The sequence below is a fragment of the Monodelphis domestica genome, chromosome 5 (genome assembly GCF_027887165.1).
Source record: "Monodelphis domestica isolate mMonDom1 chromosome 5, mMonDom1.pri, whole genome shotgun sequence".
Taxonomy (NCBI): domain Eukaryota; kingdom Metazoa; phylum Chordata; class Mammalia; order Didelphimorphia; family Didelphidae; genus Monodelphis; species Monodelphis domestica.
This window is the reverse complement of record NC_077231.1, coordinates 226,709,910-226,781,998: the sequence shown is the minus strand read 5'-3', so window position 1 is coordinate 226,781,998 and position 72,089 is coordinate 226,709,910. Positions and strand designations below refer to the sequence as shown.

At 38.4% G+C, this 72,089-nt stretch overlaps 1 protein-coding gene and 1 pseudogene across 2 annotated transcripts; both read left to right on the top strand.

Annotated features, from left to right (window-relative positions):
- Positions 1–20,356: 20,356 nt before the first annotated feature.
- On the top strand, positions 20,357–27,033 carry LOC107649972 (GTPase IMAP family member 7-like; annotated as a pseudogene).
- A 10,655-nt stretch (positions 27,034–37,688) lies between these two features.
- On the top strand, positions 37,689–50,099 carry LOC100016286 (GTPase IMAP family member 4-like). Of its 2 annotated transcripts, none has more exons than XM_016426228.2 (3): positions 37,689–37,843; positions 42,373–42,514; positions 47,776–50,099. In XM_016426228.2, exons 2-3 carry the CDS (start codon positions 42,493–42,495, stop codon positions 48,801–48,803), a joined length of 1,050 nt encoding a protein of 349 aa, XP_016281714.1. In that variant the 5' UTR covers positions 37,689–37,843; positions 42,373–42,492; the 3' UTR covers positions 48,804–50,099. The 2 variants fall into 2 exon arrangements, with proteins under 2 accessions (XP_016281714.1, XP_016281715.1); XM_016426229.2 differs by lacking the exon at positions 37,689–37,843 and adding an exon at positions 39,100–39,205.
- The last annotated feature ends 21,990 nt before the right edge of the window (positions 50,100–72,089 follow it).

Genomic DNA, 72,089 nt, shown 5'->3' with positions numbered 1-72,089 from the left:
AGGCTGCTCATGTACCTTTGTTCTTGTATAGGGCTATGATGGAGGCATCTCTGAGTTCTGGGGGCATTTCTTCCTCTTCCCATATGCTGGTCAGCACTATATGAAATGCCTGAAGCACCTTCCCATTTAAGGCCTTGTCCACCTCAGTTGGGATCCCGTCTTTACTGGGTGCCTTGACTGTACTCATTTGTTTAATAGCTTTTTGGACTTCCTCTGTTGAAGGAGGGATGTCAAGTTGCTCAATGATGCGGTTTTGGGGGATCTGGTCAAGGGCCCTTTGGTCGACTGAGGAAGGTCGGTAGAGAAGCTGACTGAAGTGTTCTTTCCACCTGTTGCTGATGCCTTTTTTATCTTTTATGAGAGTGTCACCATCAGAGGATAGCAAGGGAGTGGTGGTGGGTTTTAATGGCTCATACACAGTCTTGAGGGCACTGAAAAATTGTTTATAGTTTTTCGTGTCAGCAAAGCACTGGATTTCTTCTGCCTTATTCTCCCACCATAGGTCTTGCAGTTTTCCTGATCTCACACTGCGCCGTGGCTTGAAGAGACTTGAATCTGTTCTTTTTAGGAGCAGAGTTTGGGTTATTTTGCCATTCCATAAAGGCTTTTTTCTTTTTGTTTAGTAGGTCTTCAATAGCAGTGTTGTTCTCATCAAACCAGTCCTGGTGGTTGTGTTGTTTGGGGCCTAGGACTGCCTTTGATGTTTCCTTCACTGCATCTCTGAACTGGTTCCATTTCTCGGTTGAGCTTCCAGTGAGTGGTCCCTTGGCAGACAGCTTGTCATCCAGGCAGAACTGGAATGTTTGCAAATAAGATGGATCTCTAAGATGACTCACGTTGTAAAATGCAAGAACTGTCTGGGCACGTTTTGGATGGTGAGGCGCAATGCACATTTGAAGAGTTGCTCTAACCAATTGGTGGTCTATCCAGCATTCAGCTCCTCTCATGGCTCTGGTGATCTGTACATCCTGGATGTCTCACCAGCATACAATGATGTAGTCAATGAGATGCCACTGCTTTGATTGTGGATGCATCCACGTTGTTTTATATTTGTTTGCCATTCTGAACACAGTGTTCATGATGGTGAGTTTGAACTCTGAGCATTTGCTAAGTAGCAGTAGGCTGTTGTTGTTCATTTTGCCCATGCCATGTTTGCCAAGCACTCCTTTCCATCTTTTATGGTCTTGGCCAACGTGGGAGTTGAAGTCTCCCAGTAGTATCAGCTTGTCATTTGTGGGCACTGAGTGCAAGACAGAGCTCAGGTCAGAGTAGAACTGCTCAATGGTCTCCTCTGTGCTGGTCAGTGTTGGGGCATATGCGCTAGTGATTGTGGCATGCCAGTCTTTACTGAGAGGTAAATGGATCTTCATGAGCCTCTCGCTGATGCCCACAGGCAAGTCTGGCAGCTGTTTAAGCAGGTTGGTCTTGATAGCCAGGCCAACACAGTGGATTCTGTCTTCATTTGTGGCTCTACAGTCTAGAGGGCATGAGTCAGATCCCTGTAAGATAACTTTGCGGACTCTGACCCTGACAGGAAGTGAGGAGCTCTCTCCCCATCCACAAAGCCCAAGTTTTCCACTGCTAAGCAGCCGACACTCTCTCCTGCCACTGGAGAGTCAGTGCAAGAGAACTCCAGGCACATGCGAGGGAGGCGAAGCACTGACTCTTCAGGAAGACATAGAGGCAGTGAAACCGTCAACCCAGTTGGAAAACAATTTCAAGGAGAAGAAACAAGAACCAGCTACCAACTCAAGATGGCTCTCTATGGTGATCTTTTGGAGAGGAGAAGACTCTGAGAACCCATGTGAGTAATCAGAAGCCAGGAGGAAACTTTTGGAGGGTTGGATAAAGAGAGAGGGGCAGCTATGTGTCAAAGAGCAGAAAGTGCTGAGCCTGGAGTATAAAATACTTATCTTCATGAGTCTGGCCTTAGACACTGACTAGTTCTGTGACCCTGGGCAAGTGAGTTACTAAATCCTGCTTGCCTCGATTTCTTCTTCTCTAAAATGAGCCAGAGAAGGAAATTACAAACCACACCAATATCTTTGCCAAAGAATTCCCAACTGGGGTCAAGAAGACTCAGGCAGACTAAACAATACCAAACAACATAGAAAGAGCAGAGGAAGCTCACTGAGGTTGCCCTCTTGAGGCCTGTTCCCTTCTCACCTTCTATGGCCATTCATTCAGTGGCTCTCCATTCAAAAGTTCTGTCTCCCTAAGAGCCCCTAGACGGCAATGATACCACATTTTTGCCTCTTTAGAGAGGACTTTGCTGGGGGACTGGTCCCTTCTGTGGAGGACTGATAAAAGCTTCCTCTCCTCTGCATCCAAGAACATAGTACTGCCATCATTTTAATGAGGATAGTCTATTTATTCCAGGGGAATTGGCTTTGCTCATAATTGAATAAAAATAGTTTCCTTTTTCCTATAATATTAAAAGGCAAAACACATCCCAACAATCCCAACACTTTAGCCCTTCAAGCTCTTTATAAGAAGCAGCTGCCTGAATTATCCCAGAGAGAAAGGAATTCCAATAAATCAGAGGGAATTGAACCATTTTCTGGACTGTATATATGGAACCTCAGGGTTAGGGAAGAGTATTGTCACCCTCCACCTCTAGAATAACTATATATAGGAGCCGCTGCAATTTCCTGGATGACATCTGGGACTGTCTACATCTCTAGCTCAAACTTCACTCAGCAGTCTAGCAGCATGTATACAGTGGAATGTCATAGGAGGTCCTGGGCTGTAGACAGAAGGTGGGATCTAATTGGTCCTGATATGGGTCAGTTGTAGACAGTGAGGGAAGGGTATGAGCAGGAGGGAGCGATGGGTCATAGAGATCTATTTTACCAAACTGGTCTCCTTTAAGAATGTATCCCTTTCCTTGCTGACTTCTACTGGAGAATTGGCTAAATAGGGAATTCATCTTTATGAGACCAGATATGCAGGAATCCTCCTGAGTCACCTAAAAAGGACACAAGACAGTCACTATCTAGCACTTCTATCCAGTTTAATTGGCTTTACAAAAGTAGATCAGTGGGCTCCCCAAGCCAATGGGACTCTACTGGACAAGAAGAGCTCCTGCTGTACTCCCATCAGACCACATCCTCAGTAATTCTTGTTCTACAGACTCTAATTGTTGTTTAAATTCCCCGTGCAGTACTTCACAGTATGGGAAAAGCCTATCCATCTTGAGCCTTCCCAGTGGAGGAAATAATCCCTTAGACTGATGGTAAGAGGACAAGAGAGGAGGATCTCTCCTCACTTGCAAACACCAGCATCTGCATTTCCTCTGCCATTCTCTTTCCTTATGGCCTTGGATCTCTGCTGGATTCCATCCATTGTCCAGTAGCACCTCTGGGACTGAGGCCAGGCCTCCCCCTGCAACTAACTGCTCCCTGTGCCCATCAGTGGTGCCCCTCAGTGTTGTTACTGAATCACTAAGTTACCCCTCTGTCTTAAAGGCACAATCCTTATCAACCAAAAGAACATTTATTTGTGTCTTCAATTGCTGAATTTATTTTCATTTTCCTTATGCTGATGATCAGCTTTTCAAAAACCATGACTAAGAGCTAAAGAATCCCTGATCTTATCATGCTTTTACTCTTTCTGCCAGGTCCCCATAGACTGGGATCTTGATGCCTCAGGAAATAAGCTAAGGCCAAGAGTTTAAGGCTGATTCCACCAAATCAGCCAAATCCTGAAGACAACTTCCTTGCCTTGTTAAAATGAACCCAACTCAGTATATGTAAAGTAGATCACATCCTGTCTCACTAGAAGCATCTAGGTGGATGGAGGACTGAGCCTGGAGTCATGAAGACCTGAGTTCAAATTCACCCTCAGATACTATCTAGCTTGTAACTACAAGCAAGTTATTTAGCCTCTGTTTGCCTCAGTTTCCTCAACTGTAAAATGAGGATAAAAATAGCACCTACTTCCCAAGATTATTTTAAGGACCAAATGAAATTATATTTATAAAGTGCTTTGCAAACCTTACAATGGCATATAATTATTTATTCCCCAGAATCAGCCACACTAGTCCATCTAGTCACTCTCTAGCTTTGCCTCTACCCTCTGACCTACCTTGTTCTTCTGATTCTCTTCAAGCTGAGCACTCATTCCATGATGTCTGGTTCCCTTATGGTTTCCATCCAAGACTGAAGTCCTTCCAGAACAGAGCAGTCACTACCTTTCTGGGAGGTTCTTGACTAACAGAGACTGGGAGAGTTTGGTCTCTGAGGAAGGAAGCATCTCTCTAAGGTTGGAATATACTAGAAAGTGAGTTCCCTGATAACTTCCCAAGATCCCAATTTTCTTTAATTAGGAAAACGCCAGAAAAGAACATCCAGCCAACATGGCCTTGCAGACAGCAGTGGAGATTCCAGCTCTTGGTCGACCCTTATATCTAGGAACCCTGTACGACTGTCACTCAGATGCCTTCCTCCCTGGTAATTAACTCTCTTGAATGCAAAGCCTTGCTCCAGATATCAGGAGAGATGAGGGTTAGAAAAATGTTCTTTCTTGGTGAAAAATGATCATTGCATGAAAATCAAAATCAGAGAAAGTCACAGTGATTCACATGTTTCAGCTTTTCTCTCCCAGAGCACACGTGGATCACTTTTCTCTAATTAAAGATGCTCTGTGATAGCAAAGTCCAGTCAGGAATGATAAGGATGGGCTGAAGAGGGCAGTAGACATCAAAAAGAGAAGGAATTTTTTCAGGCTCTAACAAAAAAGAAGACTGAGCTTTTTTAAAACACTTACACAAAGAGAGGGCATCAGAGCCTTGGTAAATCAGACAGAGCTTTGCGAGGTGGAGAGGCAGGTTCTCGCTCTCGCGCTCTCTCTCTCTCTCTCTCTCTCTCTCTCTCTCTCTCTCTCTCTCTCTCTCTCTCTCTCTCTCTCCCTCTCTCTCTGTCTGTCTCTTTCACACCCACACACCACGTGTTTGTACATGTTAAAGAATCTGGTTAAAAATAAAGTTCAAGGTCAACCTTGAAGTTAAAAAAAAGAACTGATAAGAGGAATGAAGGATTATGGAGAAGGGAGAAGGGAATATAATTACATCACTTTCCCTTGATAAACATGAGGATTATAGGTTGTTTGAATATACATTGGCTGGTGATCCTTATCAGTATCTAGAAGAGAGGTAGCTGGCGGTTCAGTGGACAGAGCATTGAGTCTGAAGTTGGGAAGACCTGAATAAAAATTCACCCTCAGACACCTCCTAGCTGTGTGACCCTGAGCAAGTCATTTCCACTCATTGCCAGACAAAATAATCTACTGGAGAAGGAAATGGAAACAACTCCAGTATCTTTGCAAGAAAACCCCTATGCACAGCTCTGCTCAGGGTCAGTAAGAGTCAGACACAACTTAAGAACAATAACAAGCATCTAGAATAGCCATCTAATTCTATCCCATTTACTGTCTTCCTGAGTCATATCCCAGCAACCAGCTAGTAGGATACAGCTATCTGGAGCAGTGGATGGAACACTGGACCTGGGATCAGGAAGACCTAAGTCCAAATCCAACCTCAGGTGCATCCCAGCTATGAGCCCCTAGGCAATTATTTTCATCTGCCTCAGTTTCCTCATCTGTAAAATGGTGCTTATTATAGCACTTATCTCTCAAGGTAATTTTGAGTATCAGAGGAGATACTAGTTGCAAATATTTTTATTTTATTTTTGCCAATTAAATATACAAATAAATTTAGCATTCTTTTTAAAAATTTTGAGCTTCAAATTTCCCCCTTCCTTCTCTCTCCTCACTGAGATGGCAAAAATTTGATATAGGTTACATATGTGCAGTCTTGCAATACATTCTATATTAGTCATGTTATAAAAGAAAACAGACCAAAAAATCCTATAGAAAAAATAATTTTTTAAAAAAGGATTCTTTGATCTGCACTCATATTCTGAATTCAGGTCTTTCTCTGAAGGTGGAGAGCAGCCTTATTTCCTTCAAAATGACTTTGATTCTTTGTTTTGCTGAGAATAACTAAGCATTTCACAGATGGTCATCCTATAATATTTGTTACTGTCTTTAATGTCCTTCTGGTTCTGTTCACTTTACCTTGCATCAGTTCATAGAAGCCTTCCCAGGTTTTCCCCAAAACTATCCATTGTCATTTCTTCTTGTATTGTATATCATATGCCAATACTTATTCAGCTATTCCCCAATGCTTTGCAAACATGAAAATTCTATCTAAATGTTAGATAGTAATATTGTTCCCTAGAAGTAAAGGATGTCTCAAAATATGGTACCTGACCAAGACAACCTCTGAGGAGGCTATGCTTCTTTAGAGGCATAACTACTCCTTTTCCTGTCTCAGAGAAGGTTCCAAAGATCTTGTCCTAAACTAACACTGCCCTGCCTGCTGTAGACATGCCCCATTCCTCCTACCCTCACCAGGCACTTCCCTCACTCTGAATGACCTCCTGCCCTCTGTCTAGAACAGGGAATGTGTTGTGCTACACGTGGAGTCAGAAGACCAGGCTCTGTTTTGATACTTAGTAGCTGTGTGTTCCACAAAAAAGAGAACCATCATTACTCTGAGCCTCAGTTTATTTGTCTATATGATGGGGCTAATGGCAACAGCTTACTTACTTCATTGAACTTTTGGGAGGACAGTGCTTTGTAAACCCTATGAAATATGTATCAATGTGGAATATTTTAAAGACACAGTCCCCAGACTAAGAGGAGGAGAAGCTCTCCACTTATGGAGGTAACAAATAGGCTCAGATTGGAGGGGGGGGCATACTGGGCCCCAGATTAAGAAGAAAATGAGGATCCATATTCAGAGGTTCAGAGTAGGAAGGCCTTATTAGTCTTTGGAGATTCAGTGGAGCAAGAGAATTGCAGAGGACTAGACAAGGTTTTTCCAGGTCAGGATGTAGGATTTCACCACCTCTGGCATCTGTGCTTATCCAGCTTCTCCTCCTTCCAGATGTTGCCTCCTAGACCCAACAGTCCCTGCCCTTCTGCAATCTGCCATTTACTCCTTAATGTTTCTGTCCCATTCTAGGCATCACTTTGTGGGACAGGGAGACTCTCAAGAGCAATGTGACAACAGAAGAGCAATGCAAGACTGAATTTGACATCCTCACCTCTGACTCTTTTGATGCAAAGACCAGTGCCCTGAACATCCATGGAGAGCTGAAAGCAAGTGTCCTCGGGGGGATGGTTGATATAGGAGGCTCTGCCAAATATTTATGGGACACCAAGACATTCAGTCAACAAGCTAGGGTCACTCTCAAGTACAGTATGACCACACAGTATTGCCATCTAACAATGAACCACCTGGGATATCAGAATCTCTCCTTCCCTGATGTGTTTGATAAAGGGACAGCCACTCACGTGGTCACTGCAGTGCTCTATGGGGCCCAGGCTTTCTTTGTGTTTGATCAACAAGTTTCCACTAGTGAAAATGTCAAGGATATAGAAGGATCATTGATGGTTCAAGTAAAGAAAATTCTTAAAGTAACAGGAAACATAGAGGGGGAGATGAAAATGAACAGTGAGAAAAAATCAGCTAAAGAATTCAGGTGTAGATTTTATGGAGATTTTGTTCTTGAGAATAATCCAGTGACTTATGAAGATGCAGTAAAAGTCTATGCCTCCCTTCCTAAACTGCTGAGGGGTCATGGGGTGCCCCTTCTAGTTTGGCTGTACCCTCTAGAGAAGCTGAGCTCCAAGGCTGCCAAGTTGGTCCAGGGGATCAGCATTAGCTTGGTATGTGATGCCCAGTATACTCTGGAAAGGTTATCTGAGTGTGACAAGAAGTGTAATGACATGTTGGAGGCACCAGGTCTCTTTTCTGTAACTCAGGAAAAACTCAGGCTATTCCAAGAGCTAAACAAGCAGCACAGACAAATTTTACAGAGGAAAATAGCCAAGGTGTTACCCTTGATCCGGGGAGGCAGAACAACGGAATATAATCTGGCCAGCATTTTAACAATGGAAAGCCAGTCCCCATTCAGCTCTAGGAGGCTCTCAGAATTCCTAGATCAGAAGTTCCTTGAGATAAAAGTGATAAATTCCTTCCTTACTCTTCTGAAGGAGGTGAGAGTCATAGCTGACCAGAGTGAGTTGCAGGATGTGGTACTAGGCTCTCCCAGCCAATTTGTCTTGGTGTTTGCACTCACCTCCTTGCAGGAGGAACCCTACTTAGCAGATTGGAAACTGTGGCTTTGGAATCCAGTTTCATTCATTCTTAAATGTAAGCAAAAGACATATTCCTCTTGGGTGGAGGACAAAGAGATAAGGAGAAAAGCGATCCACTTGGCAGAATCCTTTTCCAAGTTTGCCAAGAACAATCACTCCACTGGGAAGACTCAGTTCTTTGTGTCATCCATCCCAGACCAGGAGAACAAGGGGGTCTCCATTCACCTCTATGAAAGGGGACTGCAGATTAGCTCCAACTTTGAGCTACCAGTCAAACCCCCCCCTCCCCAGATTGGTGGAGTCACACATGACTATGTAGAGCTCATATTGACCCCAGCATCTGAGAAGAAGGAGGGGATCATTGGCTATCGGGTAGAGTACCAAGTTGTAGGGGAAGAGGATTGGACCATCATCGCGGTGTCTGGAGCTCCAGAGGTATTCAAAGTGACTGGCCTAGAGCCTAGCACACAGTATCTCTTCAGGTTTGCTCAGGTGTGTGAGCTAGGGCATGGTGAGAACAGTGATGTGAGTTCTGCTACAAAGGTACCACCTTCTACCAGCCCTCCTGGAAAGCCAAAAGCTGTTGTGGTGGGATCACAGTTCATTACCCTCCAGTGGCAGGGACCAAGTGTTGATGGAGCAGGAGTCAAGATCAAGGAATACAGAATAGAGTATAGGGAAGAGCCTGAGTCTGTGGGTGAGGAGGAGGAGGAAGGAGAATGGCATGAATACAGAACAGGAAATGATGAAAACTGCTATACCATTAAAGGATTGATGCCTCAGACTGTGTACTGCTTCCAAGTTTCAGCTGTGTATGATGGCGGCTGGACAAGTGAGAGCAGTGACAAGAGTGACCCAGTGAAGACCAGAACTTCTGCAATGGGCAAGAAACACAATATGATAAGGGGAACTTTTAGCAACTAAAATCTATAAGGGTGTTTCTCAGGACTAGAGAATTTAATGTTGTAAGGATTGACCAGAAGATTGTTGACTGACTTTCTCAATTCACTTAATTACAGGAAGTCAGACTCTGAGAGATTGATCTTCCTTTTATAGTGTGAGGGGGGTGGCATTTATCTATCCTGGAGGATTCCTTCCAACTCCAACGTCCATGATGCCAACTTCTGAAAATGTAATGTCTAAATTAGAATGTCATATGGTAACTTAGATCTAACTAGTGTGAGGGGTAGTGGGACTGTCATTTTCCATGATATAATCATTGGATTTCTCCTGATGTGGCCTAAGATTTTGTTAGCTTTTTTTTTCATAGTTGGCCTCACATTAAGCTTTTGGTTTGTTGGTTTGTTTTTGATATGAACCTGTAAAATCATTATAATTTCCTGGGGAATCCCTATGGTGCAAATTCCTTTAGAGGAGAGCAGTAACTCCTTTGTAATTTCTGGTTTAAGAGAAGAAGTTCTCTCTCTCTCTCTTTTTTTTTTTTTTTGCATCTTAGACCCTCTGGCAATATGATGAAGCCTATGGATCCTTTTGCAGAATATTTTCAAGTGCATAAAACAAAATATAAGATTTTTTTAAAACCTAGTCATATTCAAATGCAATTATCAAAAGGTATTTTAAAAACAACCACACAGGTTCATAGATCCCAAGGGAACGACATCTATCCTTTAGAGATCTTTTTGAAGCACGCTTATGACGTTAAAGGATTTTCCCCCTTACTACCTAGGACCTGAACCCAGGCTTCCTGGCTCCCAGGCCAGCCTGCCATCCCTTTCCACACACTGCCTCCCTCAAACTTGTAGGTAATTTTAAGGAACAAGGTCTTGTTCAAAACCTTATATTACTAGAGATGTTGTAAGACACAGAATCGGCCTCTGGGGCAAGAATCTTGGGACACTGATTCTATTTTAGAAAGCAAGATTCCATGAGTGCTTTCAGCTGTCACGTCACAATGATGCCTCATTCAGACCCACGTTAGGCGACCTACTAAAACGCATAAGTTATAAAAGGTTTTTTTAGCTTTGACTGCCTCCCCGTGTGTCTGCATCTGGTAGAACTCTCCAGAGGACGGAGACTTTCAACATTGCCTTTCTCTTCCCTTTAAACTTGGTTCTTGAACAATTGCATTGGATTGAATTTTTTCCGATCATTTTCCTACGTCTGTAAGAAACTTAAATGGGAAAACAGCAGCAAGGACAAAAGACATCTGAGTAAATCCAATTCAGTGAATAGATTTCTTTTTAGGTTTGCCCCTTGTTGGGATTTTGGGAAACCTCAGTCTCCTCACTAGTACATCTGAAGACCATCTTTGTAGGGGCACTTCTCCAGATGGCCAACCTCTTCCAGGTGTGTTCATTCCTGTAACTTCGAGTTTCTGAGAAAACTATTATCTGACTTTGCCCCTGGAAAACCTGGTGTGCCAGGGACCTTAGAGGTCATCTCATGTAACCCTCTCATTTGACAGATGAGGAAACTCAGGCTCAGAAAAGTCTAAGGTGACAAGGATGACAAGTATAAAAAACATGACTTGAACCCAGGTCTTCTGACTTCCAGTCAAGGGCTCTTTCAACTATAAGAAATGGTTATGAATGGGACCTGCTGTCCTGTCTTCATTGATTGCCAAAATAGGAAAACATTGTCTTATAGGAAGTCAGTTTGTGATCTGCATCTTCTTTAATACTCCCCAATCCAAAAACCAAGTCACTCTTCCTTTAGCTTATCTCCAACACTGGACAGGTTACAAGGGAAAGAGGGCCAGGACATGAGCAGAAGGCAGGTAGGAAGGAACTGGAGACTGAACTTTGGAGAAAACCTAAAAGAGAAAGTCTTCTTTGCTGGGAACAAGCAGTGGGATAGGGATCCATGGATCTATGGGTGAGCCTTTCAAGCTTCATTAGCTCCATTTCCAGTTTAACGCTGTCAGCACTCCCCACTGATCCTGCTGGAAATCATAAGAATTCAGAGAAATAAAAAATAGCTCCTCATTGGAGAAAGGTTGTTAACCTTTGAGAGAGAATAGGATAAGCTTGCTTACACCCATCCCAAGGTCCACTGCTTAGAGCTAGAAGCTTATCTTTTACCTGAGAAAAAAACCTGCCAAGAGTCATTCAAATTTTCCTTATTTTTTAACTGGTGGCTAAGCATCTCTGTGGTGTTCCAGGAATAAATGAGGGAAGGGAAAAGAGACCAATCAAGTAAAATGAGCTTTGAGCTAGTAGTACTGACTTTCCACCAACCAAAAGCATGATGCCAATATGGTACTTTGTCTCTGTTCCCTTGGACAGAAGCTTCCCCAAAAGTCTTAGTGCATTTGAAATGACTAAAATTTAATACTGCACTAAGATTTTTAGGACATTCTGTAGGTATGAGAAAGTATTTGGTAAGTATATAATTAGGTCAAAGGAAGCAGGAGGTTCTTTTAAAAAGTATTTACCTATCTTTTGTGTTTTCATCCTCTAGATTTCCTTGCTCCTGTGTAAATGGAGTTTTGTGCCCCAGGACTAAGGTTCCCCAGAATTCCTTTACTTTTCCCAGAATTCCTTTTTCTTTTGTCTCCAAGTTGTGTCCTCACGTTTTATAAATAAATTTCTGTCTTTACTAAGGCTATCACTATCCTTTACTTCCAGTTATTATTAATAAATATTATAGATTTATAATACTTGTAATATTGGATATTAATTTTTAATCTTACACTCCCAAATACTCTTTACCCTCTTCCCTGAAAGAGAATAAATTCTTAAGGCAAACACTTTTTAAAAAGTGGAAGAAGGAGGTAAGCAATTCATCAAAATCAATCAACATGCAAGAAAAAAATTCAGTATTATATCTTGTATTCCACACCTATAAATCCTTTTCTCTTTTTCAGGACCAAACTTGTTATTCCTTATTTCTTATCAGTCAGTTTTGATTGCTTTGTGGTGGCTATGATTTCCACTTATTTTGATAAAGCTATTGAATACATTATTTTCTTATCTCTGTTTACTTCCCCTTTGCTCCAGCTTATGTATTTTCATACTTCTCTGGACTCATCATGACCAGTGTTTCTTAAAGAACAATAATATTTTCTTATATTCATGTGCCACAATTTGTTTAGATAACCCCCCAAATAATGGGAATCTCTTTTATTTCTAATTATTTGCTCCTACAAAAAGAAGCAGGATGTTCATTAGGAAAACTTTATTCTGTGAATGCTAGAGGAATTGCCCTTTTTTGCTCTATGGATATTTCTGTCTAGTATTTAATTACCTAATTAACTGATTTAATGATTTGAATTTGGAATGGACGTTAGAGATCATCAAACCCCACTATCTCATTTTAGAGATTAAAAACTGAGATATTAGAGGTGAAATGATTTTCTAAGGGTCATAGAGCCAGTATGAGTCATGTCTGGTTGAACACAGTTTCCTTGATTACAAACTCAGTTCTTTCCCCATTCTTGCACCCTGCCCCTATAGAATAATGATAAAGAGCATTACTACGTTCTTATATTTAGTTCCTTCTTTTTTAGATTCCATGTATACTTTTGTTTATGTTTGTTATTTTTAAGTTGCAGTTATCTTCATTAGTTTAGTAATAGCCCTTGGGACCTACTAATCTCAATACAATTTCATATCAATTGATTGTTATCTCCTCAGGGCTATAAAACTATACAGGGTCAGTTAGAGACATTACCCTATTTCAGCATGTTTTGCTCTCTCTCCTGGGTTCTTATCACAACTCCCACTCTTAGTCAGTCAAACATTTTTTTCAACTCCTACCATGAGAAGAATGACCACCTACTCAAAAGAATCCTGAACTCAGCCTAGCATGGCTACAGATGAGCCAGTGTTACAAGTCTTACAGTCAGTAAGCAAGTACAAAATATGGGAGCAAGCAGCCTCCTTTTATCCTAGTCTCAGATACAAGAAAATTCCTCCCCTCATTCATTGACTGATTACAAGAGAGTTCTGATCTATACACAGAGGCTAGCTAATCTGACCACAGACCAGCACTATCCAATTATACTAAACATTCATTTTGGTCCTAGCCAATCAAAGGAGAACACATTTTCAGTCCTCCTGGTCTGCGTATTGTTTTCTTCAACCAATGCAAGGAGGAGAAAGTTAGTGCTCTTAAGTTTCAGTTTCTACATGTCATTTCAGGGAAAACAAAACTTGGCTTGTTTATCTGATCAGCTAGATGAACTCCCCTAAGAGGAGTCCATACTCTCTCTATTTCCTACAGCCCCTCCTTTTTCTTCTCTCCACTGAAGCTCCTCTCATTCTGTTTGTTATTTAGTTCCTCTGATTCTTGGTCTAAATCTGGGTAATCCCTTCTTTGCTGATTCACATTCTTAACCCTCCTCTGGATCCCAATTTGCTCATTTCTCCCATGCAACTGGTGAGTAACCACTAATTGCATTTGTTCCTTGAATAAGTCCTATAATGCAGGGGCTCAAACAGGGTATGACTAACAAAGATGCTAGGGCACAAAGTAAGAAGAATCCCAATTGTTTTCACCATCCTCCATTAAACCATGAAAACTATCCCCTGTGGGGAGCCATCAAAGACAATGCTATTTTACACTGTCACATGTGGAAACTGAGGACTGCAAAACAGCCCCCCAGGAAGGATGGAAACACCCACTGAAAGCCCCCTAAGTGACTTTCCTTATTAACATCCCCTTATTATTGGAATTACTATAATTATTCCCCAAGAAAAATAGATGAGAGCAACATGCTTGCAGGGCTAATACAGATGTCCCACTCTGTCCCCCCAGAATATTCCCAGGAGATCCCACTTAAAAATTAAACCTAAGGATTCTTATATACCCACTTAGATAGGACCCTCTTTTCTAGACATAAAAACTTCTGTGCTCAGAATTCCCCAACCTAAATCTGGGTCATATTGATTCTACCCTCTGACCTTGCACTTAGCAACATTGTTTTTGTTGACTATCTCCTTAGGCTTCGAGTCTGTTGTTCTATGGAAACAAGTATGTTGAGAATGAAAATGTGTGTCAGAAAATGTATTCCCTGAAGCTCTATAATAAACAAACCTGGTGCAATTGCAGAATGGCTGAATAACACCTAAGCACAGGTTTGAGCCCTCAGTCATCTCTCATCTCTTATTCGCCTGACTGCTCCACCTAGTCAGAAGGACCCTCCACTTTGAGAGACAACAGACTCAGCTCTCAAAAATCCCCCATTGTAAAAATGGATTGGAATCCAATATAAAAATGGATTGGAATCCAGGACTTCAATTCCCACAAGCCTTTGCTCTACTTCCCCAGAATGCCTTGTAATCTCACCTGGACTGAGATCGAGAAGGGATTTAACCTGATTGCAAAGGCTTTTGGGCTCTCTCTTTTGGACTTCCGTTTTGGGGCAGACGTGGCTCTTTCCATAATGTAGGTGAGGTCTTATCTAGGCCTCTGGCCTAGGCACCTGTTTTTTTCTTACTTGTATATTCTTAAATTCTCAACCTTTAATAAACCTCATAAAATATAATACTCCTTGCAGAGAGAAACTAATTTCTACCTTCCTCAGTCTCCCCTAAATTTTAATCTTTACACCATTGAACCAGGGTTCCCAGTGTCCCGGGACATGAGCCACCTTTCTCATTCCTGCGGCAGTCTCCTTTATAGTCTTCTCATTATCTGCTATTTGCAAGCAACCATTCATCGCACTAAATTTTCTACAGATACCCCCTTCTACTGCTAAGAGTAGACTAGAGCTAGCCTGTGTAAATAGATGGCTTCTCTCATTTGGGTTATCGATTCTGCTGCCAAATCAAGGGTCTTGGCAATCTAGTTGATTATGAATTCTACCATTGTCTGCCATCTAATGAGCCTGTTTAACATATAGATGGGAGTCCAGTAGCCCCAACTACCATCCTGTACCCATGTGGCTGGTCCATAAGTCTTGACGATTCATTCAAGGGGACTAGGTTTCGCCCTAACCAGTTTTCCTATTTCCATATGCATTTGTATTCCTAGCCTTCTTCAACTGTTTTCAGGTTTAAAAAAAAAAGAATTAATATTGAATAATATGGGGGAACAGCTGGATAGCCCAATGGATTGAGAGTCAGGCCTAGAGACAGGACATCGTAGTTTCAAATCGGCCTCAGACACTTTCTAGGTATATGACCCTGGGCAAGGCCCTTAACCCCCATTGCCTAGCCCTTACAGATTTTCTGCCTTGGAACCAATACATAGTATTGATTCTAAGGTGGAAAGTAAGGGTTTTTAAAAAATGAATAAGAGGAACATAGCATATCCCATTCCAATAGGTGCAAGGAAGCTGTATAATCAGAGATCCAATAATGACCTCTTAACAGGTGGGAGGGGTATCTAACTGGATCTCTAGGAAAATAATGATTATCTGCTGCCACAAGAGCACTTCCCATTAGAATAAATGATAAGGTTTGTTTAGACTGGCATTTCCAGAGTTGTTCCTCTTTTTTATAAGTATACTCATCAGCACTATTGTTCAATTTGCTCCAATAATTTATGAAACCTTTCACCTTAGTGCCATTTTTATGGTTATACACCAGGATTTGGGGATTTATTACTCAGAGGGTTTTGTCATTGCTCATACAATAAAACAGAGTGGCATTGACTTGTCTAGGCTCCCCAACATTGTCTTAACATGATACAACAAAACCAGATGATTTGTGCTTTTCTATTAAGATGCATCCCCTCCTGGATCTGGTACAGGGAAACCAAGTCCCATATAAAAGCATAAACCCAATTTTATTCCAGAGGTACTTGGAACAATTCATAAGAGTGCAGTCATATATCTATAACAGTCTGGTAAGAGTATGTCCATTCTCACTTACTGGTCCCAACTTCAATATCTCTTCTAGTTAGATTCAGACAAAATCTTCCCTCCAGGGTTGTAGTTTGTGGACAAATATGCTGTTCCCAGTTCTCCCATAGCCAAGAGGTTTCCCTCATCACCTTAGCCAGGGAGGCTGAGGATCCATTTGGGCACAGAAGGGATGGTAGCCCAGAGCCAAGTGTTAAACAGAGATGGTCCTCCACACATCCATCATCTAGTTAGATTGAAAGTGGAAGCCATTCTCTCAGCCAGTTGGATAAAGGTATTCTTTCTGCATGGGTCGGACTTGGATGAGCAAGGGATTGGATATGCCATCACCAAAATAGGGAGAAGGAGACTAAGGAGAGCAAGTCTTATCATTTTTGCTGAGACCCCCATGGTTTTCAGTCTAAGTTTTCTCCTTTGGTACTACTATGACTTTATATATCATGGACTGCTACTCCTCCTTTAGGATCAATCTAAATTGTTGCTTCTGTCTGGGTCTCATGCTATCAGCTCAAAAATATATTAATTTCTACAAATTCTTTATTTCTGATCAAGATACCAAATAAGCGAAACCATTAATAAAAAGAAGCCCAATCAGGGCTAAACCAAATATCATGAGCCCTTTTTCCTCATTCATACTAACAGTTAAACCATAAAACACACATCATAATTTCCTTTGCAAAAATAGCATGATAGCCCTAAGAGCGACAAGAATACCAGAGAGACAATAAGCAAACAACACAGATAGTACATTACAGTCTTTTGAACTTCATTTTCAACAGAGCTTATCCTTGTTCCATAGTCCATTTTGCATTTTCTTCTGATTCTGGCTCCAATGGTGATGCAACTGGCCCTTTTACCCAGGAATGATGTGTCTAGCCTTTTTTGGCTATTCTCATCCCAGTCTCAGTTGTCAGAAGTATGAGGAGGCATCTTTCCCAGATAAAATCTAATCTCTCCTTCCAGGTTTTTATCAGCACATAATCTTCTGACCTCAACTGATGAGCCAAGAATTCAAGAGGCAAAATCTGAGCCAAGAGTCCTGGGGCAGGGAGGGGAATGGGGGGGGGGGGACAATCAATTTGAACATTTTGAAAAGGTCTGGGACTGGAGGCTGACCTACCAGTACCTGACTCTATGGTCTCCACTGACCTCCCTAAACTTATACTAATATCCCCAGTACTATCCCATTTCCTGCATTCAAAAAGATAAAATGTTTTTTGCAAGGAAGATAAGACTAGCACTGAGGATTTGATTTATAATTTTTTAATTTCTTTTATCGTCACTTTTCCCCTTTCCATCAAAACCAGAAGATTTGGTTCATCCCCCAATAATTTTGAATACAATGGCTTACTGATCTGGGTATAAGACTCTATCCACAAATGACAGTATCCTATCAGACCAAGAAATTTTCTTAATTCCCTTTTGGTTTTTGGGAGGAGTAATTGGAGGATCCCCTGGACTCTATTCTGGTCTAGCCTTCTCTTTCCAGGATTCATCCAGTGTACCAAATATTTAACTTCCTTTTCAGCATTCAGAAATTTTGTTTTTCATATCCTCAAACTCTTTTCTCCTAGAAAATTTAGTAATACATTGGTGGCAGCTGCTACTTCTGTTCTTCTTTCAACAATTAGGAAATCATCTACATATTGCAATAGCATAATTTCTGCTGGGAGTTCTAATTCTAATTGACCAAACAGGTTAGGGAACTCTGTGTATCCCTATGGAAATATAGTCCATCTAAATCATTGTTTCCTTCCAGTCTGGGGTCTTCCCATTCAAAAGCAATCTGCTATTAGGGTCTAGCAGGCATGCCCAAAAGGCATCCTACATACATACATACACTACATTGAACCATTCACTTTCAAAAGGGAGCTTGATTAATAGAGTATATGGATCTGGAACAACAGGATGCTTGGTCTCGACTATTTTATTTTTATTTTATTTATTGCTCTTAGATGCTGTACCAATCTGTAAAAGCCATTGGATTTCCAGATGAGCAGTACTGGAGTATTGAAGATAAACATGCATGGTTTTAGAAGGCCATCCTTGATGTGGCCATCTATTACTGGCAAAAGATCCTTTCTTGCCTCAAGGGTTGTGAGATACTGCCTGGCTTTTACCACCTCAGCTAGATCCTTCAGGGTGATTTTGATGCGGGTAATACATAATCTCTCTCAATTCCCTTTGCCAGCCCAAACTGAAGGATTTCTTTCTTTCTCATCACCTTCTTTTAAGAGGTGCATCCAGGTTATAATTTATCTTTCTTGTACTTCAAGATTTAGGCCAAATTTAATAATTAAGACTTTCCTGAACAGATTGATCCCTGCTTCAGGGATATGCAATAATCATCATTAATCTCATTTTGATTATGTCCCAATTTGGTTGGTTCTAAATAGAATAAGGGAAAATTTTATCCAGTTACCCCTGCCACCATTAATTTATCCTTGTGGGTGAGATAGAATTAATTGTGCTATTCTCAGAATGAGCATTCAGCTTACACCTCCCTTATTCTCAAAGTAAAAACACCCAGTTGATATCCCCAGTTGAGAAAAGGGATGTCAAAGGCTAGTTTGTTACCTTTAGTTGACTGAAGACTCTGGGTAAGGCTTAGGAGAGAGACTGATGAAGGAAAGAAAAGGCAAAGAACAGGTCAATTGCTTCCCTTACCTCACCTGAATTGGGTTGGAAGCACAGTTGTTTTGATTTGTAGGTCAAGGGGGGCCTGACAGGGGAGGCAGGAAAAGTCAATGCTTGCTGCCTAGTCAGTCAGCACTTAGACCATTACTGAAGTGCCCTCTTTCATGAAGGGAATAAATTGTCCTTTTTTTAAAACTCCTACCTTCTGATTCCAGGTTGTGTGGAGTGAGTAGTGCACTTGTGCTCATTTTTCTCTCATGCACTTGGTGAATACCACTTGTAATGGAATAATTGATAAGGAGGAGTGGGTCCTCCTGTTTCTATTAAGAAAGTTACTTCCTCCCTATTCACCCCCATCCTTAAGTTTATCAAGGATCCTGGGCAGAGGTGCCCCTCAAAAAACCCTTGACAACCTTAGTCTTCCAGCTCTACCAGGGATAGCACCTTAAACTCCTTTTCACCTGATATACAGTATCTCTGCATATATCTATCTTCCCACACTTGAAACACGTGAAAGGTTTTCTCCCTTTTTCATCCCTCCTACTTCCTCTTGAGCCTGGTCTCCATTGTTCAGATCTCTTATATCCATCAAGATTTCTCTGGTATTTCCTGTCCCAGTCCCCTGGAGGGTTACCAATCTTTCTGTCATTGCTAACTTCCATTTCTTCATTATTTCCCTAATAGTTGATACCATGATCTTAGCCCTCTGCTTCTCTTTCTCATCCTCCCTTCATACAAACACCTTCTGTGCTTCCCTAAAATACTCCTCTAATGGTCTATCACTCCATTCTTCAATCTTTATTAGTTTCTTATTTATGTTGGGACAAGCTTTGATGATAAAATTCATTTTGAACATCCACTGAGCTATTGGGCCTTCAGGATCCATTCCACCATATCACTGCATCCTTTCTTTCAGTCTCTTAAGGAAAGCAGATGGGGGAATTCATCTTTCTCTTGTTGCATCTCAAATGCCTTCTTCAAATTTTGACTTTTGCCTACTTCATCTTTAAGCCCTTGGATTATCTGAGCTCCCTTACATTGTTCTGGTGGTTCTCATTATTATTATCACACCTCAGGTCTAATTGGGAAACTTTTGTTCAACAGGGACAATGCCTGGTCCATGTGCATGCCTTTCGCAGCTCTCCATAGTTGCCTGCTGACTTTGTTACCTCTCCTCTCCCAGAGAATAAAATATCATAATTGCTATGAATTCCTTCCAGAAGTAGAGGCTAGGACCCAGGAACTTATCAAATAATTCCACAAGTCCAATCAGATTTTCCAACAATGACTTGAACATTTTCTTTCTACTTTTTCCTTTATATTTCTCTAATTCATCCCAATTATCCAATCAGCTCCCCAAAGGATTATCTTTGGGAACCTCACAGATAGAATTCTTTGTTTTTCCTAATCCTTGGAACTCATCATTACCCATTATACTGGACTCCAACCAATAGTCTCTAAACCTGGACTCCAACCAGAGTGGGTATGAACTTTAATAGCTTCTCTCACAACCTACAGATTCTAACCACCTGGCCAGACTCTAATCAGATTCAAGAACTACCCAAGTAATAATGAACAGCCATTTTTTTGCCTGAGTCTGTGTACACAGACTTATGTAGTCAAAAGGGTCCCTTGAACAGATCAAATCCTCCTTGAGCATGCTTTTTCCTTCCCAAAGCCTTTGTGACACCACCACTAATTTACTTCAGTTTCATTAGGTGTCAGGATCCCTGAACCCCAATAGACAATTGGCTGCTGACAATGATTCAACAACATATCCTATCGATGGATGTTGGAACCTGGAGTTTCCAAAATTCCCCTCAGATCCTGGATGAGCCCCCAATTGAGAGGAGCAATCAACTACTCAAAAGAATCTTGAGCTCAGCATCGGTATGTCAAATACTCTTTTATTTCATTTTCATAAGAAGTAAGCAGTTTGCCTTTATTAAATCATTTATAATTTGTGTTTTGTGTAATCTTCTTATGTTTCTTCTCATTCTTATACAGCACATTTTCCATTAAGTTCTGGTCTTTTCTCCATGAATATTTGAAAGTCTTTTATTTAATTAAATAACCTTTTTTCTTGCATGATTATACTTAACATTACTGGATAGATTATTCTTGGTTATAAGCCTTTGCTCTTTTAAATATTGTATTCCATGTCCCCTCCTTATTTTAATATAGAAGTTGCTGAATCTTGTTTTATTCTGATTGTAGCTCTATAGTATTTAAACTGTTTCTTTGTAGTTGCTGATATTATTTTAAGTTTAATCTGGGAGTTACAAAATTTAGTTACAAAATATAATGTTCCTGTGAATTTCCTGTTGGGATCTCTCAAGTGATGATTAATTCTTTCCAGTTCCACTTTCTCTTCTATTTCTAAAACTTCAGGTTAAATTTCTCTAATAAGTTCTTGAACTATAGAGTTTTAACTCCATTTTTTATCGTAACTTTCAGGTAGTCCAAGAATTCTTATATTGTCTCTTCTTTATCTGCTTTCTAAATCAGTTCCTTTTCTTAAACAGTTGCTTTTGTAATAAGATGTTTCATATTTTCTCTTTTTTCATTTTTCATTTATTTTTATTATTTCTTATTGTCTAAGGAAGATATAATCTTCCTCTTGCTCAATTAAAATTTTAATGAACTATTTCTTTGATGAGTTTTTGGACCTCTTTTTCCAACTGGTTGACCATAGATTTCTTGATTTTCATACATTGCCTTTATTTTTTTCTCATTTTTCCTTGTCCTCTCTCATTTGGTTTTGAAAGATTTTTTAAAGCTCTTCAAAGAATTCATTTTTGTCTTCTGTTCATTTTACATTTTTCTTGAATTTTAAGAAGATGCTTTCATTTCACCTCTAAATTTGAACCCTGATCTTTTTTTATTTCCAAAGTAGCTACCTAAGATTGGGTTCTTTCTCTTCTGATTACTCTTTTTTAAGTGGCCTATTTCTTAATTATAAATTTTATGTTAATATCAGTTTCTTCTCCCTATATGTGAGGGATGATAAGGTTTAGTTTTTTGTTATTGTTTTTGTTGTTATTTCCTAAGTTCTCTGTGGGTCTTTGACCTCTTGGTTCTTCTAATTTCTATATTGCAAGGACCCCAGCAATGCTCTTACCCACTATTGTTTCTCTAGAGTTTGTATGCATTTTCTTATCCCTCTGTCATAGAAAAGCAATCAGGAATTCCATTCTCCCAGAGTTCTCATCTATTCTATTATTTTTCCACTATGCCAGCCTGACTTTAGGTTTTTTTTAAAGCTATCCCTCAACAGGTTTTTTGGTCCTTGTAGGTACTTTGCTTACAATTAGGAAATGTTGCCACCAGAGTACTGTGGTGATTCAGTTACAATCAAATCAGAACCAAGCAGTCTAAATGGATGATGTATGCCAAGTTCAGGAAAGTGATGTGACCAGTGAATGTCTGTCGGGTTTTTTAACCCAGTGATTCTGTCTCTGAAGCTTCTACTCAATTTATAACATTTCTCCAAGCAGTAGATCAGCCAAACCTCCTAAAATACATTAAACCCATTAAATATAAAATTTAGATGAATGGCTAAGTAGGATAGGGATTGGGCTAACCCTGTGACTTCCTGGCAAAGGAAAGTTTGTCAAATGAAATCAAGTCAACTGGCATTTATTAAGTACTTACCACATATAAGAAATTGGGCTTAATGCTAGGGATACAAAGAAAGGCAAAATCTATCCCTGACTTCAAGGAATTCACATATCTAATGTGGAAGACAACTAGGAAACAACTTTGTCAAATGATACATACAGAATAAACTAGAAAACATCTCAGAGGGAAGGAAGCATGATTAAGAAGGACTGGGAAGGACTTCTTACAGAGAATGAGAATTTAGCTGAGATTTGCAGCCATTAAAGCCAGTAGATGAAAGAAGAGAGAATTCTAGGAATGAGAGACAGAGAAAATGCAAAGGGTTTGGCAGATAACATGTCTTGTGTAAGAAACAGTAAAGAGGTCAGTGTCATTGGATTATGTAGAGGATTAAGATTTTAAAAGACTTGAAAGTTAGGAAGGAACCTGGTTCTGAATGACTTCAAATACAAAAAAGAGGAATTTGTATGTGATGCTAGAAGTTATAGGGAGCCACTGGAATTTTTTGAGTCAGGGAGACTAAAAAGGTTAGATATATGTTACAGGAAGATCAATTTAATAGCCAAGCAGAGGATGGTGAAAAACTTGAAGCACAGAAATTAAAATGCAATTACAATAGTTCAGGTTTGAGGTGAGGAAACTACTAATGTAAGTTAGCACATTCTTTGTAGCTCACAGTCTTAAAATTTTGCCCAGAACTAAAAGTTTAAGAAACTTGGTCAAGCTCATTTAGGAAATATGTGTTAGAGATGGGCAAGGCTAGAACCCAAGATTTCCTGGCTCTCAGGCCAAAACACTATTGTCACTTTCAGATGATTAACTCTGGGGATTTAGGATTTCAGGCCAGATTGGCATCAAAAGCCCTTGAAAATGCCTTGTCTTGTTTTTAATAGCTTCCCTTCTGTCTTTCCCTCCCATATGTTTATATCACATAAGTTTTCAACTGATCAGATTTTTCTCCACAGTCTTTTTACAAGGTATTGGATGCTGAAAAGGCCAATACCCTTAGGATTATCCTGGTTGGGAAAACTTGAAATGGGAAGAGTACAACAGGGAAAACTATCCTTGGGAAGAAAGTTTTTGAATCTGCTATTAAGCCATACAATGTCACTAACATCTGTCAAAAAGGAGCTGGACCCTGGAATGGGAGAGACTTTATAGATGTTGATACACCTGGGCTATTTGATACAAGGAACAGTCTTGATATCACCTGCAATGAGATCAGTCTCTGTGTAATCTGTTCCTACCCAGGGCCTCATACTATCATTCTGGTTCTGCAACTGGGTCTATATACTGCTAAGGAAAAAAAAACAAATAAATAAGCACTGTCTCTTTGATTATGGCACTCTCTGGAGACTTCGTCATGAAATACATCATCCTCTTGTTCACTTGGAAAGAAAACGTGGAAGGTATGACGTTAGATGCATGTTAGAAACATTCTGATGAGAACCTCCAACACCATGTCTAAGAGTGAGGAAAAAGACACTGTGCCTTCAATGATGAAGCCAAGGACAGTGAAAGAGAAGCCCAAATGAAGGAGCTGCTGGACATGATCAAGAAAATGGAAGAGGATAATGAGGGGAGATATATTTCAGATCAAATATGAGAAAACTGATGAGGCATTGAAAAGAAGAAGAAAGGTCCTGAGGGAAATCTACTTTGAAGAAAGATCTTGAAATACTGAAGAGCGTTAGAGACATTAAAAAAATGTCCCTCTTAGAAGAGGGAAAAAGGAAAAGCTGGAAAAATAAGAAAAGTGGAGGTGCATGAAGATAAAATTTTAAAAATATAAAACAGAGGCTGAGAGGAATATACTTAGACAAACCCTTTAGTTCATTAGGGATTTGATTTTTTTATTCCTAGTTGACTCAGAAATGATGGCCTGCCTGGTTTGTGGGGTTTTTAAATTTTATTTTCTATGAATTCTTTCATAACATTGATGTGCTGGATGTAGAGTACTGAGTACTGTACTGTACTGTACCTGAGTACTTATGAAATGAATAACATAACTTCCTAATTCCCTTCATGTCCCTCAAAAACAATGCACTTTAAGGCTAAGCAACACTTTTTTTGGAGATAGATTGCTCCACTGGGAATGCATCACATTATAGCTCCCAGAATTGAACTCCACACTTGTTTTTTCTGAGTCTTTATTTACCACGGGGCTCAAGCGCTTCCATCTCAAATCCTCTCTGGTAGCAGATAGCTAATTAGTCATGAATAAATATGTAAATAAATTATAAATTGGGCTTTTCAGGCATGGGAGAAATGTCTTTGGAGTGAGGAAGACCAGGGGCTAGTGATGGCTTGTGCCTTTGATCCTGGATCCTCATATGGTTGTGATCTTACATGTTTATTAGTTCTTTCCCTGTGCCATCCCTAGACTTAACAAATAAACAAAATCTATTCTCCCTCCTTTTAAACACTCAGCCCTATCTTTCACTTCATTTCTGATCTTGTTCATCTCCTACCATCCAGAGGCTCCTGAGTGTTGCTTTGGTTTGTGCAGAATATAAGCTTTTCATTATGTTTCAGTATGTGCAGAATGTAAATTTCTCAACTGTAGGGATTGTTTCATTCATTATATTTGTATCCCCCATTCCAGTCTTTTCTGCCACATAGCAAATGTTTGGTAAATGTTTGTTAATGATTAAAGTCAGCCAAGTTGTGTCATTGGCATGTAGCATTTCAGTGGTATCCCATTAACCAGGGCATTAAAGTATTTGAAGCACATGAAGGCTTTTTTCCCTCACAGACTCACTGGGTGGAGAGTCTTCTTCTGACAGTGACTGGGGGGACTGGAGAGGATAAGATCATCTGAGACTTAAATTCCTTTCAGTGTATGATCTCCTGTGAGTAGAGACAGTTAACAGCACTGTGTGAAGTTGAGAAAAGAATAGAATAAGCATTTTTAGAATATCTTTTTGAGGGGGCAACTGGGTAGCTAAGTGGATTGAGATCCAGGCCTAGAGACAGCAGGTCCTAGGTTCAAATTTGGCCTCAGCTGTGTGACCCTGAGCAAGTCACTTAACCCCCACTGCCTAACCCTTACTACTCTTCTGCCTTGAAATCAATACACAGTATTGATTCCAAGACAGAAGGTAAGGGTTTTAATTTTTAAAAAAAGAGAGAGAATATCTTTTTGACAATGCCAGTGTTTTTATAAATATTACCTCATTTATTTGGTCCTAAAGACAATTTAAGATGAGTGCTAATATCACCTCCATTTTATAGCTGAAGCAACTGAGATTAACAGAAGTTAAATGATTCATCTAGAGTCACATAGATACAAGTTGTCCAAAGTCTGATATGAACTAAGGTCTTCCTGATTCAAGGCCAACTGCTCTAGTCATCGTAATATCAGTTGCCTTTAGGTAGAGACACCTTGGGCACTGAAAATGTGGCAGGTGAAAGATGAAATGATTGAAGAAACATAGATTCCAGCTTCTGAGCATATCAACTTATGAAGCAACACATGTCAATTTTCCAACAAATTATGACCAGTAGACTTCCTCTGTTTGGGTATTGGACCCTGAATACAAGGAGAGATAGATTTTTATGCATTAAAAAGAATTAGTAATTGGAGGACAGTGTGGGAAAGATTAGGTTTAGATCAACACCTCACACCCTACACCAAGATAAATTCAAAATGGGTGAATGACTTGAACATAAAGAAGGAAACTATAAGAAAATTAGGCGAACACAGAATAGTATACATGTCAGACCTTTGGGAAGGGAAAGACTTCAAAACCAAGCAAGAATTAGAAAGAGTTACAAAATGCAAAATAAATAATCTGGATTACATCAAATTAAAAAGTTTTTGTACAAACAAAACCAATGTAACCAAAATCAGAAGGGTAGCAACAAATTGGGAAACAATCTTCATAAAAACCTCTGACAGAGGTTTAATTACTCAAATTTATAAAGAACTAAATCAATTGTACAAAAAATCAAGCCATTCTCCAATTGACAAATGGGCAAGGGACATGAACAGGCAGTTCGCAGCCAAAGAAATCAAAACTATTAATAAGCACATGAAAAAGTGCTCTACATCTCTTATAATCAGAGAGATGCAAATCAAAACAACTCTGAGGTATCACCTCACACTTAGCAGATTGGCTAACATGACAGGTATGGAAAGTAATGAATGCTTGAGGGGATGTGGCAAAGTGGGGACACTAATTCATTGCTGGTGGAGTTGTGAACTGATCCAACCATTCTGGAGGGCAATTTGGAACTATGCCCAAAGGGTGATAAAAGACTGTCTGCCCTTTGATCCAGCTATAGCACTGCTGGGTTTGTACTCCAAAGAGATAATAAGGAAAAAGACTTGTACAAGAATATTCATAGCTGCACTCTTTGTGGTGGCCAAAAATTGGAAAACGAGGGGATGCCCTTCAATTGGGGAATGGCTGAACAAATTGTGGTATATGTTGGTGATGGAATACTATTGTGCTAAAAGGAATAATAAAGTGGAGGAATTCCATGGAGACTGGAACAACCTCCAGGAAGTGATGCAGAGCGAAAGGAGCAGAACCAGGAAAACATTGTACACAGAGACTGATACATTGTGGTACAATCAAAGGTGATGGACTTCTCCATTAGTGTCAATGCAATGTCCCTGAACAATCCGCAGGGATCTAAAAAACACTATCCACAAGCAGAGGATAAACTGTGGGAGTAAAAACACCGATGAAAAGCAACTGCTTGACTACAGGGTTGGAGGGGATAAGACTGAGGAGAGACTCTAAATGAACACTCTAATGCAAATTCCAACAACAGGGAAATGGGTTCGAGTCAAGAACACATGTGATAACCAGTGGAATCGTGCGTTGGCTATGGGAGAGGGAAAGGTGGGGGAGGGGGGGGAGAGGAGGAAAAGAAAATGATCTTTGTTTCCAGTGAATAATGTATGGAAATGACCAAATAAAATAATGTTTAAAATTTAAAAAAAAAAGAATTAGTAATTTAGTTTTTTAGTTTACATTTACTTTACAATTAGTAAAAATTAAATAATTAACCAAGATAAAATATTAGATATCAGATTCCTAATGGAGGAAAGACTGAGGACTTTCAAATTTTGAAAAGGAGATTAAACAAGTGTAATTTCTTGAAATCAGGAAAGTGTCCCATTCCACTCAAGTGTCTGTATGCAATCAGAGGAACATTAAAAACAATAGCTGATTAATTAGCATGGGACCAGTTTTCAGGTGACATATCGATTACCTGAGATGTAAAATTGTGAGAAAGGTCCTCACATGAGTTGCTGGTCAACATAACCTGAGCCCCCATTTAAGGATCTCTATGCAGCACGGAGCAACTTCCAGTCATACAAGGCTAGGTTCAAACAATGCACCAAGTTCTCTCACAATTGAATAAAGTTCTCTCCCCAAAGAGAAATTAGACTGGACCCATAAATGAAACAAAATGGAACTGAGCCAGCTTCAGGGTTAAGTCAATATGGTTCACCCAATTCCCACTACTTTTTGCTGTTCTAATCCCCACAATTTCTCCATTTTGATATATGAGGAAGCAGCCCATATGGATCACTTATTTATAAGGTTATTTATAACCAGAATTGAAGAAGTCAGATTATAGTTCAAACTACTTAGAGGATTTGAAATGAACTTATTTTGAGAAAGGAGAATTACATGTCACCAAAGTACACAAGAAAACTCATTCAAAACACCATGAAACAAAAAGCCAACACAAAATAATAATGATCACCAATATTAACATAAGTTTCCTTGTATCCCCAAACCTACTCCCAATAATGCATTTGATTACATTCATTGTATATTAATTAATAACTAATTAATTAATGTACAAATACATTAATGACATTAATTACAGCTTGAGACTCAGATGTCCCATGTAGTCATCTAGTTCCTAGATGTCTTCTATTGGGTAATTTGGAATATGCTTCATTTTCAGGGCAGCTCTGAAGAAGGATCCAGTTCTCTGGTTCCAAATCATTTATAGAGGTACGTAGATAATTAAGAATTGCTTATTAATTGCTCATGGGTAAACTAAGCAGAGGTGCAGGTGTCTAGGTTTGCTACCAATGGCTCCAACCTCAATGGATGTTTGATCAGTCATTGTGGTGGGTTCTCTGCACCCCAGTACCATTTCCCCAAAAATAACCAGATTAGTTTTTACAAAGGAAAAGGTACATTAAAGGCAGAGTTACAAGTATCCAACTTCACTCCAGAACACGTAGGGTTTCATCTTTTCCTCTCACATCACCTCAGACTCAGGAAGAGAAGGGAATTAGATTCACAGCTTAGCTTAGGTCATGTAGAATATAGTCTCTAGTTCCTAGACCCAAACCCAACTTGAACTCAAGCCCCAGACACTGGATTCTCTGCTGGGCTGGTCACAATTTGACTAAAATTCTGACTTCAAGATCACCATAGCTTAAACTCCCAATCAGGTGGGGATTGCCACTTGCACTTGAAACTGTGGAAAAGAAAAAGAGACAATATAAACACTTCAAGCAAAAGATAAAATGGAAACCTTCCTTCCCCCTCACTCATTCAGGTCGTGGTGCCTGCACCCTGATGTGTGTAACTGAATCTTGGGTTCAGGGAAGCACCTTCTGGACACAACAGAATCTCCCATACCAAGATGAAATTCCTTCTGAAGGACTAACGAGAGGTTTGAGTCCCCATCTAAAGGTCAAGTCTATGTTAAGTTAAAGCAAATCCAAGAATGATATAATAGTAACTAGCTAAGAGCTTATGCATTGGCTGAAGCAATTTAACTGGATATGGCTTTCCTGTTATGAAAGCAACTCATAACTTTTGAGGTACATTAGGCATCCAGTTATATCATGACCTGCAAAAAAGCAGTCCTTTAGTATCTGGGTGTCTTTAAAAAAACCCCAATAATATTCATATCAAGAAATACTGCCTATAATGGGGAATGCTATCCACCTCCAGAAGAAGAACTATTGGAGTCATCTTTCACATCAGCATATTTATGGTTTATTTTGGGGTATCAATTGTATATGACTCTGCTCTTACCGCAATGACCAAAATGGAAATGTGTTTTGCAAGAGAATAAAAATGAAAAAAATAAAAAAGAAACACTACTTACAGTGCAAATTATTGTCACCATTATTGTTATGGTGGTTGTTAGCAGAATTATTATCTTATACATTATATTGGACGTCATATTTTTGTCTAAAACTAAGCATTTCTAAAATGGAATTCATGAAAACAAAACTGAAAACATAGCTAGAACTAGTTAAATACCTTATTCCCTAGTCAACTGTTCAGTAATTGCTCCTTATTCTAATCCTGTGTCCTCCTTCCTACTAACATTGAGAAAATACTATGACTCCAAGTCTAGCCAAGCTAGAATCCATCATGGAGTACAACCCAAAAGCTCTTGAATCTGGATGTCTTGTGACCTCTGATTTGATGCAGTCATATCCAGTTTACATTCCCCAAGCACCATTTGAATCACATCCCCTTTTCCCTAGAGAATTATTTTTCTGCTTTTTTCCAGTCCTAGTTAAAATCTTACCCTCTTCCTGATCCCCTTAATTTTACTAGCAGTCCTTTATTGATTATCTCCAATTAACCTCATATGTAGCTCTTTGGTATATGGTTGTGTACACATTGCCTTCCCCCATCAGAGAACTCACAAGAGGGGCTGTCTGAGCCTTTCTTTGAATCTCCAATGCTTAGTTTAGTGTCTGGCACATAATAGAGCAGGTAGATTAGCTTGGGCACATGGTTTTATTTTGTTAGATAATTACCATTTTATTCCTTTACTTCTAGTGATTATTAATAAATCTTATAAAATATAATATTTGTAGTTCTGTACATTAATTTTTCATCTTACACACAGAAGGGCTATGCAGCAATGATATAGTGCATTTCATTTCTCTAGATGCATGCCCATAAAGAAATGAGTTGGGTCATAAGGGCAGAAGAAGGTGAAGGACGTGGGAACTCCCACGGTTTTCAGATAGCCTCCAAGACCAAAGCCCTAGACTCTCTGGGGCTAGAACTTTTCATGCTCTTAGATGGCCTTGAAGTTGAGTTAGTAAAGCTGGGGCCAGTCAGGGCCAGGTGGCAGCTTTACTTACTCTTAGTAGAAAGTTAATCCATGGCACAGGAAAAGGAGAGGGTCCTGGGATGACTCCATGTTATGGGTGGAAACAATGCAGGAAAGTCCTATCACACCATCTCAGCAGGCAGAAAGAAGATGGAAAAGTGGTCCTTGACAAATAAGAGCCCAACAAAGCCTTACGGGTACAGAGGAAAATTTCAATGTGGGTGATTAAAAAGAAACCAATTAGGTATGAATATAATTAATGCCCCTGCAGAGGCTTACCTGCTGAACTAACCCATCAGCCCCCAACTATCTAGTGGGAAGAATCCTGGATTTGGAGCCAAATGGCTCCTAGTATTGCTACTTACTAGCTTTAGGAAATAAAACAAATTGCTTAATTTTTCAGACATTAGCTTCCTCGTTTGAAAATGTAGAAGTTCTCAAGATTCCCTCTAAATCTATGAACCTCTTGACTATTGCAGACTGTTAAGATTAAAATTTAGGGGAACTGAGGCAGGGTAGAAATTAGTTTCTCTCTGCAAGGAGTATTATATTTTTAGAGGTTTATTGAAGGTTAAGTATTTAAAGAAATACAGAATAGGAAAGCACGTGTCTAGGCCCAGAGCCTAGACAACCTCACCTACATTATGAAAAAGAGCCATATCTGCTTGCAAGCAGAAACAGGAAAGAGAAAGAGCCCCCGCCATAGGTGAAGACCCTTTAAGTAATGATTTGCTCTTGGCCCAGGTGAGAATTCAGTGAGATTACAAAGCATTTTGGGGAAATAGAGCAAGGACTTCTGGGGATTGAAGTCCTGGATTCGAGTCCATTTTTGCAAGACAAAAGGTAAAAATTAGCTCTCCAGCATGTTTGTCTAAGGAATGTTATCAATTATAAATTAAATTATAATTATATTACATAACACATAAAATATAAAATTAATCATTTAAAAGGATTGAACTGTAGAAACTGAAGCCCAGAGAAAGCATAACTGTACCCTTATAGAAGTTCAATGTCCTTGAAGATCACTGAAGAACAATGAAATAATTTGTGGACATATGCCAGAGATGGAAAACAGGAAACTACTTATTAAATATCAGATTTCTTTTATTGCCCCAAATTTTAATATATGCCCTTATGGTATATATAATGTATCCATATTAAGGTGTCATGGGTAATAAATATCTACTTAGGCCAGTGTGGGAGAACCACAATGTCATTCAGAGTGAGGAAAAAAGTTGTTCCTCAAGCCTGGGCCCCAAGAAAAAGGATTCTTGTTATTTTATACACATATTCATGGATTTCCATAGTTTACATGATTGTAAACATACAGATATGGGAAGTTACATGATTGGACAAGAGGGGGAGGGGGCATAGGGATTTTGGCAAGCTGTATGATTGCTTAAACCAAACTCAAAGGGTTGTGGTTAATCAAGCAGGAAAAGGCCACACCAGCATCCTGTTGCAGCATTCTGTTTGTAGCAAGGTTTTGTGTGAATCAGTCTGGCAAAACTAGTTCTTAGAGCACAAGGGGACCTTTCACAGGGAGGGAACCATTTGAGGGGGAATCTGAGAAATTTTCCACTACAAAAGAATGAAGGACCACTATTCAAAGTGGTGTATTATAAATAGAATTTAAAGTAATAATTTTATTAATTATACATAAAATAAGTAGAAATAAATAATAAAACAAATATATAAATAAAATAGAATTATTATATAATATAAATAATATAATATAATAATATAAAAATAAAAATTAACTTTAAAAAGAAATTTAAAATAGAAACAAGAAATTTTAAAGTAATTTAATTTTTTAATTATAAAAAATTTTTTAATTCTTAATTATCATTGTTGGCTTTGTTGGTTTGATAACTAGATAGAACCAATGTGTTCCTTTCACAAGGGAGATTTTACAACACATCTGTATAAATTTCTCTTCTTACACTTACATCAACTTTGATGAAGTAGTTTGTTTCAGTAACTATTTGACTTTTAAATTATGTAGTCTTGAAGATTGAGGACTTGCTCTGCTGTGGATGGGGCCAGCCTTTCCGCAGGGTACAGGGGTCCTTGGCTGGATGACGTCGGCATAATGAAGAAGATGGGGAGACAGTTAAAGTTTTCACCCTGTAACTGGGCATCACAAAAAACTGTTCTGCTTTGACCCGGACTGATCTTTATTTTTATACCCTCAGTGGTTACACATATACTTGACACACAGTTTCATTTTTCAACATACATGCTTCCTTACAAGTAATGGAATAAGTCATACACTAACTTTTAACACATCATTTGATTAACATTCTCTATAATTATCCTATATTCTTTGATCCCATGGATTCTAACAACAAACACAAAGCTTTATAGAAGATAGATGATTTCTCATCATGGGCAGCACAACTAGAGGTCACTCCTCATTAACCGGTGAGGTAGGCATGTGGTTAAGCTAAGAGTGATTATTCATTACTTTAATCAACTATACAATCAATCAGACTTCTAAGGATATGATCAACACAACATTTTTGCCAAGTTTGAGGGGTCAGAGGGTAGAATCAACATAACCCAGTTTTAAGTATTATTCCAATATCAGGCTTTCATTTTCTAATGTTTTACTAAGGTATCAAAGACATATTACATAGTCAACAATTAAAACAATCCAGTGAGGTGAGGTAGAACATACCAGCCTCTCCATGAAAGTCAATTAATATACCGGATCAGGGAGGCTTGTCATCCCTGGCCAGTATGGGGGTGGAGAATCCAAATACAGTTTTGTTAGGGAGTTTATACCTAAAAAGGGGGTTCCATCTATGATCCCTTATCTAAATGGGTAAATAGGAATCCTTAAGTTTAATTTTGCAAATAGAATCTTTTGGCAATATTCTAGGGGGAATTTCTGTATCATTACATATAAAGATGGAGTTTTCCTGGGGCTGAGTGAGAATAGTATTTGTAACAATTCCAATAATGGGGGGGGTTAATAAGAGAATTTACACAGTGGGGGGGGTCTGAGTGGATGTTTCCATCCTTCCTGGGGGTCACTCTGCAGTCCCCCAGATCACACCTGTGACCATGTCAGACAGCATGGACTTGATGGCACCCAATATTGCTCTTTTCTTCCTCTTCAAGTTGCAAACTTACAAGGTCCTCAATCCAAATTTCAGCATTCACTCACATGTCAGTTTAAGTTTCTCAGCACATCATTCTTTTTTTTAATTTAAAAAATTTTTTTTCATGTTTGCATATTTAATTTTCTTTCCTTCCCCTCTTCCTCCCCCCTCCCTCCCCCGCAATTCCTGGATTCAATAAGCACTTCCACTGAGCTATTCAAATGTTATCACTTATACCTATTTCCATATTATTCATTTTTGCAATAGAGCAATCTTTTAAAACCAAAACCCCCAATCATATATCCAAATAAACAAATGACAAATCATTTGTTTTTCTTCTGTGTTTCTACTCCCACAGTTCTTTCTCTCCATGTGGATAGCATCCTTTCTCATAAGTGCCTTGGGATTGTCTTGTATTAGCAAAGTCCATTACATTGTATTGTTCCACAATGTTTCACTTTCTGTATACAATAGTCTCTTGGTTCTACTCCTTTTGCTTTGCATCAATTCCTGGAGGCCTTTCCAGTTCACATGGAATCCCTCCAATTCATCATTCTTTATAGCACAATAGTATTCCATCACCACCAGCTACCATAATTTGTTCAGCCATTCCCCAATCAAGGGACACCATCTCATTTTTTCAGTTTTTTGCCACCACAAAAAGCACATCAATATGTCATTCTTGCAATTTTGGTGGCAGAGACAGAGTAAGGGAGAGAGAGGCAGACTGAGTGAAACTCCCTGGGGGATGCCATCAAATTCTGCATTTTAAATTGTTGTTTTCTTCATATTTTTTGGTGCTTCTTTTACCAAGCTGTTAATTTTGTTTTGTTTTCTTTCTTTCTTTTTTAACCCTTATCTTCTGTCTTAGAGTTAATACAAAGTATGGGTTCCAAGGCATAAGATTAGTAAGGGCTAGGTGATTGTGATTAAGTGACTTGCCCAGGGTCACACAAGTAGAAAATGTCTGAGACCAGATATGAACTGAGAAATTCCTGTCTCCCAGGCTGGCTCTTTTTCTACTGAGCCACCTAACTGTCCCCTTATTTATTTTCTCCTATTATAATTTTCTTGCATCACTATATAAAGGTAAACATAAAAAAGAAATAAGGGATTTAATGAGGTTCAACACTTTACATTCCTATATGAGAAGATGATCACTATAACTCCTAAAAACTTTCTCATTACTAGGGCTATGAGAAGAAGGTTACAGAGAGAGCCCAGGTGTGAACTGATTATGTTGGGATGCTCTCAAAAAAATACAAAGGAATTTCCATAAACATAAAAGTAGAAACACCAAAAAAGTGTTTAAATTACCAGGAATCTTCCAAAGAAAATTATCACAGCAGAAGACATTCAAAGAAGTAGACAAAACATTTTTTTCTGATGCATTGAAAAATGTAATAAAAGAAATAGGATTAAAGACAACAACTGTAGAAACAAAACAGCTGAATTTTTTTTTAATTACAACACAGAAATAGACAATAATATAATAAAGATTCTGGAGGAATTAAGAAATTAAACAAAGAAATGTTATTAACAGTCTCAGAACATGAAATAAACATCTATGTAAGCAAAATAACTTAATTATGGAAAAGGTAAATGAGATGCAAAAAGATTAGAGAAATCAATAATAGTAGGATATTTCCACAACTAATGCAACACTAGTAGGTGTGGAAGTGAGAAATTGAAAATGATTTTGTGGCAAGAGTTTGGAGTAGCTGAGACCTGTCATTCAAACAAGAGTATTCTTTTTAGAATGTGACCGGGAAAGGCAATTGGAGAAGACCAAATGATGGCTGGAAACTTTGGGGCTTGAAAGAGGGAAGAAGACTGTGTTCACTTGACTTTGGAGAGTGAAGTCTGAAGGGGGTTTTGGCTTTGAAGACAGATGAAAGAAGGACCAAAGTCCAGATATCTCTCTCTGAATTGCTTTGTTGTGATAGCGACTGAACTTCCAGACTTATCAGCCATTTCTCCCAACTGAACCACATTCCACCATCCTCCAATCTAAGATTCATCTTAGTATTAGGGAAACCCCAAAATCCTGTTTCCTTCCATTCCTTATCCTTTCCTGTCTTCCCCAAATAAATCCCTTACTTAAGATAAAGAAGAGAAAGGGTATTTTATTTGAAACATCATAAACTCACCCTGAGTTGATTTAGAGAAACCAGAAGAAGGGAGGCTGAAGGGAGGAAAAGAGAGGCTGACGGGAGGGAAAGAATGGAGGAAGGGAGAAAGAAAGAATATAACAGTCTGATCTTTAGTTATCAATTATGAATCAAAATAGTCCCATATTATATAGGTAAATCAAAGAGATAAAGGGGAAACAAAAACTGATCAAAAAGTGAAGAGAATGAGAAATATAGCGAATGCACTTTTTCTAATACAAGTGGGACATGTTTTAGGGTACAAATAAAGCATATGTTCAGAAGGCATGATTTTAAAATATTATATAAATGCTAATTTAAATATTTTTCTTCAGTGATAGGGATAGGAACTGGACTTGTGAATCCTTTAGCAAAGAGAACTCCCCAGTGAGGAAACTCTCCACCAGTAAAAACTAGCACTCTCTCTCAAATTGAGAGCTTTACACATGCCTTTAGCATTGAGGGGATACAATCAAAACAGTAGTTCTAATGAAGGAGTCAAAGAGGTAGAAAAAGGAGTATGTTGGTAGATGTTTACAAGTCAGCTCTCCAAAAAATATGACACATTTTTAAAAGTCTCTTCTGTATTATTAACATTTTCTCCATCACTTTTGAGACAGTAAACAAAACAATCAAGTCCTGGTTTGTAGTATTTGCCCATTCCTGAGTTGTAAATATTCATAAAAAATCTCAGGAGTAAATTGCAGCTTACACTACCATGTGTTATAGGGAGGGTTAAAGGAAGGGTTCAAACTATATATGTATATTAAAATAAAAGTTGATTTAACTAAAGGGAGAAAGGGAAAGGGGATCAGGGATTAGCTAACTCATAACTCACTCAGAGATTAAACCCCTTATACTTACAAAACCTAAACTAAATTTCTAAAGTTATACTTAAGGTTAAAGGGGTTCTGTTAGGAACAGGGCCAGGGACAAATGGGCCAAAGGTTCTCACAACACCAGAGTCCTTCTTTGGGTCAATCAGCATTTCCAGTAACAGCTCAGATGAAATCTTCTCCACAGCAGTAGCAGAGTAGCAGGGACAGGCAGGAAATAAAGAAGCCCAAAGAAAAAGGGACCACCGGTTCTCTGGGTCCAGCCCAGAAATAACCAGATAGCACTCCTGGGCTCTCTTGACTGCCAGAGGGAAGCAGCCTCACTCTACCAGAGTTCAACTGCCTCTCTCCTCCTCAGGGCCTTGGAATGTTGACCCAGTCCTTGCTCCATGGAATCTTGGTTTTGCAGTATCCCATGCTATCAGCCTGTCTTATTATGCCCTGCTAGAAATCCCTTATTATACATGCCATGGGCTAGAAGGCTTATGAGAGATCAGCCAGTCCAAACCCCTCATTTTATAGGTGAGAATGCTGAGACCCAGAGAAATTAAGGGACTTGGAGATTTTACCGAAACTCTAAGAGGAAGATGAGGCTACTGCAGTCAAGGGGGAAGACATTGTGAGGCCACATCATACTTTCTCATAAAAATAGCAGCTTATATTGACAGAGGCTTAATTTTCAGAGACATTATTTCATTTGATCTGAAGTTCAGCAAGAGAAGAGTGATTTATACTGTGGAGGAAACAAAAAAAATCTGTGTTCTATGACTTTGGAGGAAACATCTACTTGTCAGAAAAAGGAACCTTGGAAAGCAAAGAACCAGAACCTGACTATTTTAGAGATTTTCAGCCAACAGTATATTCTAATATATAATATATTCTAATAAGGCTGACATCAGAGAAATATATTCCCAAAGCCTGCATACCTCCTCTGTTTTCAATCCTGTCAAAGAATGCTGAGGTTGGCTGCCGATTCTAAATTCAAGGGGGGGCAATCAACATTAATTAAACTTTTTGTTCGTTTGTTTTACAGAAGTTGAGTAGAGAATACTAAAAAGGTCTAATAATATAATGTATAAAAAATATTTTTATAAACCTATGGCTGGTAATAAAAGCTGTTAAATCTCCAAATTTTAAAAATCCGAATAAATGATTAAAAGAATTGCAATTTTCCTGTTGCTGCCTAAGCCCAGATAGCATGTTGCACCTCATGGACCCCTTTTGTGTTCTGATTAATCTTCTTAATCCTTTCTCATAATGTGATTTGTTTTTCACATTTAGAAGAAATGTTTCACTGTAACAACAGGAAGTTTTGGGAGGGCTTCATGTGCCAAAATATCCTTGCACATATGCTTTCAGTTTCATTTCTCATATAAAAGGCAACAAGGAAAGTTAATCAGCCCAGCTTTAGGGCTGTTCACATTAACTAGAACCTTGGCATCTGGTGGCTCCATTTTGAAGAGGCGAGAGGGGAAACACTGATTTTTAATGGTAAGTCGAGAGAATTTTTTCTCTTTCAAGTTCATAGACTTCTTGGAATCTGTGCAGGCATTGTGGAAAAAACCCTCCTAAGTTTGTAGTAGGGTCTCACCTCAAGAAGGGGAGGCCCCAAACTCTATTCTTGTCCAGAAGTTTGAAAATCTTTATTTAAAGAAGAGGTTTGGGGGCAATGAAATAGCCTCAGGGCTGGTGGAATAGTGCCCCATCCAGGTGGAATGGCAGGGGCTGGTGGAGTAGCCCATGGGGTGGACCAGGGTTTGCATGTTTATTGAATAGTCCATCCCTGAGCTTTCTAGGGCATTCCAGGCAGAAAACCCCAACAGAGGAGAAGCCTCACTATCTCCCTGCAATGCATATATCTCCCTGGGAAATGTTGGGAGGGTACAGTTCAGCATAAGAGCAGTGTAACTGCTGTAAATACAGAAGGAAATAGTAGGATACTATTATAACTGATTAATAAAATATAACAGTTAAATGCTTAGCAATACAGATTTGGCCATTTATGCCTAGCTAGTGCTAATAATACAGCTTTTGTTTATATATATATGCTTAGCTAATGCTAACTGGTGAAGAATACAAGACTGCAGGACTTGGGGGTCCCACCTCTATCACTGCCCACCTCCATCACAAGGACGTCTGTGGGCATGAGATGAAGAACTTCTCTCCCCATCTGTGTATTCTTTGGCAACATGGCTTTTTTGGAAATGTTTTACATGACTTCCTATGTATAATTGATCTCAAAATGCTTGTCTTCTTGTGAATCTTAAAAACTATTCACACTATATTTTAGAAGATTTGATTTAGCTATTTCCTTATTGTAACAATGGAGATACTAGAATGAGGAATGTATTGGGAACTTTTAAAATTACTCCACCCTAATTAGACATACTTTAGGGGAAGATAAAGTTGTAAACTCCTGTTTGAACAATGAAGGTACTTAACTCATACCTTATAGTGAAGCTAGAACTTTAAGCTAAGTCTATTTTTAGATCTAATACAAAAGGGTGTTAAGTACCTATAAAGGTTAAATTAATCACAAAAAGGTCAATTAAGTCACAAACGGCAAGCTTAGCAAAGAAGTGTGAAGTACCTCAGAAGATATAATATATATAATATATAATATATGAGGTAAGAACTAAAGAGTGGTGAGAACTAAGAATGGGCAGTCCTGGAAAAAAGCATCTACTATGATTGGTAGATTTGGAAATTTAGGGGAGGTTACATAAGAGAACATTTCTTTAAAAGGAGGCTAAAAAAGTCAGTTCAGGCAATTCGGTTCGGAGTGCAATTCAATTCGTAACTCAGTTCAGGAGTTCAGTGGAGGACTGGAGCTTCCTTGGAGACCGTTTCATGGTGAGTAATAAGACTGACTCTCTTTCCTTTAGACTCAGGAAAGCCATTTTGGCCAAGGCCTTTAACTACTGCCTGAGCCAGAGCAGTTTAAATTAATTCTCTGTCTGTCTGTCTGTCTCTCTCTCTGTGTGTCTCTCTCTCTGTCTTTCTCTGTCTCTGTCTGTCTCTCTCTGTCTCTGTCTGTCTGTCTGTCTGTCTCTCTCTGTCTGTCTCTCTCTGTCTGTCTCTCTGTCTCTCTCTCTCTCTCACTCTCTGTCTCTCTCTGTCTCTGTCTGTCTGTCTGTCTGTCTCTCTCTGTCTCTCTCTGTCTCTCTCTGTCTCTCTCTGTCTCTCTGTCTCTCTCTCTCTCTCTCTTTCTTTCCCTTAATAATTTGTTCTCTCTCTATTAATTAAAATCTCCATAATTCCCAGCTGACTTGGGTATTTTATTATTTGGGAATCATCCCTGGTGACCAATAATTTAGATTTGAAGTCAAAACACTAAAATTATCTTTACATTCTCAAGGACAGGGACACTTTGGGATTCAACATTTTTAAATCAATGTTTAAAAATGTTTTACACATAATTGGGAAATCTTTAATAAAATAAATAATTTATTTTAAAAACAATCCTCTGGTCCTGCTGGCAAGGAAGATCAGGTTTGCTACGGGGAGGAAATTCTCTAGGGTGGGAGCAGGATAGAGGATTATTTGCCATTTTTCTTCTTTGACTCCTTGGTTCCTTTTATACTTTTCCACAAGACTAGCACCTGAAAGAGCTGCACAGAGCTGAGTTCTCTGGTGTAAAGTGGGAAAGCTGACCCTTGGCTTGGGGTCTGTCCACAGTCATTAGGATCTTGGCTTCCTGATTTCAGCTGGAGTTTACATTTGGAAGAAGTGGGAAAGCATTAGTATGGAAGTTAGAAAATCTGGGATGAAATGCCAGCTCTGCAGCCCTTCTGAGTTGTGTATTGAGTGGGAGTAGATAACTGAAGCTCCCCACTTACCCCCCATCCTGGCCAATTTGCTAATGTAGCAATATAAGAGGAAATGATTAGAAAGTTTATTCAAACTGTAACAGTTAAAATTTAGGGAATATGGGGAGACTGAGGCAGGTAGAAATTAGTTTCTCTCTGCAAGGAGTATTATACTTTTTAGAGGTTTATTAAGGATTAAGGATTAAAGAAAATACAGGATAAGAAACACGTGTCCAGGCCATAGAGTGGCCTAGACACAACCTCACCTACATTATGAAAAAAACCAGGCCTGCCCCAAAACAGAAGTCCAAGAGCCCGAAAAGACCTTTGCCACCAGCTTAAATCCTTCCTCGATCTCGGACCACCTCAGAATTCCCATGAGATTACAAAACATTTTTGGGAAGTGGAGCAAAGGCTTGTGGGGACTGTAGTCCCGTATTCGAGTCTATTTTTTACATTTCACCGTGTGATCATTTTGGAAAAATTAATTTTTCCCCAAAAGGATCATAAAAACATAATCAACTTAAAAATTACAATAATGTGAGGATAAGAGAAAAAAAAGAATAAAAACAATAATTGCTGAACGCATTGACAAAAAGACCATTAGGGGGCAGTCCCCTTTGGCATGAAAGTATACATACAAATAAATGTTCAATCAACCACACCCAAAGTTCATTTTGATCTTGTGCAGCTTGTGGTCTGGAGGCTTCTTCATGGTGGCTTCTCCAACAGTTCAGTTCTGGATTCAGAGAGGTAGCATCTTCTTTACCTAAAATTCTTCTCAAAAGGAATTTAAACTTTGCAATTTACAATAATATATTTTTTTTTACATTTCCCCGTGTTGTGGGTGATTGAAAGATACAGGATCACTTAGGGACGCATGGCTGAGGATGAGGTATATGAACCAATTGGCAAGAGAAAGTAAAAAGACATCAGAAAAAATCAAAAAGAAAAGAAAAATTTTCTGGATGAAAATATAGACTATCAAAGTCTTATGCATAAAAATTCCAAGTAAAAGAATAATAAATCTATAACAGGTCCTTGAATCAAGGCCCAATCAAAATGATCTAAGCAATGATGCATTTACCCAGTCAGTAGCCAGGACTACAGAAAGGTACCACACTATGAGAGGCAAAAAAGGGGACCAGAGTATATGAGCCAAGGTTCCAGGAGCCAAGTTTGAGGCACTTGGTAGAATGTGGAACAAGGAAGACCTGCTTTTAACATATGTTAAACAGCCACAACCTCGAACCCCAAACACGTTCAAGTCCTCTTTGTCTAGGCTCAAAGTCCCTTCGCGGTCGCCAAAACTGTAACAGTTAAAATTTAGGGACTATGAGGAGACTGAGGCAGGTAGAAATTAGTTTCTCTCTGCAAGGAGTATTATACTTTTTAGAGGTTTATTAAGGATTAAGGATTAAAGAAAATACAGGATAAGAAACACGTGTCCAGGCCATAGAGTGGCCTAGACACAACCTCACCTACATTATGAAAAAAACCAGGCCTGCCCCAAAATGGAAGTCCAAGAGCCCGAAAAGACCTTTGCCACCAGCTTAAATCCTTCCTCAATCTCGGCCCATCTCAGAATTCCCGTGAGATTACAAAACATTTTTGGGAAGTGGAGCAAAGGCTTGTGGGGACTGTAGTCCCGTATTCGAGTCTATTTTTTACACAACTCTCAGTCCTATAGTGCTTCACCATCTTGGAGTTTTCATAGTTGATAGAACTGTAAATCACTCACAGTCTCCAAATGTGTAGTTATTGCTGTTTTGAGCAACAGAATCCAGGCCCTCTCCATTTCCACTCTCTTCCCTCTGCATACAACTGGGTTAAAAAAGACATTATGGTAAATAAAGAGCTGGCTCTGGTTTCACAAGACCTGAGTTCTAATCCCAATTCTGGCATTTACTACCCATTTGGGCTTGGACAAGTAAAGAGTTGAACTGGAAGGCTTCCAAGGTCCCTTTATATCAATGAGCATTTGACTGTTTTGGTCTGTCAGTCTGTCTCCCTCTCTCTTCTATTCCCTTCACATTTCCCTACTCCTAAAGTGCAAACATTTAGTTAAACCATGAGGATATAAGAAGAATTTTGTCTTGAAAATTATCTCCTACAGACTCCTGGGAATTTCAAGGGAGTTATCATTTGAAGAGGGAAGAGATAGCTTTGTACTTGTCACATGAAGTCCAACTACTAAACATTTTATTGCAGGGAACAAAGGCTGACCAGGAGCAACACAATAAGAAAAAAAAGACCTGAGCCTGAACACCAGCAGGACGGACCTGAACCACAGTCTCTTGGAGCTCTGACTTGAGAGAACCCTTCCCTTGAATGAAAAATATGGCCACCAAATGTAGGTATTGCTCAGAACTCCTGGCGAGATTTCCCTCCTCTGAATGTTGCAAATCTGACATTTTCTTGTGGTGAGGCGCATATCTGTTTACCATTAACTCAAAATCCCTGCTCCCCCATTCGCTCGCTGGCATCATCCTAGAAAATGCTAAAGTAAGTTTTCAGCAGCTGAGAAGACTCCCTGTATATAATGGAGAAATTAGCAAGACTCTTCCTGTTGGATTTTACCTACTCATCCATCTGAACAGCCCATTTGGCAGGATTGTAACTAATGTCAATATCCACAGTCATCTATAGTGGGAACCTGAGGGTTGGTGGGAGTCCCCTCATTCATAGACAGTGTGTTGACAGGAACTTCTAAGCTATGAAGTGCTCCTGACCTCATTCCATAACCTAGAGTGGATTTAGCTCTCTTCAGTCATAGATTTTGTCTGTGATAAACCCAGATATTGGAAGCATTTTGGACCTGGGTGTACCCTCAAAGGGCTACTTGATTCAGGGGTACAGAATCAAGGTAGAAGTATCTCTTCCTGCCTGCAGAATATGCTCAGTTTGAGAATAGTTGTCATCAGAGAGCTCCTTGATTTTCTCCTGAAGAATACTATCAGAGAGAAAAGAAAGAGATCATCATATCAGAGTCAGAGAAATGAGTGAAATGACTGGGTTTAGGTGGCCAATCCCAACCAACAATGCTAGATAATCCCTTCAAAGACACTGTCATTCCAGGTAAATGCCTACAATTAGTCCAAAGGATTATAGGGTCCTTCAGATCCAATTTAGGTGACTTATGGGTGGACTATAAGTTAAAACATTTGCATCTAAATAATGGTATTCCAAAAGGTGTTACATTTAAAATTATCTTGAAACTAATTTTGGAGTAAGGATATAAATGTATCGATTATATCAGGTTTATTGGTTAGACCAGCTTATAACTGATAAAGTGATATAGTTCTCCTGGTTGTCTCTCATGCCAGGGGCAACTCCAGGTGTATTAGTTTGATAAATAGATTTTTTAGGAATTCATTAATAAGCCCCTCCCTTGAGCATCCCAAGACATTTTTAATTGGTGATAGCTAATTAAGAGTTGGTCCATCATCCTATACATCCCTTCTCATCCCAACAGGAAGACAGGTCTTGTTCAGGAAAAGAATCCTTCTCTCCTTTATTTAATAACCAAATTCTATTAAAAAGGAAGATATTCTTTGGGATTCCTGAAGACAAAGAAAATTTAAAAAGTAGCACACTAGATGGGTCTGGATCCCAGACAGAGGAATACATAGTAATTCTCCCTAATAAATAGGAATTGATACAGTATATAAAAAATAAATTCTCACAATGGAATATTAGCAATTATTTGATGAGGTTTTAATAAGTATGATCCCATTTTCCCAAAGAGAAAATACTTTGGTTAGGTTCAGGAAATGAATTTAATCATTTTAGCTAGATGGAATTAAAGTTTTAGTGTTATGGGAGAGCTTGATATTAACCTGAGCCAGGAAGGATGTTCCCTCAAGAATGGCAGGCTCCAAATGAATATCTTTTTAAAATATAGATATTTATTGAGTTGAATGTGAGTTGAATGGCCAGGAGACAGGTGCAGGTAAAAGACTGCCTCTGTGAATAGAGATGGTCTAGGATTTTTATACCCTTTTAACAACAGAGACCACATGACTAGAAATGGGGCTGGGGGGTGGGGGGGTGCACTCTACAACTATGAAGTGCCTTGGTAGCTGGGATAAGAAGCACAGGTATCTTTGATAACAAAGGAGGGTGAATTAAAATTCCAGGGCATTAATTGCTATCTGAAATGCAAAAGGAAGTTACATATCTTTGCTGATCAATTAAAGAAATGTATAGTTGATGCATATCAAAAAGCTAGGGGAAAGGATAAGGAAATGTCATCTTTCTTTAGCCAACATCCAGGGGAGCAAGAATAGGGAATTTCTCACATACTCTTTGACCTGAGATTCTTCTGGAGACTTGGAATACACAGGAAGTCCTGCATCCCCATATCATTAGGGCCTGATTAATATTAATTAAGTTTACAGTAGATTTGCTGTTATAAACTAGAAAGTAATTTAATTAATATATGTGGGAAATTTTACTGAAGAAGTGACTAGAATACTCCACAGTATTGTAGAAAGTTTGGACTGGAAGAAGCTTTTAGATTGGTACAGCATTCTCTAGTCTATGAGGAAAACATAATAAAGAAGGAAATACACTTCAGGGAGCCTGAGAATTCTTTTTCTTTTCTATATATAGGGATAGCTCTATGGAAGCAAGAGGAATACTTTTATTGGAATATTCTATCTTCAGGACTCCATTTCTTTTAGTCTTTGTGACCTTGGACAAATTATTCAACCCTGTGGGGTTTGGGATCCTCATTTGTCCAATGAGAGGGATGGATTTATATAACTTTGAGGACTCCTCCTCACTCCAAAACCCATGATCCCAACTTCTGCAAATGCAGTAGCTAAATTGAAATATGATATAACATATGGGATCTGCATAGTGAGATGTAGTGGAACTGTCACTTTCCATCATAAAACCATTTTATTCCTCTTAATGCTGCCCAAGATTCTGTTAGCTTTTGAGGTCAATTAACATCTTATTAAGCTTTGTTTTTTGGTCTGTACTTCTAATGGCATCACAATTTCATGGGAAATTCCCACAACAGAAACTCCTGTGCAGATTGGTAACTCCTTGGTCTTTTATGGTTTAAGGACAGATTCTTTGGCAGTATGTTGAAGTCTATGGACCTCTTTGCAGACCAATGTTTTAAATGCATAAAATAAAATACAATATTACAAAAGAAACCAATTCTATTCAAATATAATTTTGTGTGTGTGTATTGTGTGTATAAAATACATATTAAACCATACAAGTTCATGGATCCCAGAAGATAGGCACTTGTAGTTTAGAGATTGCTTGGAAGTATACTAAGAGGCTAAGGAACTTTGCCTATCATCACATAGGACTTGAAGCCCAATCTTCCCAATGCCCAGGCCAGCCTGCTAACCATTATCCCACACTGCCTCCCTTTACCTTATTGCCAGTTTTAAAGCATCAGATCTTACTCAATACCTCACATTACTAGAGATGTTGTATGTACAAGAAATTACATCTTCAGTAAGAAACCTCGGACAAAATTATACTATTTATGGAATCAAAGATTCCATGAATATTTTCAGCTACTTTGTCACCTTGAAGCCTCACTAATTCAGTCCCATGTTGGGCAGCCTGCTAAACTCCCAAGTTATAAAAGATTCTCTTGTATCTGCATGTGGTAGAATGCTCCCCAGGACAGAGACTTTCCTCACTGTCTTTAGGCCAGGTTCTTGATCAGTTTCATTGGGGTGAATTTGTTCAGGTTTTCCCCCTGAGCATAGGGGAGCTTAAATGGAAAAACAGCAACAACAGCAAAACCATCTGAGCAAATCCTATTCAGTGGGCAGATGTTTTTAGGTTTGTCCCTGGCTAAGAGTTTGGGAAAATCTTTGTCTCCTCAGCAGATGAAAGAGCTGAAGACTATCTCTTTGAGTGGGGCACTTTTCCAAATAGTCAATCTCATCTATTTGTGTTCATTATTATTACTTTCCATTTCTAAGGGTTCAGTTTTCTGATTTTGTTCCTGAATTTCTATGGACTCCTAGGAAATCTGCAGGGGAAGGAAGGGACCTCACTGGTCACTTCATCCAACCCTCTCATTTGACAGATCAGGAACCTAAGACCCATAAGGGTTCAAAGTGACAGGAATCACAAGTGTCAGAAGCAGAACTTGCACCTAAATCTTCTGACTCCCACCCTAGTGCTCTTTCAACCACAAGAAATAGTTAAAATTGAGGTTTGCAGTCCTTTGTTCGCAGACTGCCAAAATGAAAAACTTACTGTCTTATGGGAAGTCAGTTTGTGGTATGCCTATTCTTTAATGCCTCCTAAAACCTAAGCAGAACTCATAATCTTTATTTTAAACTCTCATGCCCAGCATTGAGCAGGTAAGAGAGAAAAGAGAGGCTAGGGCATGAGCAGGAAGTGGTGCAAAGGCACTAGAGACTCAAATCTTGAAAGAACATGAAAGAGAACTCTTGTTGACCCAACGGTAGTTCTTGTTCAGAATTCATTTTACCCTCATAATCTTCTCTATCTGTTGTTTGGTCATTACCTCTTCCTTTATCCATGAGGGTGAAGGTAATTTTTCCAGGCTCCCCTAACTTGCTTTTTATATTACCCTTTATGTCTAAATCATGTACCCATTTTAGTATCACCTTGGTACATGGTATGAGATGTTAGTGTTTCTCTGGTTTCTATCAGACTGCTTTCCAGTTTTCCTCAGTAGCTTTTATCAGATTATGAATTCTTGCCCCCAAAGCTTGGATCTTTGGGCTCATCAAAATCTATATTGCTATGGTCATTTACTTCTTTATACTGTTTGCCTACTATGGGAATAAACTTCCATCACACAAAGATCCTAACAAGAAGATAATAGCCCTACTTGTTAAGATAGCCACACAGAGATGTGAAAGCATCAGTTTAGGTTTTGTTGACCCTGCCCTGTGTTTGCATTTGACTAAGGATGAAAAGAAAAGGAATCAAGAAACAATAAAAATTACCTAGGCAAACAGGATAGTAACCAATTAATATGGGCATGAGTCTTCCCAGAGAGTGCTGGTAGAAGGATGGCTTTGGGTTCCTTTCTTTCCAAAGGAAAATCAAAGGCCTTCCAGGGGGAATGATTATTGCTTTTCTCTTTTGGGATTCTGACTATTAATTCAGATCCTTGAGAGACAGAAAGACTAAACTTCTAAATCACACAGAGATCCTAACATGGAGGAAGAGACCTCAGTTATTAATATAGAGGGGGATAATATAGCTACATATAAATGTGAACTTGCTTGCATGTGTTCTCCAATAAGCATTAGTAATTAATTACTTTTATTCCCCAGAAGAAGAGTGGCATTTGCATTGTATAATTCTTTAAAAACCCATCTCCTAATCCCCCACCCCACTCCAAAAAATCACCTGCTGGAGGTGGCTTCCCTTATTGGGACAAAGATCTTTGAATTTCACTAAGATGATAGAGAGGGGGCCTAGACTCAAAGCTTGTCCAGATCATTAGGACCTGTTTCAGCTTGGGCTCCATTGGCATAGCCTTGTAAAACCTAAGGGAACCTTCATGTCACGCTGGAATGTCTGAGCAGGGCTTTATTACCATCAACCACAAAACCTGGTCATTCATTCTTCTTTCTTGCTTGTTTTCTACAGACCCAAACCACAGAAGAAGATGCTCAAAGGGGCCAGAAGTCCGAATTGTGCTTGTGGGGAAAACAGGGGCTGGGAAAAGTGAAACTGGAAACACCATCCTGGGCAGGAGAGAGTTTGAGTCCAAGTGCTCAGGAGGGTCAGTCACCAAGGTCTGCAGGAAAGCCTGGACCAGTAGGAATGGAAGGAGCATCTCTGTTGTTGATACTCCAGGCATTTTTGAGACTGACGCCACAGAAGAAGAAACCATGCTTGAAATAGTTCGTTTCATAACATTATCCTCTCCAGGGCCACACGCTATCCTACTGGTATTGAAAGTGGATCGTTTCACCAGTGAAGAGAAGGAAGCCATTGAAAGGATTTTTAAGATTCTAGGAGAAGAAGCAGTGAAGTTTTTGATCATCCTATTCACTGGGAAAGACAGACTAGAAGAACAAAGCATAGGAGAGTTCATAGGAACTATTCAAGACCCATATTTCAAGGAGTTGTTGAAGAAGTGTGAATACCGATACCATGCATTTGACAATAAGGCCAACGAAGCCCAGAAGGTTACCCAGGTTTCAGAGCTGATGACCATGATTCTGAACATGGTGCAATATAATGGGAACACCCACTACACCAACAAAAGTTATGAATCTGTGGAAGAGTTCATCCAGAAAGGCACAGAGATAAGTCAGCAACATTACAAGGAGCAGTTTGAGAAAAAAATGAAAGAAATCAGACAGAAGTATGAGGAAGAAATTAAAAAGTTGGAAAAGAAAAGGAAAGAGTTGGAGAAGAAAATGGAAAACCAGGCAATAGAAATTAAAGAGTATAAAAAGGAAAAGGAAGAATATGAGAAGCAAAAGCTGAACTTGATTGATAAGAAGAATAAAGAGTCAAAAGAAGAAGAGGCTAAGTACAAGAGAGATTATCTTGGTGCCCGAGCAGAGGTTGAAAATTCTCAGAGTACCCTTCTTGAAGTTATGAAGTTCATTTTGCCCTTTGCTATAACATGTCTTGTAAGAGTATTTCTCAAGAAAATCTTCTGACAAGCAGAATTATTGCATATTTAGTTTTTTTCTTTCAGGCGCATTCATAAATGTGTAAATTCATAAATGAAGAATGTAGAGTCCAGTGGTAGAAAACTTTCACAAAGCATTTTTTTCTTGATCCTCTTTTTTCTAATCAGATAGCAAGTCTTTTCTAGTATTATTTTATCATAAACCTATACCCACGCAAGAAATTTGAGTGGGGAAAAAAGATGCAAAATTAAAAGCCTGAGAATTTAAGATTAACTAGAAGGAGCAGAAAAAAAATTTTTTAAAGATAAACTATACAAATATTGGAGGAATGGTTCATTGAATTTTGGGAAAGTTTCATGTATAAACTACCCCTTAATTTTTAAAGTACTCTTTACAGATCTAGAGTCTCTGTTAGTTTGGGAATATAAAAATGTATTTTGTTTACATTGGTTTGTTCCCAAAAATATGTTTCATATACTTGGAGATGTGAAGCCCTCCCCAAAAAGCAGAAAAATTTAGGAGACCAAATAACTTACCTTGTCCCCATGGGAGGGGGAGGAGGCGGAATTGTTCTCTTTTTTACCCCCGACTTTTTTTTTCCCTGTCCTATACTTTGCCCTGAAATTTTCAAATGTTTTCTCCCATCTTTCCTAACTAGAATAAAAGAAATTATTCCATTCTTGGATGAAAGTCAAAGAAGGTATTGATGGTTTTATTTTGTCACACACACTCTCCCCCAGACTCATTCAACAAAGTTTAGTGACTTTTTATTTCTTCTAGGATCCAATATAAAATCCTGGGTTTGGGTTGTAAAGTGTTTCATAACATGATCCCTTCCTATCTTTTCAGGAACCTTCCATCATACTCCATGCACTCAGCAATCCAGTGACAATTCCTTTTGTCCTTAGCTTTTTCACTGGCTTGGTCCATATTTGGAATTCTCTTTCTCATTTCAGCCCCCAGGCTTTTCTGGCTTCCTCTACATTTCTCCAAAGGTGCTAAAATCCCACCTTTTGTAAAAAACCTTTTTGTAAGAAGCCTTTACCTATGTGGTACCAAGAAATATGTTTTAGTTTAGTTTTGCTGTTTTATTTAGAAGATGCCACAAGCCTTTCACCTCTAGTTTCTCCCAAAATTTGTTCAGTTATCTGTTTTCCCTTTTGTTTATCTTTCTGTTAGACTTATCCAAAACTGAGAGAGATATTAAATTCTCCTGTTACATATGTATTACTGTCTAATGTAGACCAAAATTTCTTGTAGACCAAATGTTTGTTTCCTTTATGAATTTGAGTGTTAACATAAAGACAATATGAGTTTGCTGTTGGTGTTTTTTACTTATATTGGTTTGGTACTTATATTGATTCAGCATTACAGAGTTTCATATTTGTCTCTTTTTATTTTCATGTTTGCTTTTCCTTTGTCTGATAGCATTAGGCAACTCCTACTTTTTTGGATTCACTTCATAAACAGTGAATACTTTTCCATCCTCTTAGTTTTATTTTGCATATGTGTGTTTTTAAAATGTATTTCTTATAAACAACAGATTGGAAGATTGCATTTTTTATCCAATCTGTCACTCTACCTCATTTTATTGACTTTTTTGCTCCATTCACAATGATTTGAGTTATATTTTCCTCTATCTGGCATTATTTTTTTTCTTTTCCACTTCTGATATTTCCCCCCTTGTTTGCATTCTTTGTTTGTTTGGTTTGTTTTTTCCTGGAGGCAATCTATAAATTCTTCAAATTGGAATTTCATTTTCTATGATCAGAAGTTCTGGGCAATTATCTTCTATTATTTCTTTCATTATATTGTAATGATTTTTATTCTGTCATGATCTTCTAGGAGACCTTTGATCGTTAGGTTGTTTTCATGCATCCTGTCTCTGAGATCAGTATGTTTTGCTTGCAGAATAATATAGTTTCTTTAAATGTTCTTGCTTTTTGTTTCACTTCTTCTAGGATGGTCTACACTTCCGGATAATTCTGTGTAATCATATAACCAATCTATTGTTCTCTCATTTGTTTCTTTAGTGATGTATGCCATGGCACATTCGAGATTTCGTTTTCTCCATCTAATTTTCTAAGAGCAGGCTGACTAGAATTTTCCTATAAATGAAGTAGAAATTCAGGGGAGTTTTCTGGAAACTCAAAGCCTACTCTGTTATTGCCATAAAGAAATCCCTCATGCATCAATGACTAAAATCTCTCAGTCTTTGATAATCAACAGGCAATCAGGAAGATTGGAGATATTCTGGGATGGAACGATACCATTATTTTTGAGGTCCAAAAATGAGCTAGACCCTATGGAATTGTTTCTCTGCCTAGAGTTAACTGATTCTGAATGATCCAAAAAAACTGACAGGTATATTGAGTCCCATGAGAATAAAAGAGTTTGTTTTCTGGAAATACCAACATGCAGACAGAGCAGAGAGAGTCTAGCCTCAAGTGCTCAAAGATAAACTGCTGCTAGTCTCATAGGATTTTAGAGGAAAGTGGGCAGTGAGAGGAACAAGTCAAGGAAGGGTATCTGGGAAAACATAACACAGATGTTGCTTGACTCAGAAAAATCTTTATCTAAGACAATGCCTAATGGTGGGGAATGTCAGAGGCCAGATATATTGACTCTGTGATTGTAAATATGCTTCATTCTTCTGGAGTCAGCACTATACTTTCTCAAGGGTTGCCATTTTGTCAGAGATATAACTCCCCCTGTCCTGCTCCATGGTTATTGAATTCTCTTGTATATTTGGGGAAAAGGCAGCTCAAACACAAAATTAGAATCTAAATTCTTTCCATATCCCCTTCTCTTGTTCAAGGGAACTGCAGTGATGATCACTAGGCAATATCAGACTGAGACTGATATTTGACTAGGCTGAGGAAGACCAAGAAGAGATCAGTAGCATGTAGTCGTTGAGACACAGAGTCAATCATCCAGCACAGCAGAAGGTGGAGGTAAACAAAAGAGAAAGGAATTATATGTGTAAGGAAGATATGAGGGAATATAGCCAGGAACCACTGAGAAGAAAGGCTTTTACAGAGTTCCAAGTGCCCAATGGCTGTTGGTTATTATTATGGAGTCATTGGGGCTGTTCATAAATCTTTTGGATACTTGTTTCAACCTACCCTGTGGTGTTTATCCAATTTCAATGGGAAGGGTTGGCAAATGTCATCCTCTTCTTCCTAACAAATAAAACAGGGTTAGATGATTGTCAAATACTGTAAAAAATAGACTCGAATACAGGACTACAATCCCCACAAGCCTTTGCTCCACTTCCCAAAAATGCTTTGTAATCTCACAGAAATTCTGAGGTGAGCCAAGATCGAGGAAGGATTTAAGCTGGTGGCAAAGGTTTTTGGCTTTTGGACTTCCGTTTTGGAGTAGAGGTGTCTCTGCCATGATGTGAGGTTATTTTGTCTAGGCCTCTGGCCTAGGCACATGTTTCTCACTTGTATTTTCTTTAATCTTTAACCTTTAATAAACCTCTAAAAAATATAATACTCCTTGCAGAGAGAAACTAATTTCTACCTGCCTCAGTCTCCCCATATTCCTAAATTTTAATCTTTTCAGCAAATGCCACCCTCTTCTTCCTAACAAATAAAACAGGGTTAGATGATTGTCAAATACCACATTAGTGAGAAAATTCAGATTTTTACATGCTGCAATACAATCACATTTATAATTTATGTCTGATTTCTTTTTTGCTCTTTTCAAAAATTTCCCCTCTAGCGGATTCTAATTCTTTTAGAAGTATCAGATGTGATTAAGGGCCTAATCCTATATATGAAAACATAGGAAACAACACTTTTGGAAGTTAGAGATTTTCCACCCTTGGGTTCAATGGTTACACAAATGAATTTAGTTACAAAAGGCTGACTTTATTCCAATTGAAACAAAGACTTGGAATGGGGTGGGGGAATACCCTTAAGTAATTAATTCCCAGATCAGTTTATATCAAATGTGTGAATTTATCCTTATCGTAAACACTTATGCCAAAAAGAGGAATGCCCCCTAATGACTCCTTGTCCATGTACCTATCTATCTTTTCTTTTCTCTCCTCTTTCTTTTAATTATCCAAGTTGTAGAAACTCCCTCCAAGAAATATACAATATCTTTTGTGCTCTTATGTACCCTGTTGAGAAAATCCTAAATGGAGAGACTACATATGTGGAATGATTCATTGGGGAAATCAACATATTAATCTCCTGGAGAAAAATGCTAATCTCCTAAAGAATCAGAATAGGGGATTGTGTGAATTAAGTATCTGGGAATCCTCCAACCCAGTCCCATCCTGGAAGACTCACCCCAGTGGATGGACAGAGGAGTCACGACCTTATGGCCCCATGGAGACCAGGAGGCCAGGAAATATGATATATTGTAAAGGGTAAATTTTATGGTTGAGACTGAATATATTTTAGTTGGTCACCAGGGATTTAAATTCTAAATCCCAATGAAATACTGAAGTCAGAATGGAATTTTATGGTGGCTTATTTACAATAGAAGGAAGAATTAAGAATGAGAGAGAGAGAGAGAAGGAAAAGGGAAGGATAGCTGTCCCAGCATGGTCTGAACCCAGCAGGAGTTCAGAGGTCTCAGCCAAGGGGCTTTTCTGGAGGCTGTTGCCTCCAGAAAAGCCAACAAAAGGGGGTCCTAAGAGATGGGCCTTCCCAGAGGCTGTTGCCTCTAGAAAAACCAAGGAATGGGGAGTCAGCCTTATAATTCACCACATGATCATCTAAAGGAAGCAGTCTGAGGTCTCACACTCAAGCTCCTCCAAATCAAGTTCCACTGCCCAGACCCCCTCACAGGAAGTGATACAAAATATAAAAGCAGTTCTTTATGTCACTTCCTATGTCTCACATGTACCAATGGTGGCTTAAATTTGGCTTTGGGCAGCCCAGGGGTCAGTCAGTTGTTTCTGATTTATCACTTGCTAGGACATGCGGGTCATAGACCTTCCTCTCCCCACATTTAATCCATAAGTGGGGTGTATACATTCCTGGTTGCTAAAATTCTAAAAACTAAGCAGGGTGGAGTAAATCTAAAATTTACAATATGAAAGTTGTGGGCCAATCAAAGGATCTGAAAGGGTCTGGGGGAGGAATTGAGAGGGAGGTTTGAAAAGTCAGAGTGGGAAACCTGCAGGTCCTCTTTGGTTCCCATCACTCTCCCAGCTGGCTCTTTTTCTGACCCCTCTTATTTGGCTCTTATCTCTGGCAGGTGGGAGTGTGTAGGGAACTGTAAACCTTAAAATTCCTTAGACTTATAAATGTTAGAAATTTCACCATTGGGAAATTTCATACTTGGAAAATTTCTTACTGATAGTCTATTGGAATGTGAAGCCCATTGGCATAGGAGGTTCCTCCTCCTCCTTTCTTAAGATTACTTTAGGACAGAAACCTTTTGCTGAACAATGGAAAGGGCTTTGACCTATGCTTAAGCACAGATCAGGAATTTCTTTGAGTCCTGATTGAATTTAGAATTGATACAATAGAGATACTTGGAATAACAGAATCAGGTCTTGGAAAATACAATTCCCACCCCACTCAGTCCTAACAGGATTTAGGAAGAGCTGCAGCATAGATCAAAATTTAATTATTTGAGAATAAGACCTCCAACAGACATGTGCAAAGCCCAGACCTCTGGGCGGTCCTGGGTTAAGCTAGAGCCACCCTTGGCACAGGGAAAATGATGGACAGTGATTGGTAGATCTGAGAACTGAGGGGAGGGAACTTGGATGGTTTCCTTAAAGAGAGAGGGGTCTGAGGACTCAGGTTGGTGGGAGAGTTTTGGCTCTGGGTGTTTGGAGAGGTGCTCTGAGAAGCTTGCTCTGAAGGAAGCTGAAGGTGGGGGCCTCTGAGACTGTTTCTCCATTTTGGTCACGTAAGTAATAGGGAGTGATCTCTTTTCTTTGCCCCAGCTATCTAAGGGCTTGGGCCTTTTGGCCCAGCCTAAACAGAAGGGGTATTTAAGCCCTATTCCCTTCTCTCCCCTTTCTCTCTCCCTCTCTCTCTCTATCTCTAATTCCTTTCTTCCTCCTGTCTGTAATTAAGCTCTATAGAAAGGTTGATGGCTGACTTGAGTTTTCATTTAGGAATTACATAGCTGAATTCCTTGGCGACCTTAAATTAATATATATCAGTCTTTTAAAAGTGATTTCCTTGATACATTGTGGCTGACCACACGGGAGTCTAAAGAATCCTCTCAATAAACTTCTGAAATTTCTTGCCTTTTTACTATACTGTCTCACCACTTACTTAGTCCTTTTTAACAAAAAACTTGGCTTAAAGACACAGCTGCTAGAACATGTGAGTATAAAAAAACTTTTTCTCTCTTCTCTTTTCTCCTTAAGTTAAATTGGAATCAGCAGTTTTTCTTTTTCTTCCCTTTAATCTTAAGGGACAGCTGGGTAGCTCAGCGGATTGAGAGCCAGGCCTAGAGACATAAGGTCCTGGGTTCAAATCGGACCTCGGATACTTCCCAGCTGTGTGACTCTGATAGACAGAAAACAGCTGTTTTGAATCTCAGCAACAGGACTCTAAAGTCCTGGCTGGAAGAGCTGTTTCTAAATATCCTTTCCCTTAAGGAACAACTTCCTGGATGAAAAAAAAAAGACAAAACAAACAAAAAAAAACCCTGTGGAAAGTTTGTTGCTTTGCCCTGCTCCCCACGTGTTTTGTGAAATTACAAAATATATATATATAAATGAGTACTACATTCTTTGACAATTAGATGGCAGCTGAAGAATTAGGGGCATTGAGGAATGAAGGATACCTCCAATTTTTTATATTAATAGGTACTGTCATTTTTGTACTCCTCAATACTATATTTAGAGATGCTAAAATAAAAAATATTGAGGATAAAATAGAAAAAATTGAGGATAAAATGCAAGCCCAATTAGAAGATCTAAAATGTTTCTTACAGGATCAATGGGCAAACACCCACTCTACCAGAAACAGACCTGTTTCTGAACCTTTGAATGAGGAAATTTCCTTCCCTGAAATAGAGACGGAAAACACCTTCCCTATAGCCCAGTTAACAGACTGCTTCTCTCGTGTAGTGCAAATCTTGTCTGAATTTAATCCCCAAAACCCTTCCCCTGCAATCCCAGTTTCTCATGTTCCCTCTCCTACAGAAAACCAAATTCCAACGCAAGGGAGATCTTGTCCTCCTAGAGAAACCTGTCCTTGTCAAACTGACCCACAGGTACAAAATTCAACTAGAGGCCTGTTTCCTCTAAGAGAAGTACCTGAAATAGGACGGAATGGGGATGTGGTGACTTTAAGACATAGGATACCATTTACTCCCCAAGAAATAAATGAATTTACACGAAATACCCCCACATATGAACAAGATCCTTTTCTAGTAACAAAAAAGATGGGAGACATATTTTTTCAGTATAATCCGTCTTACAAGGACGTTGAGAACTTACTACAGGCTTTTTTAAGTGAACGTGAAAAAAATAAAATAATTGCTCATGTCAACAAAACCCGGGGGCGTAATGCAGCACATTGGCCATCTCAGGATCCCGAATGGGACTATAACAATCCTGAGGATTATCTACAACTATACCGTTGTAGAGAGGCCATCCTCACGGCTATGAAGGAATGTGCAGACAGTACAGATAAGTGGATGGAACTGGAAAAAATTAAGCAAAAGGAAGAAGAAACACCCTCCAGATTTATGGATAGAATTATCGAGTTTGGGGACAGATACTTAGATTGGGACTTAACTAAAGAGAGTAGTTTAAGACAAGTTAGAAGAATCTTTGTAAATAATTCTTGCAAAGCAATTAAGAATTATTTTAGAACACAATGCCCAAGATGGTCAGATATGGACCTTGAAGAATTGCGAAAAACAGCTATATATGTTTTAAAGGGAACCAAGGAAAAGGAGGAAGAAAATAATGATGACATAGAGGAAATTAAGAAAAAAATGAGATATTTAATAGATAGGATGACTAAATTAGAAAGTGGGCATGATAATGAACCAACGACAATTGCCCCTCTCCAGAAATCCAATTATCAATCCATTACTTGCCACTTCTGTGAGAAGAAGGGCCACAAAATGATGGAATGTAGAACTTTTCTTAAGATGTTTGGAAGGAATACACAGTTTAATAATAGTTTTAGAAATAATAACTATAGAAATGATGATAATGGTTATAGAAACCAGAATTCTAGAAATTATAATAATGACTATGGAAATAACTATAATGAATATAGAAATAAGAACTTTAGAAACCAGAATTATAGAAATAGGAATTGGGAAATTAATGACAATGCTCAAATTGAAGAAAATTATAATGATAATGAACAACAACAATATATGAGAAATGGCGCTCGTCCAAAAAATACTCGAGGTACTAATGACCCTCAGAGAGGTGCCCTTCAGGGGGGTGCCCAAGGAATATCCCAAACACAATGATGGTGTCCGGGGAGGGGCTGGGGCACAGGAATCAGAGGATACAACCTTTGATTTCCCAGACCCTGATGTCCTACTACCCATTGTCCCTATCCACTGCCCTCCCCATACTAATGAACCCCATGTTACCTTAAAGGTGGGTAACACCTATTATGATTGTCTATTAGACACCGGAGCTTCCTGGTCTGTATTAAAGAGAACACCTGATTTACAATGTTATTCTATTGGCTCAGAGAATGTAATGGGAGTATCAGGAATAACCCAAAGAGTTAAAAGACTTCCTCCTAGAATGGTGTCTGTAGGACCCCTAGAGGTACAACACTCCTTCCTTTTGATGCCTGACTCCCCTTTAAATTTACTGGGGAGGGACCTTCTATGCAAACTCAGAGCCACAATAACCTGCTCCCCAGATGGCTCATTATCATTAGAAGTACCAGAGGAATCTTTAAATTTACTCCCTGTACTTCTCTCGGAAAACCAGGAGGCAAAAGAGCCTTCCATTTTTGAAATACCTAAAGATATACCGGAGTCTCTTTGGGCCACATCTTCTTCTGATGTAGGCTTACTTAAATCTGCTGTTCCTGTGCAGATAAAAACTAAATCTAGCCCACCTCCTTCTATCCCTCAGTATCCCCTCTCAAAGGAGGCAATTGAGGGTATTACACCAGTTATTAACTCATTAATAGAACAGGGAATAATAATCCCTTGCAAATCTGAATACAACACGCCCATCCTGCCAATTAAAAAACCAAAAAAAGGGCCCGATGGCAAGCACATCTATAGATTCATACAGGATCTAAGGGCAGTGAATAATCACGTTATAAAGAGACACTCCGTAGGTTCTAACATACATACTATTATTTCATCTATTCCTAGCACAGCTACATACTTTACAGTAGTAGACTTGTGTTCAGCTTTCTTTTCCATACCAATACATGAGAACTCCAGGCATATTTTTGCTTTCACCTGGAAGGGCTCACAATATACCTGGTGTCGGCTGCCACAGGGTTATGTCGAAAGTCCGAGCTTATTTGAGCAAATTTTGAGCCAAGACACAGACAATATAACATTTAAAAATAGCAAATTAATCAAATATGTAGATGATCTACTCTTGGCTTCAACAGATGCAAAAACATGTCAAGAAGATAGCAAACACCTTCTTTTGGAATTGCACAAAAGAGGACATAAAATCTCTAAGGATAAAGTTCAATGGTGTCTCCAAAAAGTAGAATATTTGGGATTCATCTTGACTGCAGGTGCTCGTTATATTTCTCCAAAACGAATTGAGAACATTCAAAAATTGAGTGCTCCTACCACTAAGAAACAGCTGAGAGCAATTTTAGGAGCAACAGGGTTTTGTAGACAATGGATTCCTTGCTATGGGGAAATCACTAAACCCCTTATAGCATTAACAAAGGAATTGGTTCCTGAACCCCTCAAATTAGAGCCTGAACACTTGTCAGCTCTATCAGATCTGAAAAAGGCTATCATGTCTGCCCCTGCTCTAGGCATCCCAGATTACAACAAGCCATTTACTTTATATGTGCATGAGCGAAGAGGAGTAGCCTCTGGTGTGTTAACTCAGACTTTGGGATCTTCTCAGCGCCCAGTTGCTTATTATTCTGCCCAACTAGACCCAGTAGCAGCAGGAGCACCACCATGCCTTAGAGGAGTAGCTGCTACAGCCTTACTAGTAACAAAAACCGTTGATTTAGTATTGGGATGTCCATTAACAATAATGTGCCCACATGAGATAGAAGCATTATTGATAAAACATAGAACACAGGCATTCTCAGATCAGAGAATTACAAGGTATGAAATAACCTTATTAAATAGTGAAAATATTACCTTGAAACGCTGTTCAACTCTTAACCCTGCCACCTTGCTTCCAGATTTACCCACTTCAGGAGAACCATTACATAACTGTCAAACATTAGTGTTCATGGCAGAAAAGCCTCGAGATAATCTCTTGGACACTCCCTTAGACAATGCAGATCTGATTTTATTTACCGATGGTTCCTCTTTTATGAGGGATGGCATATGTTACACTGGAGCTGCCGTAGTCTCAGAATTTGCCACTGAATGGTCAGCTTCACTACCTTCTAACATTAGCGCTCAATGAGCAGAACTCATAGCTCTAAAACAAGCTTGTATAATTGCCAAGGATAAAAAGGCAACAATTTATATGGATTCTAGATATGCTTTCGGCATTTGTCACTCAGTCGGGATGTTATGGCTCCAAAGAGGATTTTTAACCTCAGCTGGAAAATCCATAGCTAATGCAGAAATTATTAATGAAGTTCTTTCTGCTCTCAAACTGCCTAAAGCCCTAGCTGTAGTTCACTGCTCTGCCCATACAGGTGGCTCTGACCCTGTCTCTAGAGGAAATGACCGAGCAGATGCTGCTGCAAAGCTAGCAGCCATAGAAGGACCTGGATTAATTTTAACATTAACAACCAATGATAATTTAAATTTATCACTTTCATATAATGAAAAGGAAGTGGAAAAATGGAAACAAAAATTTAAAGCAAAACAAATTAATGGAGTATGGGTGTCATCTGAAGGAAAACCCCTGCTCCCTAGAAGTTTCTATAACCAAATTTGCCAATCTATTCATAAAAATGGTCATTTTGGCACCCAGGGCATCGTGGACTCTGTCAAGAGAGTATGGATAGCCCCTGGTATAACTACTATAGCCTCTAAAGTATGTTCAGCCTGCCCTATCTGCCAGGCATATAACCAACATGCATATCGTGGAAAAGCCTTTGGGGGACGTCCTCTGGCTTACACACCATTTGAACATCTACAGATAGATTTCATAATGATGCCAAAGGCTGGACGTTATAAATTTTGTCTAGTAATTGTAGATCAACTAACCAGATGGCCGGAAGCATTTCCTACAACCCGAGCCACAGCAGATTTTGTTGCAAAGATACTTTTAAAAGAAATTATTCCTCATTTTGGCCTACCAGCACGTATTGACTCCGATAGAGGGAGTCATTTTACCGATTCTGTCTTAAATCAAATATATTCTTGCTTGGGGATAACTCCAAAATTCCATGTTCCATATCACCCCCAGAGCTCAGGCCAAGTGGAGAGGATGAATAAAGAACTTAAGACTATGGTTGGCAAATTATGCACTGAGACCCATTTAAAATGGCCTGAAATTCTCCCTCTGGCCCTATCTTAGAAGCAGGCCTAGAGGAGACTTACATATTTCACCATTTGAGATGCTTTTTGGACATCCACCTATACAGGCTAAGCCTTTCTCCCCGGCGTATACATCGCTATTAGGGGGAGATATTACTATTGCTTCCTATATACAGGAGTTACAGCACAAACTACGTGAACTTCATGAATCCGGAGCTGCAGTACAAGCCGGACCATTAGACTTTTCTCTGCATGACCTGAACCCAGGAGATAAAGTTTATATCAAGAATTTCAAGCGAACTGGAGCAACTCAACCTTCATGGGAAGGACCATTCCAAATATTATTAACTACTCCAACATCTATAAAGATTGGAGAAAGAGACTCTTGGATTCACTGCTCACATGTGAAGAAAGCATCTTCTGCTGAGACTGATTGACTCTATCCTATCATATGAATTGTGACTCTATCTTATCATATGAATTGGAGATAATAATCCATAGACAAATGGATGCTGTTTTTTTTTTCAAGAATATATTGAATTACTGATTTTTTTCTTATTTTTTCTTATTTCTTTTCTTTTATTTTTTTGATCAGAATATTTTATTTTTTTTCTCATTTTTTGTACTGAAAGTACACATAATTAATATTAATATTATTTTTCCCTGCAGTAATACAAGTTAATATACATACTCTTGCTATAATATCAAATATGCCTAAAAGCTTTAAACTATGGGAACCTGCCATTTATTGATAAAATATTATAGGACTGTGATTAATGTTTGTGTCTGATTCCAGGAAAAGGAATAAAAACAAGGAGCACAGACTAAACCTGAATAGTGCCAATAGAGCACACAAGAAATATTAAAGTGAGACTCGAGGTTGCGATGCTTAACTTATGTTTAAGTCGTAGGACTTCCTTGTATCTACACTCTTTTCGAAGTACTCAAACAAGTACAAAGCTTGACTATCATGCTGGCTCCCTATATCCCTGAGGAAAAAAATCAGAAAAGGGAATGACATTTCCCCATCAAAATAGAATTCTAATTCTTTTCTTCTTATATTATGGCAACTTCCTGTAGTCTTGGCTACAAATGGCTAAGTGAAATATTACTGCATTCTGTCCTACATACTTGTGGGATAGAAATTACTTTAAACTGGACCTATACAAGGCCTATTTTGAATTTTTCTTATGTTTTTTATTATTTTTCTATTCTTTTGATAATTGACATATACACTCCCATAACTGCACATTACATTCTGAGCTAAATTTGATATATGTATATATATATATATATATATATATATATATTTTTTTTTTTAATACTTAGTTCAGGAGGGATTGTATTTTAATTTAAAATCTAAGAATTTTTTTTATTTTTGAATTTTTTTTGTTTGAGATTGTATTTTTATAAAAATCCAAGAATTTTGTTTAAGATTTTACTGTTAAAAAAAAATTCAAAGATTTTGATTCTGTTTGAGAAAAGATCTTCAAGAAAGAAGCTTGAAACTTTTATATCCAGAGAATGAACTGTTACAGAAAGATGCCGAAAACCTACACTTCATCAAGAAGATCAAGAATGAACTTTGGATGTGATTGATTGGACTGAACTTTTGATTAAACATTTATTGTAACTGTACACATTTATGCCAAAAGGGACTGCCCCTAATTTGGCTTTCTGTCAATGCGCCTAGCAAACATTGGTTTTGCTTTCTTTTCTTTTCTATTTCCTCTCTCACTATTCTAATTTCTCTAAGAAAATTGAATTTTGTATATATCTTTAGTTAGAAGTGAATTTAGAACTACAAAATGATTATGTTAAATGATCAATGGGGAGACTAGTCTCCCAATGATCATCAGGGGGGATTATAAACCTTAAAATTCCTTAGACTTATAAATGTTGGAAATTTCACCATTGGGAAATTTCATACTTGGAAAATTTCTTACTGATAGTCTATTGGAATGTGAAGCCCATTGGCATGGGAGGTTCCTCCTCCTCCTTTCTTAAGATTACTTTAGGACAGAAACCTTTTGCTGAATAATGGAAAGGGCTTTGACCTATGCTTAAGCACAGAACAGGAATTTCTTTGAGTCCTGATTGATTTTAGAATTGATACAATAGAGATACTTGGAATAACAGAATCAGGTCTTGGAAAATACAATTCCCACCCCACTCAGTCCTAACAGGATTTAGGAAGAGCTGCAGCATAGATCAAAATTTAATTATTTGAGAATAAGACCTCCAACAGACATGTGCAAAGCCCAGACCTCTGGGCGGTCCTGGGTTAAGCTAGAGCCACCCTTGGCACAGGGAAAATGATGGACAGTGATTGGTAGATCTGAGAACTGAGGGGAGGGAACTTGGATGGTTTCCTTAAAGAGAGAGGGGTCTGAGGACTCAGGTTGGTGGGAGAGTTTTGGCTCTGGGTGTTTGGAGAGGTGCTCTGAGAAGCTTGCTCTGAAGGAAGCTGAAGGTGGGGGCCTCTGAGACTGTTTCTCCATTTTGGTCACGTAAGTAATAGGGAGTGATCTCTTTTCTTTGCCCCAGCTATCTAAGGGCTTGGGCCTTTTGGCCCAGCCTAAACAGAAGGGGTATTTAAGCCCTATTCCCTTCTCTCCCCTTTCTCTCTCCCTCTCTCTCTCTATCTCTAATTCCTTTCTTCCTCCTGTCTGTAATTAAACTCTATAGAAAGGTTGACAGCTGACTTGAGTTTTCATTTAGGAATTACATAGCTGAATTCCTTGGCGACCTTAAATTAATATATATCAGTCTTTTAAAAGTGATTTCCTTGATACAGAACTGTGCTAGCTGCAGCATGGGAATAAATTTAAGTTAGAAGACTGGAAACATTATTTCTATCTTTTTAATAAAAAATGCTTATAAATTTAGTATGGTCTCAAGATTAATTTTTATTTATAACAAGTGGGTTGCCTGTAGAACATATTCAGTTGTTAACCACATTCAGATGGAATCGATATTACCCAAACATTGTTTTTATTCTGAAAAAGTGAGATATTTCAGGGATTTAATCTAATACCTGACTATGTAAATATCAACAGTCATATAAGTCCAAGTATTATTTTACTTAATTGTTTGGGATATAAAATGACTTTGCATTCAGGTTGAAAACAATAACATCTTACATGTACTGTGCTCATACTCACCACTAACTTTGATTATACACATTTGTCATAAAGGGAAAAAAGCAGGGACATGACTATAACAGCATCAAAACTCAGTCCTAAACCTAAAGGCACAGAATGACTCAGTGTGTGTATACTGGAATAAAGGACCCTTGATTTTGCTTGAGTTCAGGTAAGAGTCACAGTTGACAATCAATCATGCAGTAACAATTCTACCTCATAGTTAAACTCAGGAATAATCAGGTAGGAAGCATTCTGGTTCAAAAGGAAGTAATGCAATAGGAAAACTGAGTCAAGAAGATCCTAAGTTGGACCATGCTAAGATCAACCCCTCAGCTCTATCTCAGATAAAAGCCTTTACCTGTCATACTTCAAATTGACACTTTCTATGATTAGCTTATGATATTCCTCCCGAATGGTGGGTTATTGCCTCAATGATCCATCAGACCTGAATTCAAAACTCAAAATAATATCAGTTATAATCCCAAGAGTTTCTACCTTAAATGGCAAGTTTCACTAATCACAGCTTAGGGCTGAATACAATTAATTAATTTTACTTTATAAAAGTGCAATAAGTAAGGATATCCAGGGAAATAATGAAAAAAATACAAAGGAAGGGGGCCTTGCAGTCCCAAATCTCAAACTATATTACAAAGCAGCAGTCATCAAAACAATTTGGTACTGGCTAAGAGACAGAAAGGAGGATCAGTGGAATAGACTTGGGGCAAGTGACCTCAGCAAGAACAATATATGATAAACCCAAAGATCCCAGCTTTTGGGTCAAAAAATCCACTATTTGATAAAAACTGCTGGGAAAACTGGAAGACAGTGTGGGAGAGATTAGGATTAGATCAACACCTCACACCCTACACTAAGATAAATTCAAAATGGGTGACTGACAGGAACATAAAGAAGGAAACTATAAGTAAATTAGGTAAACACAGAATAGTATACATTTCAGACCTTTGGGAAGGGAAAGACTTTAAAACCAAGCAAGACATAGAAAGAGTCACAAAATATAAAATAAATAATTTCGACTACATCAAATTAAAAAGCTTTTGTACAAACAAAACCAATATAACTAAAATCAGAAGGGTAGCAACAAATTGGGAAGCAATCTTCATAAAAACCTCTGACAAAGGTTTAATTACTCAAATTTACAAAGAGCTAAATCAATTGTACAAAAAATCAAGCCATTCTCCAATTGATAAATGGGCAAGGGACATGAACAGGCAGTTCTCAGCCAAAGAAATCAAAACTATTAATAAGCACATGAAAAAGTGCTCTACATCTCTTATAATCGAGAGATGCAAATCAAAACAACTCTGAGGTATCACCTCACACCTAGCAGATTGGCTAACATGACAGCTATGGAAAGTAATGAATGCTAGAGGGGATGTGGCAAAGTAGGGACATTAATTCATTGCTGGTGGAGTTGTGAACTGATCCAGCCATTCTGGAGGGCAATTTGGAACTATGCCCAAAGGGCGATAAAAGACTGTCTGCCCCTTGATCCAGCCATAGCACTGCTGGGTTTGTACCTCAAAAAGATAATAAGGAAAAAGACTTGTACAAGAATATTCATAGCTGCGCTCTTTGTGGTGGCCAAAAATTGGAAAATGAGGGGATGCCCTTCAATTGGGAAATGGCTGAACAAATTGTGGTATATATTGGTGATGGAATTTGCTAAAAGGAATAATAAAATGGAGGAATTCCACGGAGACTGGAACAATCTCCAGGAAGTGATGCAGAGCGAAAGGAGCAGAACCAGGAAAACATTGTATACAGAGAATGATACACTGTGGTACAATTGAAGGTGATGGACTCCTCCACTAGGGACAATGCAATGTCTCTGAATAATCTGCAGGGATCTAAAAAACACTATTCACAAGCAGAGGACAAACTGTGGGAGTAAAAACACTGATGAAAAGCAACTACTTGACTACAGGGGCTGAGAGGAAATGACTGAGGAGAGACTCTAAATGAACACTCTAGAGCAAATACCAACAACATGGAAATGGGTTCGAACCAAGAACACATGTGAAACCCAGTGGAATTGTGCACCGGCTATGGGAGAAGTGGTGGGAGGGGGGCGGGGGAGGAAAAGATAATGATCATTGTTTCCAATGAATAATGTTTGTAAATAACCAAATAAAATAATGTTTAAAAAGTCAAAAAAAAAGTGCAATAAGTAATAAAAGTTTGCCAGGATTCATATACACACATAGATTTCACTTGACATCTTTCCCTTATTCCTCTTTTCTCCTTGAATTTATACCAATCCTTGTATAAAGATAAATCATTAGAAATCATTTCTATATTATAGACAAACTTATAAATTCCCAATGACCCAGTTTCCTTGTTTATAACTTCCATAATCCAAGCAAGCTCTTTTGACAGGGTTAATAACCTTGCCCACACAGATAGTTTAGATAAGCCTTGAAAGTTTACAGATAAAAGGTATTCTACAAAGTTTTCCCTTTAAATTTTTCCATAGGATAATTACCAGGTTTCTTCTTTCCATAATTTTCCAGTTCTTACAAAGTCTCATCACTCAGTAAGGGACCTAACTGGTAGGATTTTTCCCCAAGGTATTATAACTCATTTATCTGGGAGTTCTCAGGAAGGTGTGGACTTGCCCCTCTGGTTCCCTTAAAAAGTTTCTCTTTATGTAAGGGGTGTGAAGATAGGATTAACTCTCTGCTTGTCTATTTTTAGTTAAACAAATCAAGAACTTAAAGTACCCCTACTTGACACTAAGTAAGAGAGTTCTGTATAAATGGAGATTTTGAACCTTTGACATCATTTCCCAGAAATACTTAGTATTTCCCAAAATTCCCTATAATCTCTCCTGCATCTCCACATTGGCAAGATTACGTTTTTGGTATTTAAGTGGATGTATGCTCCTCCCATGCTCTTTTTTTTTGACCTGTGACCAAGCTGAATTCAGGAAGTTCTTTTACTTTAGCAATAATAATAATAACAAAACTTTATAAAATATAAATTATAAATAATATAACCTCTAGGTATCTAAATGTTCCAATCAAACTTAATTATCTTTTGGTTGTGTTTCAATTAAATTTAATTGCCTTTTGGTTGTTTCCCAATTCATGAACCTTTTCTCTTTTTGTGAATGAGGATAGGATTAAAAATAGTCAGTTTCTAATGGCCAAGTACAATATTTTTTCCACAAAACTTTTCTGACATTACTTTCAAACACATCTCTTTATATCAATGACATGACTTTCAGCCCACTATGATTAAAATTCTCTAGAGACCGTATTTTAATTTTTTATTAAATAATGAAAAGCAGGCCAGAGGGAAAAAAAGAGAAAAGAACAAACTATGTAGGTCTGGATAGATTTCTTAGCCACTTCCTCAACAATTAGACCGAGCCAGCCCAGAGCCAAGCTTTGTCCTTCTACAGTCCAGGATTCCAAAGGAAGAGAGCTGCTTCCTGTCCTCTACTACAACTTAAGCTTTCAGTCATGTCCCTTGTCTAAGCCCCTCGGATTGAAAGACTTCAACCTCAGTCTGAATATGAGGAGTAACCATTCAGTGTTTAGAATGGCTACACAGTCACTTACAATGTCTACTAGCATGGAAAACAAGAAGATGGAGGACTCCACCCATGGCCTCAGAAAGATATGGTTTAGGGTTCAGATCTAAGATTTTTTTTTATCTTTAATATCAAAAGGTTGTGTTGGGTGCAAAAAATGGGTACAGATTAATATTAACTTTCCACAAACTCCTAGCTGTAAAATTATCAATCTATCATTCTGGAGTGTGGGAAATGGGGAAATGTTCTTAATTGCCTTAAAACAAAACATTAGCCATTCACTGAGTAATTTTTTTTTCTTTTAAAAATATGCCCAATTAAAATTTTAAAAATTTAAATTAAAAAAATGCTTCCAATGTTTCAACATCAAGACAACAAACTCTAAGAACTCAATTAATTTCACAATACTCAAATTAATTGAAGATGAAATCTCTAAGGAAGTAATTTTACCATTCTATTAACAGCATTTCTTCCATAAAGGATGTCTATGTTTTACAACACAAACATAACAACATGATAATAATAATCACATTTTGTATTTAAAACTAACACTAACTAAACTAATCAGATGATATTAATTTGATCAAATCTATTTCCAAATTACCCTTATACAGAAAAATCTTCCAAAACAGACTTGTAAAATCATAATTTTTTTTTTCTTTAAACCCTTACCTTCTATCTTAGAATCAATAACAGTATTGGTTCCAAGGCGGAAGAGTGGTAAGAGATAGGCAATGAGAGTTAAGTGACTTGCCCAGGGTCATACAGGTAGGAAGTGTCTGAGGTCAGATTTGAACCCAGGACCTCCCATCTCTAGGCCTGGCTTTCAATCCATTGAGCTACCCTACTGAGCTGCCCCCTAAAATCATAATTTTTATAGGTTTAGAAGACATCAGTAAAATACATTTTATCAAAGATCCATTTAGCAGAGAGGTAAAATACATAGGTCAAATGAAATCACCTAAGATAAATAAGCATTTACTAGTTTAAATTAAAAGTTAGGTTAATTCAAAATGTGCTAAACTATATATTATATTACAAGCCATTTTGTTAAAATACCCAACTTTACTCACAGGTCTGGAAGTATCTTAAATTCATTCTAACACATATGAGGGCACCTTGAAGAGATTTCTTTTGTATATAAAATTCACATTAAAACAATATCATCTATTGCATTTCCAAATGATCAGTTTTAAACAATTTACAACATTCCTCCAGCAATTTAAGCTATAAGTTTAATCAATAGGCCAAAAGAATCCAGATTTTTAAAAAGAATGTACTATTTAAATATTAGTTCTAATGGTACTTTATCAAATTCATGTCAGGTATTCATTTTATTTATAGTACCATTGGTAAATTGAAATAACTTCTTATAGGATCACGATTAACAAAATTCCCAATATATGCATTTTGTACCAATCATAATGAAAACTTCATGAAGAATTATTCAGTATGAGATTTTTGCACCCAACCAAAGAAATAACAGTAAGAAACAAGACAAGTATACAATGCTTATAATCATCATATTAATTGCTATTATTAAAATTAGTAATTTAATGGGGTCTATTTATTTCCCAACTAATCTACTGCTGAAGAGTCAGAAATATTAGGTTTTAATCTACTCCAGTTATCCCATGTAAGAGCACTTTTAAATTTGGTTCAAGTCTGGGTTTTACAATTACTAATAATAGCAAAGTTTAAAATACCACAAATAACCTATTGCTTTCAAGATACTCCTTATTCTTTATATCCTCTCCCTATTTTACCTTCAAACCAAACTGCAATTTTTAGTACTATGGTTCCCAATAAAAATAAACACATGGAGTTCCACATTTCTCAAAAGTAAAATTTTTTTCGAACCATTCTTATTCCAATAGTATTTATTATAATACCATTTCAAACTAATAGATCTTCAATCTTAACTTATTTCCTCCTTATAATATTAATAAACAACAAAATTAACTTACCCCAAACTTTAAAACTTTCATTCCCAAGGAGCAATATTGACAATTAAACTGTTGAATCAATGCCAGTTCTTCTAGTCACTAAAATGTGAAAGCCCCAAAAGCAAGTATTAACAGAACAATTAAGGTCTGGAAATTATCCACAGAATTAACAAAAAGAATTTTTCTAAGTAAATGACAAGCACAATTCCAGTTTTCTCTTTTTTTGGTGGGAAGGGGAAACAAGAAGACAATTCTTAATAATTCACATATGTAATCTATTGTAAAAATGGGTAAGAATGATATAATTTATAGTATAATTTCTAATTTCAGAACATACCAATTCAAACAGTGATTTCTACCTCACTTCAAATTTGTAAAGTGCTCAAACACCCCATCAGGTATCATAATAAAACGTATTTATTTTTTAATTGATCTCCAATTTGTACAAGTTTTTCTTTAAATGGGATCTATATTTCTTTTATTTTCTTAGACCTTTTCCTTCTGTCTTAGAATCAGTACCAAGTTTCAGTTTTAAGCCAAAAATGGATTTTCCTTCTAAATTTCAGTTATGTGAACACAGTTGTATGGAGAAGATTTTAAGCTTCAAATACAAATTTACAATCTGTTTCCAGAGTCTGAGTTATTTACACACAAAGACAGATAAAAGTCTATAGCCTTCAAAGAGTCCATTTTAAAAAGATACTCCTTTCAGAGAACTGAATTTTGGAGCCTACTTGATCTAAACAATGTCTTAGATAATTAATTTTGTCTTGATCAAAGATCCCCTTGTAGTCAACAGTTATGGGGGTTCTTTTTATTACCCATTATTAATACCAAAAGGATCCTTGGGCATATCCTAGTGAGGGTCCCAAACAACTCCTTTCAGAGAATAAAGGCTAAAGCAAAAAAAAAAGGATTCAACTAAGGCAAGAGTCCAAGACTTTGAGTAGGGAGCGAACCACTCACCAGGAGGAATGGGATGGGCACAAACAACTGCCTTGCTGCTACCATGCTCCCATGACCTATCTCTGACAGTCAAAAGTCTATATCTCAGAGACAACATAATGGTGGAAAGGTCCAAGGCTAGCTGGATCAGCTGTGATTGCAGATGGGCTTGTTCTGGGGTCAAGAGTTGTCATCATGTCACATATAATTCTCTGTGTCCTATTCAATGGTGATTGAATTCTCTTCGTCCTGAATAACTGGGGGAAAGATCGCTCAAACACCAAGTTAGATTCTAAACACTTTCCACACTGGATTAAGGATGATTATCTCTTGTTTGTTTGTGTCATGGCCACCTATGGCAATTTGATGAAACCTTTGGACCCCTTCTCAGAATCATGTTTTTATATGCAGAAAAGAAGATTCCCAGGATTACAAAGGAAACCAGATATTCATGGACATGAGACCATTCTCTCATTCTCTCAAGATTCTTAAGAATCTTGAAACCAAATGAGCTCAGAGAGCTATAGTAAGAGCGGAAGGTAACCAGAAAAACTATGTTAAATGTTTTAGTATCATCCTAATGGCACTGGTAGAATCTTGTCTATGCATATCTATCTTGAGGAGATAGTTCTGAACTGATATTTTCTTTTCTCTGGGAGATAAATATCCTTGTTTAACCTGACATGGATTGACTAGAGTAGAGAGAGAGGTTTGAGGGGATCGATTCAAGAAGAGTGGGACTTTGGATTTCTCTTTGTACCCCCAAATTAGAGCAGGTCAAATTTTAAGCAGGAAAATTCCTTTCCTTTGTGCATTCCTTGTTAATGCTGAGGAATAGGTAACCCTGAACATCAAACACTCACGATAAGGAAAGATCCCTGGGATAAATATTCCCCTTGAAATTTTCCCCGAGATTTTGAAATGGACACAGAGATACACCTCCAGGCTATGCTTTGATACCATCTGGAGGTATCTAAGATATCTAGTGGCCCCCTTCACTATGAGGGCCACCCCCTGTGTCTTCAGGACACAAACCCCTGTCAGATAAGAAACATCCCTCCACTCCTGCCCAACCTCATTCCCTTACTGGTCACATTATTATCCCTGTTTTCATAAAAGTATAAAAGACACAGAAGGCATTCCCTCTAGGAGGCAGCATCCCATCTATGCTGACCTCCCAGGCAAATTCAACATGGGGGAAATATATATACCTATCTGCACTCAAAAAAACATTGGTTCTGGGGGCATCTGGGTAACTCAGTGGATTGAGAGCCAGGCCTAGAGACAGGAGGTCCTAGGTTCAAATCTGGCCTCAGATACTTCCCAGCTGTGTGACCCTGGGTAAGTCACTTGACCCCCATTGCCTAGCCCTTACCACTCTTCTGCCTTGGAACCAATACAATACAGAAGGTAAAGGTTAAAAAAATGGTTCTCTCTCTCTGAAGATAATATTTTTCATCATGAGTCCTTTGGAATTGTCATAGATTATTGTATTAATCAGAGTAGTTAAGTCTTTTATAATTGACCATCACGACAATATTGTTATTACTAGGTACAATGTTGTCATAGTTCTGCTCACTTTACCATGCATCAGTTCAGAAAAGTCTTCCAGAGTGTTTCTGAAACCATTCCCCTCTTCATTTCTTATAGCGTTATAGTGTTCCATCATGATCATATGCTATTCCCCAACTAGAAATCATCTCAACGTCCATTTCTTTTATTTCTTACACAGACATCATTTCCCCTTTTATTTTCTCTTTGGAATATAGGCCTGCCACTAGTTCAAAGCATATATATATATATATATATATATATATATATATATATATATATATATTGTTTTATAATTCATTGAGCACATTTCCAAATTATTCTCCATAATGATTGGACAGATCTACCAATAGTATATGACTATCCCTGCTTTTCTACTCCCTTAAAGCATTTGTCATTTTCCTTCTCTGTCATGTTAGCTAATCTGATATACTACCTAATAGCACTTCAGTGTTATTTTAATTTGCATTTTTCTAATTATTAGTGATTTAGTCCATTTTTGTGTGGCTACTGATAGCTTTGATTTCATCTTAAGAAAAATTCCTCATCTTATCCTTTAGTCATTTATCACCCGAGAAATGGCTTTTATTTTTGT

What these genes read in the sequence shown, in the direction of transcription:
- LOC100016286 (XM_016426228.2), top strand. Translation starts at nt 42,493, where the DNA reads ATGAAAAATATGGCCACCAAAT. An exon ending in GAAAAATATGGCCACCAAAT is followed by an intron (nt 42,515 to 47,775) that starts GTAGGTATTGCT and finishes TGTTTTCTACAG; the next exon opens with ACCCAAACCACAGAAGAAGA.